Below are 67165 nucleotides of genomic sequence, written 5' to 3' on the forward strand. Positions count from 1 at the left end.
TGTCCCAACTTCCCCGTCCGTTGCTGCCATTAACCCTACTGTTATGTTGCTGGTCAGATTGACCCAGAACAGAAGAGATGTCACATGTCATCTGCATCACTACAGAAAACGTAAAAAAAAAACAAAATTAGAAAAGAAAATTGTAAAATAATCAATTCCAGTGTTTCTGACATTTTTGGATGAGTAAATTTGCCCCGGGTTCAAATTAACCCAAATTGGTGTCCATGGAAACCAACATAACAGGAGGGTTAAATTGAAAATGACACATTTTTTTCTTAAAGTAGTCTCAGTGCAAATATCCAGTGTGTTTTCTATGTTCTACTACTATGTTCTGGAATTTTGCCCAGACTGTCTTGTAATTTGAAAACATAAATCTTTTGTTAATCAAAAACAATTTTCTTTTCTTGCTAAATCCCTTCCCCCAATTTTCTAAAGAAAACGTTGAAAAGACATGATTTTTTTTTCTGTTTTTCTATTACTTACTTAAACTCTGAGTTTGAATGTAAGCTCTAAAACTTAATAAAGTATAGTTAAAAGTCCAAAATGTATGCCCTGCTTCACATTATCCAAAGCCATGCAGTGGGACCGGATTGGAGTCTTTGCCGGTGTGGTTGCGAGTGTGTTTCAGAGATAACACAGACAGATAGATAGCTTCACACCTCAGGGCAATTTAGACTCACCAGTGAATCCCTCATGTGTGTATTTGGATTGGATACTCCATCTGCATAAAACAAAAAACACGCGCACACACAAAACCCCACAAAAAAGCATCCATATAACTTTCTTCGGATAAATCACGTTCAAGGTAAGCCTCGTCTACTTGAACTTAAAGCTAAGAAAAATGCTTCAAATACTTGAGATGCAAACATGAGGAAAGGGTGAGGTGAGGCGCTAGAGAGAAAGGAAGAGCCAAAGCGTGTGCGTGCGTGTGTGCGTGTAGCAGCAAGCGAGGGAGGGAGAGAGAGAGAGGTGGTGCAGTTGAGCGAAGTGAGCCTGGAGTGAGTGGGTCGACAGAGCCGAGGTGACAGTGGAGAATGGAGAGGAGCCCGTCCGCCCGGCGAGCTTTGACCGCGGCGAGCAAAGGAGAACCCACTCGATCCTTTCCCTTTGGAGCAACTGCGCAAAAAGAAACCGGGAGGAATTAACTAGTGGGGGACGGGGGAGGGGTGGGGGGGCAAAGGAAAGGAATGGCTGATCCTCTGCGGAGGACTTTACTAGCGAAACTCCGGGGGAAGAAATCCAGGAAAGGAGCGACGGTCGGCGGTGGATACGGCTCTTCTGCTGCTGCCGCTGCGGTGAATGGGGGCCGAGAAGGTAAAGAAAAAGTTTTGCAGACGCAGCGAGACTCCGATGAGGCTCGCTCCGTAGTCTTGTTCGCAGATCTGGATTGCATGCCAGAGAGAATGAGTACGTACGAGAATTATATTGACGGCGCTGTGGTGCAGACAGACGGGGTTATAGCAGTAGCGCAGAGTCGCGCAGCGCAGTTGGCCGGCTCACGTCCCCGAGAGCGAAGCCGCGGGGGCAGGGTTCGGGTTAATGAGGAGCTCCTGGGGTTCCCACTTCAAAGAGACTTGCCGTTTGGGGGGGATGCTTTTGGGGAGGGTGATAGGAGAAAACCGGGGCACAGGTCCGCTGACAGAGTCACCGCGGGTGTTCCACTCCCTGGACCGCATGTCCAGAGAAAACACTGCATTTCGGTCGGAGATTCAATCGGGTTTGGGGACAGTTCAAATCCAGTTTTAAGCAGAACGCAGGTACAGGTGCATGGGAGACCATCAGAGGGCCGGTTTAAAGGAGCTGATGGCGAGGTTAGAGAGCCCAAAGACAGAGGGTGCTCCCGGCACATGGTAGGGACTGTGTTGGCCGTGCGTGAAAGCAATGCCAACTGGAGTTTTGACAGCAGACCGACTTTGGAGACAAACGCACGAAATTACGCACGCGTGTGCCCAAACCGCATGTTAAAGAACACCGAAGAAAACGCCGTAATCAGAAATATTGAGAGCTACGATCCTGACTATGCCGGGGACGTTAGAGGAGGTCTACTGAGTCCCACTTTTTTCCCCACTGAGTTAGAAATATGCGACGTGAACATGGCATCCCTGTGCGCCACAGAACCCTCACTCACATACCCTTTAGACAGCGAAGATGACGATTACTACGATAACGAAATTCTGCCCTTCTACGAAACAATCAGACCAATGACTGACGGTGAGAGAGCAGAGACTGTAGAGCTCACCCAGCCTGGTCAGGAGAAAGGACAGGCTGGTGATAGTAACAGTGCCCAGGAAACAGACAGGCTTAGGAACCAGCTGAAAGAGGCTTATTACCTTCTTATCAATGCTATGCATGATATCAACATGGATGTCCAGCAGATCGGTGGTTTAACCGAGCAGCAGGCTACCTCATCGTGTAGCAGCCCATCCAGGGACAGCCTGTGCTCCAGGTTGTCTTTGAAAAACAGGGACAGTGACTCCTGGTCGTCAGGAGAGGACCAAAGCCCTCAGCAGGTGTCAGACACCGACTCACTGCTGCTTTGTCTCACTGGGATTGTAGAGGTAGGACTTAAAGGCAGGCTGAAGAGTAAGAGCATGGCAAACTTGTCTTTCACCAAAAAACCTACTTTGTCACGCTCTATAAGCGATGGAGAGATTAGGTACCAGGACGCCTTCTCAGAGAGTGTTCAGGCTTGTGGAACGCAAAGTGCTGAAATCTGTGATGATCAAGAAGCTGAACGAGGTGAAGGAGGCACAGGAGCGAGTGAGCTGTCTGAATCTCGGGTTCTCTGCAGTGCCGTCAGCAACGAGGAGCTGCTGCAAGATGATGGCGTTGAAGAAGAACGGGGCGGGAAGCTGAATGAGAGCAGTGGCTCCATCAATAGCATCACAAGTTCCTCAGACAGCAACACCGAGACGGCAACACATCAGGGTCACGACAACAAGCAGGAGCTGACTGAACTCCAGACACAGGTGGCCAACTCGGCCAACAAAGGTCATGGTGTCACTGTCAACAAGATGCAAGAGTGGATGCACAAAGGCCGCATGCTGTCTTCTGAAATGAAGCAGCGCATTGAAGGCTCATCTTTGCCCCGCGGTGGAGACAAGAGCCAGGACCGGTCCTGTCCTCAGGTTAACCCAGGAGGCTGTAAACCGGGGACCCAGACATCCAGCCGAGCGGGTAAATCTGTCAAGGCCAAGTCACAACAGCAGCAGCAGCAGCCAGGTAGGACGGCTACACGGCATGGCCTCAACTCCCGTGGATCCTCTAAAACAGACAACTCTCACCTTCCTTCCTCCCTTCTGATAATTATCATCCTCCTCCACTCATAGTACACTCCTTCTGATGGCGGTCCAACCCGCACTCCTCCTCTTCTGGATGCAAAGCAAAGGGACGAGACACCTCAGACCTCTTGCTTTCCTTTTTATTTTTTAAGACTCTAATCGGTGGCGGGCTTCTATCCTTCACACTAATTTAGGTGCATTTTAACAACAGATTAATAGCACATCAGGCCGTAGGTCGGATTACTCACAGCGTAGTTCAGTAACAACTAACTCACTCCTGGTAGAGCACTGTTAGTGGTGTTGGTGGTGGGATTTGTGTGTGTGTGTGTGTCTATTGACTGGAATGACATTTAATTATCTGATTATGAACATATCCAATGATTTTCTGATTGTGCTTAGATGACAGAGAAAACATCTGTATCATAAAACGACCGTTACCGGGTGACATGTGTTGTGATCACCCCTCATGCAATCAAATGGCAGATTAATCAGAAAGTGTCTGTGTGGTAAGCTTTTATTGGCATTTAGCAGCACAGGATGTGCTCTATGGATCAAAAACATGCCCATGCCTTTTAATTTCTCCTATGTTTCCTATGTTGCGGCGCATGTGTTCCAGCATGCCTGCCTGTGAAATGTGCGTGTGTCTGTCTCTGACAGTGTTTACCATAGTAAGACGATGATGCGCCATGTGTGCAGGGTGGTGTTGACTGTCAGTGTGCCGGACTGCTAGAAATAGTGTGTGATCCGTGAGGCCGCTCCTCTGTCGGCTTAGCGTAGCTCCAACTTTACAGCTCTTTCCTCTCTGGTCTTTTAGTTAAAAAATAAAGTCAGGGCTCTTGTAGATGTTAGTTTCCATGCACCCGTTCACCCAAATCTCATATTTTCCCCATTTTGCTCAGCTTTCCCAACTGAACTTTTCCACAGCTGTGGCCAGAGGAATCCAAAAGCAGGAGAGAAGCCACTGCAGTTATTTTCTGTGGTAGTGGTGTGTGTGTGTGTGTGTGTGTGTGTGTGTGTGTGTTTGTTTTAGAGTAAGGGGGGCTGGGCTGTCATCTTGCCTTCCTCCCCAGTCATTTGCTTTGGACAGCTCCATGGTAACTTGCATTTTAAAGAGACCTTGGATTGAATATTTAGAATGCCATTCCTGTTGTTTAACATGTTTGCATTGTGTCACTTAATTCGCCACCATGAATTAACAAAATGAAGAGTGATTAAGTATTTATTAAGGTCAGCCGTGAGCTTATCTTGCCCTTGCGGGCCTCCACACCATACAAAGACCCATTTAAAAAAACAAAAGAAAGAAAGAAAGAAAGAGATGCCAAAGCCGCAAAGTTCCTGTTAAATGCTTTTTTTGGCCTAAAGCTCTTAATTGAATTCATTGGTAATTCTTGGTTCGTGGAATTATTTATGTATTTATGACTTTCTAAAAATAGACCAGTTCCTCCTCTGTGAGTATTATTTGGAAATTAAACCACAGCCTAAAATCGTAGCACAAAAATACTGTCTGAATTACACTATAGCTAATTAATTTTTGTCCTGACTTGTCCTTTAATTACTCTTGTAAAAGAAAAGTGTCCATTATTGTGTGTCACTCCTTATGTGTGGGTGTGCGATATTGTGCACACAAGCATGCATTTGCACATCTATGCTGTGAGTGTGCATGTTTGTATTTGCAGTGTGAGGATTTATAGTTTTGTTGTGTTTAGTTGCAGTGGAGCAGCAGGTGTGCCGGCAGGCATTCAGTATCCAGGTGTCATGTTTTGGCCAGAACTGAGCTCAGGAGTGGTGTGTCAGTCAAAGCTGATATTGAGACTGAGCCATAGATAACTCAAATAGAGAAGATTCACTCCTGGGAGGCAGACTGTTTATTTTTTTAACTTCTTTTTAAGCCCTCTGTTCATTTGAGTCAAGTGTTTCTAAGTCCCCGGTCACACATGTGTGCAAACCAGTCCCCAACTATCTGGCAACCACTTGTTGCAAGGGAAAAATGTGAATTTCCTGACTGGTTTTGAAGGTTGATGGCAGTTTACTTTGAAGGTGACTGTTCTGTTTCCAGTTTGTGTTGTATTTTTTCAACTTTTACTGTAGTTCATAAAGTAAACTGCAAGTGTTGTCTCCCACATAAACTATGGGTGACCATGGCAATATGCTAGCAACCAACGCAATCATGGTGCAGAAGCCTCTTATCCACCAATTTCTCCTGGATGCAGCCAGTAACCTCCAACATTCACCAACTTGTCATATTTTTCCCAAGCGGAAAAATATAACAAGTTCAAATATGAAGCTGCAATCAGCAGGTAGTTTGCTTAGCTTAGCTTAATGCATTTAGTGAAAACAGCTAGTCTGACTCTCATGTACAAAATCTGCCTACAAGCACCCGTAAATCCCAGTAATTACAATCTTATTTGATTTTACAATCAATGTTAAGTAAGGTCTATAAGAGTAGGCTATGAGATATGCTAAGCGATATCTTGTTTTTCATCAGGTTTTCTGCAGTTTTTAAATATAAAAGTGATAATTTAATAAATGCACAGTGTACAGAGTAAACAAATGAACAGATGTTATGTTTTAATCAGTGAGCTTAAGTGATGCTGGTAAGTGAACTGTGGATGGGCAGAGTCATGCTAGCTGTTTTCCCGTTGTTCCTTTCCTAAGCTATGCTAACTGCAATGTCATTACCTTTAGCATTAACATGAGACTGCTCACAATAACATTTGAGACCAACATTTTCTTAACTCCAGAACTGTTCTTTAAAATAATAACATGTCAAGCATCACATTTAATATGCTGTGAATTAGTGTACTGTTTAGCATTGCTTAACCCGAATTCCTAACTCCAAAGCTTAGATGGGAGTGCAGGTGTAATATAATATTACTCGACTGCTGTCAAGTCATGTCAGAACGATGTGGCGTTTGGTTTCTGCATTATGCCAGAAACCTTGTTACAGAGCTGCTGGGTTTTTTGGTTTTTCGCAGTGATTTGTCTTGTCTGGTGTCTGTACGTGGAGAGATTTATGGAAGATGGTAGCTCTAAAGACAGATCAGGTGATGAAGGAGAAACTTGAGGCATCTGGGTTCATTTCTGGATGATTTTATGAGTTGTGTGAGTCAGATGATGGTATCTGCTGCAGAGGTGGGGCAAACATTAAGATGAGGATGATCACAGCTAAACAATACTAACTACAGTGAAAATTAAAACTAATGACAGGTGAAATAAATGCCATTGATCATACTGTTTCAATGCAATGGAAATCCTTGGGCCCTGGCATTCATGGGGAGGATTTTGAAATGTTATGTTAACCTGTACATTGTTGGGCTACGTTCAAGTCTTTCTATCAGGCACGGTCAGTCCAACTGCAGGTTATCAGCGACACAACAATCTGTTGATTGCCCGTGAAACACAACAGCAGTCAAACTGAGGTTCATTCAAGGCCAGATAACAGATGATACCATAATATTGACAGAGAATGACTACAGATCTCCGGTAAATGTTGTGGGTTGTTAACTTCTAGCCAGGTTTTCTTTGGGCTAGTAGAAACCTGAAATTAAGACTGAAGATCTATTTTTCTAGAGTGAGCTTGCCAAGAGAAGGGCAGACATTTAATGTGACACGATGTCTGAAGTATTTAGGTTGAAGAATGTTAAAGGCTTTTATGTAGAGCACCAACTGATATAGAAGTTTTAACATGATTCATGATATTTGATGATATTTACTGTGGTATTTTAAAAATAGGATGTATCAATATGTCAGCTGAGATTTTTTTTCAGAAACACAAACAACAAACAGATTTCCCTAACATCTGTCATGTGTTGTTATTTTTTTTAATGGTTACCAATCTGCCTGCCTCTGCTTATATCGGAGAACAAACTATGCAACCTCAACAGTCATAACAACGGTGTTTCTAGTGTCATTTCATTACTTTTTAAATATCTATTTATTGGTTGTTATAAATGGTAATAACAAGAGATATCGGCTTGCCAATAAATCAGGCTCTACTTTTATGTAGGGGCCTTTGAAAATTTTCTTCTGTACAAGGGCTTCCTGCTCCTGAAGGTTTGAGAAACCCCAGTTTAGGTGACAGAATGGGGGACCTTCACAAAGAGGCAGGTGGTTTTAATGTTGTGGCTGATTGGTGTAGATTGTAATAATTAGGTGGCAGCTTAAGGGCTGAACAGCTTTCCTGAAAGGCCTTTCGCTTACTTTTAGGGACTTGTCTTAGGATTGCAAGTGTTTCAAGCTTAATTGGGTAATTATCTTACAGCGTCCTTCCTCGGGGGCATTTGATCAGTTTTTCTTTTAAACAGAAGCAATAAGACAGGAAAACAAGCACTACATAGAAAAGATTTTGGATTTCAAGCCAACATACCAAAGTGGAAGTGGCATTAGGAACAGGCTACGATGCCAGGACACCTCAGCAGGATACAAGTGTTGACATGTGATGCAACCCTGGATGATCTCAGCGCTGCCTGCCTGTAAAAAGAAAAATCTACACCAAGAATCATCATTAGCATATGAATGAAGGTCAGCAGTAATCTATGGCACACCGCAAAAGATTCCCTCTGAAGGAGGCTCCGAAACTGTATTCACAACAAAGTTTTGTCTGCACGGAGGCGAGAACTAGCCAGTGTGTTTCGCACATATCAAAAGAGGAGCCTCTATAAAGAAGGAATTTAGGGAATAAAAGAACAGCCTATGGGAAAGTGGATCAAGCGCTTTGTCTTAGAGAAAAAGATTCAGCCACTCAGAAGATTTAGACGTGAATATAATTGGGTCTACTGTCAGGCTCATATGGCACAGGTCCACAGCAGCACATCAAGTAAATAAGATTTTTCTTTTTTTCTTAGGAAGGTGCATTCCTTGTAGCACCTCAGACAAACACGACACTCCTTTCAGTGCATGCACCACCTCTCCTTTTCTCTTAATTTCCACCCACAGACATGCAGCCGTGTACCATCTGTCACTTTCAGGTCAGAGGTGTGATTTATTTATTTTTTTGCCTTACAATGAATACATTATCTACACACAATGATGGCAGAGGCAGACAGGCTGTGTTAGCTCTGGTATGGAAATATTTTGCAACTGGGTGCTACTAGAGGAAAAGAGCTGCTTTTCTGGAAGGCTGTCTTGCTTTATGTGGCAATGTAAGTGGGAATGAGTGAAAGGGGCTTATTGACTAATGCTAATTTTCACAAAACATACAAAAAAATCTTTCCCTACTTTACTTTGAATAAACAGACTTTAAGCTAAGAATTATTTTCCAGGTCTGTTAATTTGTAACAGAAGGCTGTAAAATGTTGGTGAAAGATGAAGCTGCTGTTTTGTTGTTTCATAATGAGTTATGTAGTAGTATGGTGGTTATTTCAGTTGCTTCTAGCATGACTCAAAAAGCAGTTGGTAAGCCTGGCCAAGACTCCTCTAGCGATTAATAACCCACGGCCAGTGTTCACCTTCAGGGTGGTTGTCATAAGGTTTGGTAACATTCTTGCTTCAGGAGGAGAATAACGGCTAACGATGATAGTTGTTTTTTTCATATTTCAGTACAGAGATAAAGGACATTAAACTCAAGACCCAGTCATCAGGAGGAATGGCTTATTTATGGATGCAGTTAACAGTAATAGCCCATTTATCGAGCATGAACATTAAAACAAAAGTAATGGCAAACAAACAGCTAAAAATATAAAGCTTATTTTCTATATAGCAGTAGGTACAAAGTATAGAAACAGCTTAATGCTGCTAACCTTCTCTGTAATTTTGCAGGCAAATTCTGCAGACAAATCTGAGGATATTGTGGTAGAAATGCTAATTCCTAAAATTAGATGCATCCTTGCATCTCTTGTTCCATCAGAAAAACAAAAGGCCTAACATTTTCTGTTGATTTTGATATGTTTTTGACTCATTTGGCACGCTAAGTGTAATCGTGGTATGAAGATTGTCATTAAAGGAAGTCACACACGTTCCTTTGTGTGTTTAATATCAAGTCTGAATGTTCTGCAGTTCAAATACTGAAATGCTGGTGTAAAAAAGTTGCGAGGAAAAGGCAGGCAAGAGTGACAAGAGTGAAAATGGCTAAAGTCTCACTTATTAAGTCAACGCAGCAGGCTGCTGTTTGCCAGGGTGAGGTGTTACTCATGTGAAGGAGTGTGACAGTGCGAGGAGACAGCAGCCAGGCTGTAAATCTGGAGCTGTGGTCTGGAATGCTGTTCATGTCAGAACTCGCTTCCTCTTCCAGTTATGAAAGACCCCTTAAAGAAGATGGCATGCTGACAAAATCTTTGTGCACAACTGTCTCATCTCTCTGTAGTCTTACGGTACCAGGTTGAGCACGCAGTGAGCTGTGCAGCTTTGGATTAGAATAGAATAGAATAGAATAGAATAGCCTTTATTGTCATTGTACAAAGTACAACGAAATTGGAGTGCCACTCCCTTGGTGCAAAAAGCAAAATAAATATAAATGTAAAATATAAAAAGTACAATAAAACAACTGTAGTGCTCAGACAATAAATAAGTACAATATATACAGGATAGCAGCATAATATAATGATAGTATGAATAGCAGCATAGTATAGTGACAATGGCAAGTATGGTTAAGCAGGTTTAATTGTTTTGTGCTTATTTACTACAGTGATAGCTCTGGGAAAGAAGCTATCCCTGAATCTGTTTGTCCTGGTTTTATGTGACCTGTACCGTCGGCCTGACGGTAATAGTTCAAACAGTTGATTACTGGGGTGAGAGTAGTCCTTAATGATATTGCCAGCTCTGCTGAGGTATTGGGAGTTCGCAATGGCCTCCAGGCTGGGCAGAGGGCAGCCAGTGATCTTCTGGGCTGTGTTGATGACCCTCTGCAGTCCATTCCTGTCTGCAACTGAGCACCCTGCATACCACGTTGTTATGCCGTACGTTAGGATGCTCTCTATGGTGGCTCTATAGAATGTCACCAGCAGCCTCTCCTCCAGGTTGTTCCTCCTGAGCACTCTCAAAAAAATGGAGACGCTGCTGGGCCTTTTTTACCAACGCCGTGGTATTTGCAGTCCAGGAGAGATCAACAGAGATCTGCACGCCCAGAAACCTCATGGAGTGTACCCTCTCCACACAGTTCCCGTGAACTTGATTGGTCGTTATAATCGTTCCTCCATTCTGCCAAAATGTTCCTCCCGTCTCATATCACGTCTTTTCCACACCAGTAATCCGTTTCTTGCTTTTCCTACAATCTATGTGTGTATTCCCATTTTTTTTAAATTCATCTGGTCAATTTAGACTTTTTCATGCAAACTAACAATTGTAGCCTTAAGAGGCGGAAGTTTTGAACATCTCATGGTGCTAAAAAATCCTTTTTGAAGACCACGCCTTTGTAAACTATAGCTTACAGTCGCCGCCTTCATTGTAGTGTACTTTCTAAAAGGTTTTCCCTCATAAATTTCCAAATATAAGTAAAAAGTCTTCTTGCAGGCTCAGTTGAAAGGGTAAAAAGGAACTGCCACAACATCTGAATATAAACCATAGCAGATTAGTAGAGGCTGGCTGCTTAGGTCTACGCATTAACTCGTGGGGCTCAGTGCATCACCACTAGCTTAGTACACTTTTGTCTTTCTCCTGGCAGTCAGCACAGGCTGAAACTACTAAACTTCAGGCCCTTAAAGAGGCCAAACCAGGCTAACGCAAACACGTTGCTGTTCCAGACACAGTAATAAGAAAACAACAAAAACTTAAAATTTACATCCTATAGCAGCAGCCCCCAACCCTTTTTGCACTACGGACCGTTTTTTGTCTGACAATATTTTCACGGACCTGCCTTTAAGGTGTCACGGATAAATACGGATAAATAAAACCAACCGGTACCAAAAAAACGAAGATTTTTTGATTTATACATAACACGGGAAAAAACCCAAGGAAATCGAGTTAATGATAAAAACGATTTAAAAAATAAAAAATGTTATTTTTATCGTTATTAAAATAACGTTTTTTTTTTTAATAAACCGGAGGCCCGAGAGAGGGCCTCCTCTCGTGGCCCGGTACCAAACATTTTACGGACCAGTACCCGGGGGTTGGGGACCACTTTTAATTGAAATGAAAGAGAAGAGAGAGCGATGTGATTGGTTTTCTCCAAGTTGTTATTTCTCCCACTTTTTTCTTGGTGAGAGGAACTACATAATTGATGTTTATGGGACAACAATTGCTTTATAATGCCGTAGATCACTGGAAAGGCGGGAGACACTGTTCAGAGATCCTGGTCGACTTCCAGGGAAAAGCAAATGCTGTGTCTTTGTCCTAATGCCAAGTTTGTTAACAATGATAATAATAATAATGAGCATGAAAAACTTTGTTTACTAAGTAGAAGTTATGGCATGTGATTTTAATGTCCTCTCTTGGATGATATTTATACTACAGTCAAGTGTGTATATACTAAAAACCCTGTGATAAAGTTGATTTTGTAAAGTGAAAATATTCTCAAGTCTATAATTTGCTGGATAGCCTGACATGCATGGAAATGTATTTCCTTGAGGAAAAGAGATGTTGTCATTATAGCATGCGGAGGGGCTCGTCTGGTAGCTGCTGAGGATCAAAACAGCCTTTTACACGAGTCTGCTGTACAAGTTCAAGCAAGACCCTGCCCTCAGCACCTCACTCTCCCTGTCACACACACACATGCACACACACATGCACACAAGTTGTTTTTCTCCGGCTGCATCTGCTAGCAACCTTTGTAAAAATAAAAGCGTCGCATTTGATTTACAGGCAAAGGTGTTTTTTGATTGCTTGGAGACTTTCTTGCAGTAGCTCCTTTGTTCCTTTCTTTGGGCCATCGAGGCACTGCGTCATCTCTATTATTTGGCCTTTTTACACTGGGCACATATCGCCATCAGCCTCTCCACACGTCCTGTCCTCTTTATTTTCACAGCTGTAACACCAGCAATTTCTCACATCTTTCCATCTCCTTTTTGAATTCAGAACCCACATGTTCTTGAAGCTCACATGAACTAGGATCCTAAAGATGAGGTTAAAAAAGCTGAGGTGCTGCAGGGGATTGTGGTGGTGTGATTGAAAGTTTGACTTTGGGTATAAAAGCTATTTAACGATGGTCCGTCCAAAAGTCATAAAGCAGAGAAATCAAATGAGACAAATCAAAGATGTGGCTTCAAGACACAGACGAGAGAGAGAGAGACGAGATGAAATCTAAAAGCTTATAGTAAAATATCACATTTCCTCACCTGTGGTTTTTTGATACAGATGTTTTCTTCATCTTGTCATGACACGAATAGCCTGAGATCAGTTCCTGTAATTCAATGCAGTTAAGAAATTACTTAAATGATAGTAATCAGGAGGAAAATTAGTTGTCTGCTGGCATGGGGCTGTAACTCTCTTCACTCTTGCTTCCCTCAGCTTTCATTGAGAATGTCCAGACCTCCTGTGCTAATAGCCGAGAGGCGGGCAGGACCAACGAGAGTTCATCATGGAGGCCACAGCTCACCACCATCACTGTCTCCAAGAAGCGCAACTGGTTGCAGCAGAGCTCACTTGGGAAGAATCAGTGCACTAAGGATGAGCTTCAGGGAATGCTGGGAGCCGACGAGGAGGGCAGCCAGGGTTTCCATCAGCCACTTCCTTCTCCTAGTCCCTCCCCAGACCATCTGAGGCCCTCAAGGGGAGCACCCCCTCGGCCGGTTCGCCTGCAGCTGCCGCAGGTTAGCCTCGAGGTCTCTCTTTTTAAAAGGATGAGCTATAGATCAAGCAAAAGTTGGTTAGCTTAGCTAAAAACAAAGAAACTGGGGAATACAGCTAGCCTGGCTCTATCCGAATTCATTTAAGGCTACAAACAAAGAAATAGTCCCAAAGATAATGTGTCATAAACCCACAAATGATATAATAAGGTAATCTGAGAATCTGAAACTGTGTAGCTAGATGCTTCCAAAGTTTATTCTAAGTTGAGCTAACTAGATAAATAAGCCTAATTTCCCATTAAGTCTTATACTAATGCAGAAATGCAACCAGCAGTTTTCTGGCAAAGTTTAACAAGAAAATGTGTCATTTTAGGTCAGCGTTAGTCCGGCAAAAGTGTCTCCTCACCCTCATAGCATGGACCCAGCTGAGGAAAACGATGCAGATGACGAAGGGGAAATTTGGTACAATCCCATACCTGAGGAAGATGAGCAAAACAATTCTGATCAACGCTCCCGAGGGCTGACCGCCCCTCCACGAGCTGAACCCCAGAGGGGGTCCAGCAAAGGGACTGATTTGGTTCATGGTGGCAAGTCCCTAGATGGATCCGGCTGTGGTGGGCCAGAGGCCCTCGTGGAAAGCCTCAGTGGCGGTTCAGGAGATGCAAGTCAGGGGAATGCTGTGCATTCCACAGAGGTACTACATGCGCACAGGCAGCTGCTCGCGTGCAAACCTCAGGAGGAGGGGGGACCTTCCAGCAGCAGACCCACAGGTAAGGCAGAAAAAAAAGACACCCACACCTTCCCACATTCTAACTTCACTTCCTGCTTTTCATCAGCTTCTTTACTCGCTTGTTCCCTACCAATTTTCTGTGGTTGATGCTTGAAGGCCAATTACACTCTTTGTCGCTTTGCCAGTCTCTCTCTGCAGATTTTTGCAGTTGTGCACACCTTGAGCACTAATCAAAGTTGACAATGTTACCAGTCAACAGATAAACAGACTTTTTTAAGCTCAACATTTTTCTCAGCTCACTAAAACCTCTGCTTACAAATAGAAATTCTTATATCACCTATAAGTGCTGGAGTGTGTAATTTAAAAATAAAAGTGCACTAAGGCAATCTGAAATCTGAAAGTTAATTTTATACCAACTGGTCAATATCACAAATAGGTTAAAGTGATTAAATTGAATTTAGCGCTACAACCTTTCATCCAAATTGGCAACTCAAGGTTTTAAAAATCTCCAGTTTTCAATTAACATAAATCAAAAGTTTGTAATAAGGAGCCAGACAAGGAGAGTTTCTTCTTCTTTCTCTTTTGATCGGCACAGACAGGAGCCACGGCTGTCAAATCTCATCGCTGCACATCAGTGTCCCTCATAAGTTAAACTTAGACAGACAGAGGAATTTATTCCTCCTGGCTAATTCATTCCTTAGAGGAAATAATATCAATTTACTTGTTATTCCAGCTAATAAACACACACACACACACACACACTGTGAACTTTGTATATTATGGCTCATTGAAACACCTCTCCTAAAGAAAACAAATTCAAGACCTAAAGATTTATTTGCAGAAATAAATGAATCGTAGCCTTCTGTCTTTTTCACTTGCTGCGCTTTTTATTTACTCGTGTGTTTAAAAGTCATTGACAACTCTGCTCCACAGCGACGACATGATGATGACAGCCAGCACACGGCTCCCTGTCTCTTAATAAGCCCCGGTCTGCTTTTTCTAACTTCCGACTTTTTGTTCTCTGTGATGTGGCAACATGGTAGTTTGAACCAATTGGCACATCTTGAGCTGAGCCTATAATTACAACTTTTAACAACGCTTTTCTGTGGCACGCAACAGCCATTTTTTTCTAGCTGTGTGAGCACAAAGACAGGCTAAATGCTTTGGGTTTGGAAATCTAATGCTTCAGCTTTAGCGTTCTCAGCAACAGTTCCACAGCAGGGGCGAAGGTGTCTTAACAAGCTCTGTAGAAACTTTTCCCTCCACGGCTACGCCAGCTTTTTAAGAGTTAAAACCATGATCACTGAGACGTTGAGTTCTCGGTGAGGGCTAACAAATGTGCTCTTGACAAGGACACAGGCTTTGATTGGCGTATGATAAACTCCTTCATCCTGGCTCTTGCTGACATCACATGTGGCTCAGCAAAACTCTCTGCCCTGAGAGACTTTCCTTGTAGGATTAGGATTAAATCAGAATGAGGCTCAGTGTACCAGCCCAGGAAAAGCACTAATCATGCTGCACTAATTAAATGTAAGCTTCTTTTTTTGGTGCACCTTTCGTTGTCAGACCCATTGTGCCATTTTGCAGCACAGAGGAAACTGGATAAGCAGACGAGTGGACATAAGTGGAGGCCGGACTGCATTGTTCAGTAGATTTTTTTCCAATGTTCGGCAACATGCTACTATTCAAAGACCTGTTCCTCATTTACATCCCGTAATGCAGTTTGGGAGCAATCAGTAGAAGGTGTGCGATACTGTTGGTTTACTCGTTGCCTGAAAACGAGACAAGAGAACAGCAGTGTTGCCCCCCCCCCCCCCCCCTCCCCGCTCCGGAACTGCCTCCCTCTCTGCTGCCTGTTGACTTTGCAATTGATTCCTGTGGGTTTGTCGACGCCATCCCACACTCCGCCGCAAAAAAAAAGCAACGTGCTCGAGTACGTGTCATCAGAGAGGAAACACTCACTGGCTACTGGTTGATTATTCATTGTGGATGCAGTGGGACTTTTAGTTTAGCTTTCTTTCCTTCACTGTCTTTCTTCATCTTTAGTTAGAAACCTCCTCTCCCTTCAGAAATTGCTATGTGCATTAGGGCTGCAGAATGACACCGCACTCCTCCTCCACTTTAAACTGGTAGGCAGTGTTGGGGGATGGTGGGCAGCAAAAAGGGCAACAGCTCGCCTTCAATTCACCCACTGTTCCATTCCTCAAAATAAGCCTAGATAATGACCAAACATTGTTTCCTGGGTGAGTGACCTGCTTCATCACTGACCTCAAAACGCTGAGTGGATTAGTCTGTGTTATAGCACACAATTATCAGTAAGTATCTGCTGAATCTGGAAGAATATTGATTAATATATTACTTACTTTGGCATTTTATAGCTTTGAGGGAAACACATCGGCACTTTTTTCATGTGGTTGCCGTCGATTGCTTGCAGCCGTTCCCCGATTTTGCAGAGTCGGAAGATTGATTGATTACTCTCAAACCCTTCAGGTCAACTTAGCTGAAAGATTGTGAACAGGCAGAAATGTCTAGCTTTAGAAGTGTTGGTAAGCACATTTCTTTTCTGCTGAACGGAGCCAGTTGAAGTTGCTTTTTCTTACCTGTTTTCAGTGTTTATTATAGATTGTGTGTAAATGTTTGGCATCGCCACCATCATGTTGAATATTGGTTTGTGGTCCAGAATTCTGAATCCCAATACTGATCATTTTGTCTTGCTTATTTCTGGAGTTTACAGAGACTATATTTGGATAAGAGGGTTTACTGTAGCATCAGCTGTTGGTTTTTGAAGAGTGGTTTTGAAGCCTCAGCCTTACCATTGTGACCATTCCCATCACTCCCAGCGTTATTAAAAATGTGGACACACATTGCACATTTTAAAGGGCTTAAACGTAATGGGCTTAAACCTCCTCCAATATAGTTATAGCAATTTGTATGTTACTGTGGCTCTTTATAGGTAATAATATGTTTAACTAAACCTCAGCAAAGACACATGTTTGTTGGTAGTAACATCACTATAACCGCCACCATGAGCCATATCTTTTATCACATCTACTGTATTTGTGTTTAAGTTACCACGTAATGGGTTGTTTGGCCACATTTTCTAAATGTGCCCATGCCACTTACGATATATTCTTTGATCTAGGATTTACAAAGGTTTTAACTACAACAAAAAAATTAAAAATCAAAGAGTGCTGCCCCAGACTTCTTCAGTCCAGCCTCTCTGTCACTCTCAACTATTTTCATCTTTTCTGTTTTCTGTTTCCAATTCATTGTGAAAATGAGACCGTACAGACACCACTTTATCTGCCGGTTTAGAAATTTGACAGTCCCTTCATTGATTGAGTGTGAATAGGGGCATCTGTTGAATTAATGAAGCCGTGCAGATGTAGATGACTCTTTGCGACCATGGTTTTCTTCTGTTCGGCTGGCTGGTTCTTTTCCCTCTCACCGGATACACTCCAGACTCCTCATGTGCTGCCTATTGAGTGACTTTTTGTCCATTTCAATGCTCTATTTGTATGGAGAATAATGATTGATGGACTTTGGGGGTGGTGAGCTTGCTGTGTTCCCAATCTGCTGTTCCCTTTAGCGCCTGTTTGGGGAATCTGACTTGGCCAGCACTCAGAATGGGATCAGAGCTATTTCTGGGGGATGTTTTGGTCACACTGGCAGTTGAGTTTGAGAGTTGGCCCTGGTTGCAAGTTACAGAGAGCTCACACCTCTGAGCTGAAACTGGGAACCTAATCTATGCTGACGATTGCATGGTTGGGTCTGGAGGAAGTCAACAACTTTGTGAGGGCCGCACTTCAAAACCAGAACAGATTCCTTTGCCGGATGTTAGATGTGAAGTTCAGGTCACATAGTTTTCTCATAGCTCTCTCTTTCTGCTCTGTTCTTCATTTTAGCACCAGAGCAGCTGTGGAAAACTTTTCTGGTCTCTTTAGGGGCGAAAACATTAGTGAGAGCAGATTTTTTATATACTGTAACTAAATATACATAAATTGGAGGTCACACAAAGGTAGTTCATAGAGCTTTACGACTCTTTTCTAACTTGATTAGTTTTCTTCCAACTACAAAAATTCAAAACTTCAAAAATGTCCATCACAATTTTCCAGATGTAATGTCTTAATTGGATAGTTTTTTTCCAAGCACAAGTCTAAACCAAAGCTCATATATTATATTAAAAGTAAAAAAATCCTCACAAGGAATAAATTCATTGTATTGCTTCATAATTAATTATCTGACTCTATGAACACAGTGCTGTCCAATAAAATAATTAGGCTCCTTAAACAGGATAGCTAGTTTGAGTGTAGCGTTTGACCTTCTCTCACACTTCAGCTCCTGTTTGTGACCGAATGGGTTGTTTGTGTCAGCAGACGGTGGACGGTAGCTGGTAGCTGTCTTAGGCTTCACCTATGTAAATTTGAGTCACTGTGCTATACCTCTTGACCATCATTTTAATTTTTAAAAACTGGAATTATCAGAAAAATAATGTGTTCTGCAGTGAAGTTTGTATGTTTTGGCAATAAATTTATAATATTTTCTTACATAGCTTAGCTAAGTTTCTGTTATGTTCTTAATTAGCAGTTATGTGTGTGTGATATTCAGCTGGGTGAAAACCAAGATGTATTATTGGTATAAATTAAGATTAAATCCAGGTACGATTAAAGTCAGCTTTTGAACCACTTACATTATAAAGTAAATTCTTTTAAAGCATGTAGGACCTGAACTGCATCAAGTAGCAACTCGCATAACCAATACCTTTAGCAAAGTTTAACGCTTCTTTGTTATTTCAACATTTGTACTGGTGGATATTTGAGTGATATGAAATACAATACTTACTTTTTAAAAGAGAATTCCTAGACCACTTTGCTTGAACCATTGCTATTTTTTTAAAACATTAAAAAACACCAACAGTTACCAATTTTGGAATCGAGTGGACCATGAAGGATCCACCCAGTGCATCCACCTGGGAAAATAAGGGCCTATTTGTGGGCCACATTCAAAGGAACCTTTAAATTTGGACAGGCTTCATTGCCTTGCTATGCTGTAAGCAGTTTCCAGATGTGAAGGATGTAGCAGCTGAATCGGGATGCACAGTGTATGACTCAACTATACAGGCTATGCTAACCAAGCTTGCTAGAAGAGGTGGGAGATATAGCATATCGTAATATTTCAAGGACATTTGTGATAATTATATTTATGACAATGCTGAAGAAAAAAAAACACTGAATAATGTTTTATCAGTCCTCCTATCATAAAGCAGCAGTAGCATTGGGGCAAACAAAGTGAGAGCTGTTTTCCATTCTTTTTTATCCAATGAGCTACTATCACTGAAGACTCTGTGTTCTTCTGCTTCTGTCCCAAATGGTAATAATTTGTTTGTTCTCTCACGCTTTGTTGGAGGTTATCATGGTGGCTCCCTTCGTAGGTACTAAATCATCATTGTATGCTGGCACGCTGCTTCCAGTCAGTGTGAACTCATTGTGTTCCCATATCATTGATAACCACGGCATTATTGTGGACAGTATGGTACAGCTCTAATTGCTAGCTTTAGTTGATAACTTAGCATTCTGCCCTCTTTTCCAATAATGGTCACTTCTAGGCTTCCAAAATATGGTGGCTGCCAAAATGCTAACATTGAACTTTCAAAAAAAAAACCCTCCCACAAGTGAAATGGTGATTTCATGGTGGCTAAGTCCATGAATGAAATTTAATTCTGATGCTAGTAGCGGCACTCTCTCTCATTCTTGCTTTAGCTGTGTTATTCTTTGCTATCAAATCACTTGGTCTCTGAGTAACGTTCTTCACTTACCCAATGTGATGAGCAATTCATCTCTATTCATATTCTGATATTTATTTACTGCATTTACTATATCTGTGCAGTACATGTTTTTTTTGTCTATTTATAGATAAAAAAGGAGTTGCATGTCAACAGTTACCACATATCTTCTAGTATGTTTTTCACTCGAGGCAGTGTAGTGAGACCGATGTGGCTGCAGGCTGACTAGAATTAGCAGCCTCTCTGTCATTTGAGTTACAGCTGAGGAAGAAAAGGCCAGCAGCAGTAGGCGAGTGAGGCTACATGAGGAGTGCTTTGGCAGGGGGCCATGTTGTGCTAGCGAGGAGGACTGCATGCTTGGATATATTAGCAGAGGTTTTGTAACCATTGTAATGAAACGGCCCTGCTCCTGCAGCCGCTGAAAGGCCTTCCAACACCGAATGATTTGGAGCCAAGGGGGAGAGGAAGCGGCTTAAAGCTGAGCTTCGGTCACCGGGTAAAGAAACTACAGGACAAGTATGCCATTCACCAGTTTATTTACACTCCCCTTGTTTGTCAGCACACCCTGGTCCTTTTTGTTTCAACAGTTAACACATGCACATTTGGCAGACGTGCTTGTATGGGCACATGCACTCAAGTGAATACCAGCAATTTTACAATCTTGAACTCCAGATTATTGTCTCCCTCCAAGGCTTATCAGATTATATGCAGAGCAAATAGTCTTTCTCATGTTCACTGTCAGACACACACGACTAATACACAGTCTCACATTCTTGCTGACCAGGTGCCTGATAATTGTTTAATTGGAAGACACTTCATATTGTCTCGCTATTATTTCCATCTTGGTTGTCTTGTGTCTGCTGTCAGGTGTATTTGGCAATGAACTGTTTTTCCCTCGCATGCACCCACACCCTACACTCCCTATTCTTACACCTGTCTGGTGCCAGTACTGTGATAAAGCATCGCCATAAATTCCTGAGCTTTGTTAAGAGGTGTCAGCGGCCGAGGGCAGCAGGATCAGGAAAGGCATGTGCTTATGTGTGTTTTTATGAAAGCACTTTTGCTTTGTGCTACAGTAATACGGTGGGTGCATGTCCATGATAAAATGTTGGAGGTTGACACAGTTAGCCAACTCAGGTGTCCTCCAGAAGAATGCAGACCTTTTGCCCTTTGACCTAAGAACATGGCCCTGGAGGGCTGGGTGTCAAGTCATCGCCCCTGAACCTAAGCTTGTGAGGAGTCACGTTACCCCGCTGGCTGCTGCCACAAGGCCAGAGGCTACAGAGGACACAGCTTTCATGTGTGTGTATGTGTCACAGTCACGCAGTGCAAGTGTTATTACCTTTAGGATTAGTGTGTGTTGCCTCGGTCCATGTTGATTATCCAAAGAATGCGACAGCAGCAGAGAGCTGATGATTCTCGCTCTAGAAGGTGAATGTATTTGTTAGTGAGGTAAATGAGCTAATGTAGGTCATAAAACGTGGCTGCTGTGTTTCTACTGTCCTGTGTTTTAATTCAGCAATGATGCAACAGCTGTCCTTACTGCACTGGCACAAGTTCAATAATTACTGGGATGACAGTTTGATTAGAAACAAACTTTTTCATCCAAATTCAAAACTCAAGACGTGTGCACGGATGCCGCGTAAAGGTCTGTAACTAATATCATCTATCTGTGTTAATAACACAATGCCAATATTTCACTTTTAAAAATCACTGATATTATAAACACTAATCATGATGCTCCTACACAACTATTAAAAATATCCTTGTTTATATAATCTTGCTCAGATATTTCTCATATAAATCTTTTGACGCTGGTGCATTTTGCCTTCAAGCTTAACTTGAACATGTTGAGGCTGCCCAAACTAAGAGATTAGCAGAATCTACAATATTATAATTAATGTTATACCATGTTTGGTTCCAGTAGTACAAGCATTGTCTGGACAGCAACGGTACGGTTACTTTCCTTAATCAGATATATGCTTAGTCTTATATAAAGTGTTGTAAAACAAATAGCCATAGGCCCATTTTAGCAAGGATATTGCCTGACATGTGTTGTTTTCCCGTGGCTGTATTGTTACCACTTTAAACAAGAGACAGGATTGTTTTTACTGTAAATTAAGTGACAATTCTCAATGTTTATGTACAGCCTGTATTAAATGCATGTTTACCAAATACACTGTTGTGCACAAAAACCCGTGGGTTCAATCCAATACGGGTTCTAGTTGTACTCTATCTGATCCGTACTGTAAATCAAAATGAGTTATCTGTTTTTTCATGAGGAATTTCACTTGTAAACTCCTCCCAAAAGCTCTCTGTATACTATCCCTGATGTTTGGTGTATTTGCACTACCAGTGGTCTCCACCCATTTTTTCCCATCTTACAGCACCTCTATGTCTATTATAGGCAGGAAGCTGTGACAAGGAAGGCTACTGAGCTGGGCTAAAAGGAGTGTAAACATGGTTTGATGAGGAATGTGAGAGAACAGCCGTGTTCATTTTGTACATTCACCAGTGGGCTTGCCAGCCTTCCAGTCGTCCATCTAGACCTCGGAGTGCCTGGACAAGGGGTGCCTTTGTCCCTCATCTGTCGGCTACACCCTGCCCTGCTCCTGCCCCCCATCTTACCCTTCTCTCCATCCTGTTGCACCTCCTCTGCCTCCCTCTTTTCACCCGTGGGCCCTCACCCCAGAATAGCACAGCGGGTTCCCTCAGAAAAATAGAACTGGTGAAGTTGGCAGGATCAGGCGCTCTCTGCTTCTTCCTCTGTTCACTTTGTCGCTCTCTCCATATTTGTTCTGTCTCTTACATCACTATTTGTTTCCAGAGTTTATTCAGAGAAAGTAATTAGCCATTCAAAACAAAAACTACATTAGTGGCTTAAACAAGGAATCTCAACTCAATACAGTTCATAGTGTGAATGGGTTGAATAGCTTCTCAGTGCCAACACTGAGGAGCTATTCACTCGTGTTGCTTAATATCTAGGCCAGATCTAAAAACACTCATCAAAAGACCTTCAAAAAGTAAATTCCTTCTCTGAATCATGTGTTTCAGCTTTAATCTTCCATGACCCATGCAGTGAGGTATCAGCTCTTTAGTTAAAAAAAGGCAGGTAAGCCATGGAGGGAATCTTGTTAAAGGAGTGCTGAAAGCAGAAAATAGTTATTTAAGTCAGGTTCAAGCTTCCTGTAGGGCAGACTAGGCAGGATGCTCATAATTTGACATATTCCACTTTAATCACTCAAATCGTAGCTGACTCTGTGTCAGCTCTTTCCGTTTTTATGCCAGGTAGATTTTTGGGGCTTGGAAGATGACAGTGTGTTTGGCTGTGGGGACTTGAATTCAAACCAATAGAAAGAATATACAAATGGGCTGTTGTCAGTACAAGAAATGAACTATGAATCAGATTCCTGGATCTGAAATGGGTGGCTTGTGTTGTGAGTTCCTGATAGCAGAGCCTGCAGCTAATTCTTTGGGGGTTTTGTCAGTCATTGGCATTGCTTTCAGATACAGTCAGCTATTTTAACCATGAATGCTCAGACAGACCCAGAGGACAGAGAGGAGACAGAGCGACTGATGTTAGTACCAATGACTGGTAGGGAATAACTGTTTAAGTTTATAGCAAGTAAAGAGACCAAAAATGGTAACTGGTAACACATTAGCCTTAACAGCTGTGTCCGTATTGAACTTAAATTCTACTGCAAATTCTCCAAAATAGACTAAAATATTTGAATTATTTACCATACAAGAAAAGTATGATGAAAGCTTAAGTCCTGTAGACTAAACAGTGGTTGTCAGACACTCTATAGACACAGAAATTTTCATGTTCATTTAGACATCAAGGTAGGCGAGAGCTGCCTACAAGGTCAACCCCAAATGGATATCTTCCAGCTTGAATAATGACTGAGTAATTCTACCTCAGCCCTGAAGCAGCTGGTGTCTCCGGAAAGACATTTCCCTGCTTTTCTTTCTTTTGGAAGAGTAATGAGATTCCACTAAAATTTCCATTGTGCTTAGTTGAATTAATACAATATATTGCAAAGAGGCCTCAGAAAGATATTCAAATTTTTCATATTACATCTGTTTCAGCAACCCTTTTCATCATAACCGTTAATTATCTTGAACATAGCTTGGGTCTACATATATAGACTGTAGCTGTATTATAAAGTGCTGAAGTGTTTATATGAAGCGTTGCCTCCCATATGTGTCTGTCACTGGATTACTGGGTTTTATGTAAACCTAATCACTTGATGATGTGCTGTGAGGGTGTAGCACTTTCCTGTAAATTATGGTTCACGCCTTTGATTTTAAATTTCTTTTTTCCAGTCTATATCTAAGTTAAATTATCCTGGGGAACCGGTAGCCTAAAGAATTTGTGACTGATGGTTACCTGTCTATTTCTTTCAATACTACACAAACCCTGCACTCCCTATTCCTGCACCTGTATGGTAGCAATACAACCTTAATGACTAAATAAACATGAAAATACAAAGAAAGAATAATCACATTTTCTCTTGTCCTGTCATTTCCTTTGCAGATTGTCTTGACCTGCCCAACACCGCCAGCTTTTCACCTCCCTCCAGCCCAAACCCGGCCAAGAAGAGCAGCTCCATCAACTGGTCCTTCCCAGACAAGATCAAGTCCCCACGTACCGTCAGGAAGATCTCCATGAAGATGAAGAAACTCCCAGAGCTAAGCCGTAAGCTCAGCGTCAAGGGGACCCAAAACAACAGCAGCAGCAATGGAAGCAGTCAGCTAGAACCGAGGGCCCATTCTCCGAAAGCAAATGGCAGCGGGTCAGAGGTTGTCTTGCAGACTTCAGGGCCTCCTCGGTTAGCTTCATCTGGGGTTGGGCAGGCTAGCCGTAATGTGATCTCACGCTACCACCTGGATAGCAGTGTGTCCACACAGCACAGCTTTTATAAGAAGAAAAGCAGTGGTAGCTCAAAGTCTGCCAGTAAAGGTGGCTACCTCAGCGATGGTGACTCACCAGAGCTGGTGGCCAAATCTGGCAAACATGGGTCTGGAGAGGGGAAGGGAGGAAAAGGCAAGGATACAGAAGGAGGAGGTGGAAACTCCAGAATCAACGGCACAGAGCTGGACATTGATGCTTTCCGTCATTACAGCTTCTCAGAGCAGCCCAAGTGCAGCCAGTACATCTCAGGACTGATGAGTCTGCATTTTTATGGTGCAGAGGACCTCAAACCCCCACGTATTGACTCTAGAGATGTCTACTGTGCCATCCAGGTGGACTCAGTTAACAAAGCACGAACCGCTCTCCTCACCTGTCGAACGACCTTTTTAGATATGGACCACACCTTCAACATTGAGCTGGAGAATGCCCAACACCTGAAGCTGGTAGTGTTCAGCTGGGAGCCCACACCCAGACGCAACCGTGTTTGCTGCCATGGCACAGTGGTACTGCCTGCTCTCTTCAGAGTGACACGTTCCCACCAGCTGGCGGTAAAGCTGGAGCCACGTGGGGTTATCTATGTCAAGCTGAGTCTGATGGAGCAGTGGCAGAACTCATTGAACGGTGGTCCAGATGGAGACAGGGAGCCACAGGTGTTTGGTGTGGAGGTGTGGCGAGTGGTGGAGAGGGAAAACACAGGACTGATGGTACCACTTCTTATAAGCAAATGCATCAATGAAATCGAGAAGAGAGGCTGTCAGGTGAGTGTAATTCTGTTCTCGTTTTCCCCAAAGAATTTTTGTCAAAAAATAAGAATAAAAGTACAATATCTCTGTTTTGAAACATGCATATATATATATATATAGTCTAATCCTCTTCTCTAATGAGTCAGATTCATTTTTAAATAAGGCTGGTAATGTCCAATTTTAGAAATCATTTTTAAAATAGGAGGGAAAGAATGGCTGGAGGAATAATTCCACATCCACAGCATCTTTTTAGCTCCATGAAATGAGCACACACCCTGCAGCCATCAGGAAGGCTCAATAACCGGCATGAACTGAATGGACAGAGGAGACGTAGCACACTTAATGATGTCACAGAGTTTCTGGCTTCCTGAGGCAACTGGCTCTTTTATTCAGGGAAAGAGGCTCAGAGTTCAGAGGTTGCTGTAGTCATAGCAGGAGTGACAGAGGAAATGAGAGTTCATGAGGCCTTTGACACCCAGCATAGAGAGAGCACAGAGAGGAAGAAGCGTTTCTCCTAATTAGAACTGAGACAGCAGCAATAATAACGTCTGACCACTGTTTTTGACTCATCACTCTAGAGGGGCATGCAAGGGCCAATGGCAGTGCCTTGCTTGCCCCTCTTGAGTGTTCTTCACTGATCTCTCTAGAGGGGCATGCAAGGTTCAATAGGCAAAGTTTTGGTGCCTGTGCATTATATTAGACTCTGTCTTCTACCACCTACGGCAGTACAGCAGTAGTGGTAGCAGCAAACCTTCCAATTTATAATAAATTGGAGAAATTTATTTTTTTGAGCTCCAGTAAACTGTTTTTTACTCTCCAACTCCAGTAAGCCTGTGGCTTAAAACTTAAGGTTGCATATTAGCAACACGTCTGAAAGTCTGACTGGTGGTTGAATTGCACTGACATTTAAACAGGAAGAGAAATACAGCTCTCAATCACCTACAGCTTCGTTTTAGTCTTCTTTTTTAACTTTTCACTTTCTGTGAGTCAGACAGTGTTAAAGTGCAGTGTTAAATTGGTTTAGGGATATTTGTGCGGTATACACAAATATAAGATGTGAGTCTGATGGTAACCACTGCCTTATTCACTCTGTAATTCTGTGCTGTGATATCTGTCTCTGCTTCTCCTTCACTCAGTCTGACAGTGTTTGTCGTCTGCCCCTCGCAGCTGTTTTGCTGCCTTTGTTTCTTTACAAAGATGCAGAGCAGCCTTTGTACATGCTATCAGTCTGAGATCAAGTGTAAGGGCTCCTCCAGGCTGCAGGCAGATAGAGTTCACGATGAGGATGACACCAGATCGCAGAGGAATTTGCAGGTTGTGTCACCAAAGCACGTATGGCTAGACGTGTAGCATTGCGCCTTTTCAAATGGCTTTATGGAGACTTTTTCTCTAAGTCTCTTAGAATTGTGTGTCCTCTGGGCTTCTGCGAGATGCTGGTTGTTTGTGAGTGTTTTGAAAAGACTGCAACTCATGCTATGTATGGGAGCACTCAGAGTGCTTTGAAGACAGGGGGATGTGTTTTTAAAAAGAGCTTTTATACATGCCATATATGATGCACACAGATATTGAGACATGTTAGGAGCAGCTATTCAGATGCATGCCTTTATACAGAACAGAAGGGTTTTTTTAAACAGACTTTTCATTTAATCATTGTGACTTCATCTGTCCTTTAAAGGCAGTGCCTTGGAGCTTTCATACATAGATCTTGATTACGTAATTGTTCCATGAAGATTCTTTTCAAAAATTACAGTTTATGTCATCTAGCAGTGATGATATAAGCAACAATCTTACTTATGCTATCTTAACTGGTTATTCAGTTCTTAACTGCTTATTGATTCAATTCAATTCAATTTTATTTATGTAGCGCCAAATCACAACAAAAGTCACCTCAAGGCGCTTCATAGATACAGAGAAAAACCCAACAATCATATGACCCCCTATGAGCAAGCACGTTGGCGACAGTGGGAAGGAAAAACTCCCTTTTAACAGGAAGAAACCTCCGGCAGAACCAGGCTCAGGGAGGGGCGGCCATCTGCTGCGACCGGTTGGGGTGAGAGAAGGAAGACAGGATAAAGACATGCTGTGGAAGAGAGACAGAGGTTAATAACAGATATGATTCAACACAGAGAGGTCTGTTAATACATAGTGAGTGAGAAAGGTGACTGGAAAGGAAAAACTCAATGCATCATGGGAATCCCTCAGCAGCCTACATCTATTGCAGCATAACTAAGGGAGGATTCAGGGTCACCTGGTCTAGCCCTAACTATATGCTTTAGCAAAAAGGAAAGTTTTAAGCCTAATCTTAAAAGTAGAGATAGTGTCTGTCTCCCGAATCCAAACTGGAAGCTGTTTCCACAGAAGAGGGGCCTGAAAACTGAAGGCTCTCCCTCCCATTCTACTTTAAATACTCTGCGAACAACAAGTAGGCCTGCAGAGCGAGAGCAAAGTGCTCTAATAGGGTGATATGGTACTACAAGGTCATTAAGATAAGATGGGGCCTGATTATTTAAGACCTTGTATGTGAGGAGCAGGATTTTGAATTCAATTCTGGATTTAACAGGAAGCCAATGAAGAGAAGGCAAAACAGGAGAAATATGCTCTCTCTTTCTAGTCCCTGTCAGGACTCTTGCTGCAGCATTTTGGATCAGCTGAAGGCTTTTCAGCGAGTTTTTAGGACATCCTGATAATAATGAATTGCAGTAGTCCAGCCTGGAAGTAATAAATGCATGAACTAGTTTTTTCAGGGTTCTGGAGGCCGATCCCATGAGTGAGAGGCAGGGTGAGACAGATGCTGTTTTCTGACTTCCATTCTCAATGAATGTATGAATCGACAAGCTCTTTTTTATACTTGACATGACAAGAAAAACCCTTCTACAACTTGAAATGTACCTTTTAACAGCATTCTGTTTTGCTTTAAGTAATTTTATTTTCTCAGTGGATGATGGTAAATTTACACAACAGTCTTTAACTGTGTACTTCCTTAATACTTCCTTCAATCCACACTCGAGGCCCAGAAGCTGGAAATATTAAGACACTTTGTTTTGACACAAGTGTTGTAATTATTGTGGCTAAGAGACTCAATTATGAGAGCAGCATAAAGTTTACTACTTCATGTTCTCCCTATGCATGGATATTTCTTCTACGGGCATGCCGGCTTCCTCCCACAGCTCAAAGACATGCATGCTTGGAAAATTAATGTTTCTAAAATTTTTAGGTGTAAATGTGGGCGAGTGGTGGTTGTGTGTCTCTCTGTGTTAGCCATGTAACAGACTCGTAATCTGTCTAGGGTGTACACAACAATCTGTGATAGGTGAGACAGGCTCTATCCCTACCATGACCCCAAATTGTCACACACATGAAATGGGCGATCGTGGGTTGGGTGAGTTGGGTGTTTGTCTTGTAATTGGAAGGTTGCCGGTTTGAGCCCCGGCTCAGACAGTCTCGGTCGTTGTGTCCTTGGGCAAGACACTTCACCTACCGCCTACTGGCGATGCCCAGAGGGGCCGATGGCGCGATATGGCAGCCTCGCCTCTGTCAGTCTGCCCCAGGGCAGCTGTGGCTACAACTGTAGCTTGCCTTCACCAGTGTATGAATGTGAGAGTGAATGAATAGTGAAATTGTAAAGCGCTTTGAGGGGTCCCGAAAGGCGCTATATAAATGCAATCCATTATTATTATAATGTCAGTGGGTATTTTTCACATTTACTTTTATATTTTATAAACAAAAAAATATTACCGATTGCTGACTGCCTGATAAAACAATTAGCATATTAAGTTTTGCCCATGTCATCTCCCATCATGTGTGTGTCTTTGTATGCAGAGAATACGCCCACATAAATACCCTAAAGTCAATTAAATGCACTTTTCTTTCTGCCCTTTTCCTCTTTGTTGTTTAAAATATTAAACATATTCCTAAACCAAGAAAAAAAAGCTTCTGACCCTTCCACATCACCTAGACATCATCTTTCCTCTGGATCTCATTTCTACATATAGGGTTGGCTAGTGGTGCCTGTTGTGCTGCCCAGAGGCCACGGTTCTTAAGTCCTTTTTTTGCTAACAGCTGTTCCCCGCCTGCACTCAGCTCTGCCCCAAAGAGAGAGCCTTCGCTTTTTTGTTTTTTTGTTTTTTTTTTTCTGAATGGACTTGTTGTTCATTGTGCCCAGTGACTTCTGTTTACTCGCATACAAAGCCAAATCCCTGCCTAATCTGTCCTCCTCACTCCCTCTCGTGTGAGGTTTAGAAAAACGCTGGTGGACTCGACGAGGAGAGTTCACAAATAGCTGCTCTGGTGGGATGGGGGAGACATTATAGCGCTCCTACGCTGGAGCCCGGAAAGGCCGGCGGTGTGTGTGCGAGTGTGTTTTGTGAGGAACCGGACCCAACCCGCCATTCACAGCCCACTGATTTAACACGTTTCCAGGGCAACCACACCAGTTGGTCTGCTATGCCACATACCAGACAGACACATGTAGGAGAAATTATGGTATGTCTGTAGCCGGGCCTAATCCCAGCATAACAAGGAGAGCGCTGGTGCCGAGTTACAAACATCAGATGTCTCAAGTTTCTTTAGGTCACAGTCTGGAGCCTTAGGTAAAGAAACATAAATGCTTTATAGCTTAGTCCTTTCATTTTTAATGCTGAGCTGTCACTTGGGTTTTAGAAGATCTCAGTGTTTATCCATTCATTCATGAGGATGTCAACTCTAAGATCATTTCACTTTGCCAGCTAATTTAGTGTCATGTATTACTGTTAGGTTTCATAAAGAGAGGTCCATTTGCAGGAAAATGGTCCTTAACATGTTGTCTCCAGAGTGGGAGGTTAATGTTGCTTTTACGATACTGTGTTTAAGTCTTTACCGTGCTTTTGCAATTGTCAGTTTTGTGGAAATGATTTATTACAGCAGCAGAATATCATGAGAGACTCATCAGGCTCATGACTGTTGTAAATATGTTAGGATAATGTTATGTGGAGTGATGAGTATGCATAGCTCTGGGGTGCACATATATAGTAGAAGTATAACTTGTGGTGGAATAAAACCTTTTTAAATCTTATTTTTGGTACAAAGTGACCTTTATCAGGTTTGACTGATAACAATGATTCTGTACATGCAGTGTTTACGTCCTGGTGACCACTAAGTAAAAGTTTATGAATAGCTTTTCTCAGATAGGGTTTTAGAAGTAACTGCCTGGAGGTGTTGCCAAAATTGCTCCAAAGATTTGAGACTTGCATCTTAAAGTGTTTTTGACACAGTCCAGCTCAGGCAGACTGCCTGAACATGCTTTTCTCCTTTTTCATTCCAGTCTATAAATGATCTAATTGTCTTATTACAGATGAAAAGTTAATAAGGGAGGAAATGCACATTTAGTCCCTTTATTCCACTAAGGGGTTTTGCAGTCACATCCCTCTTCCTCTGGTTTGACTGTCAATGCATAGTGCTGGATTGAGCAGGGCTAAGACGCAGTAAGCAGAGGGCCACACACTGGACAGTTGAATTGAAGCATGAGACATAATAGTGACTTATATTGAATCCTATAAATTTGGCTAAATGTGGTAAAATAGGATATTGTCCTAAGTCTTCATTTTAAAAAAAAAAACAAAAAAACCAAGAAGACTTACTCTTTCATTGTTAGTATAAGGCACTTTTGTTTCATTATTTACTCCAAACGTTATGTGTGCATCTATGAATGGGCTGAATGGAAGGATTTCTAACAGCGATACAAATATTTGGTGATTTAAAAACTAAATATTCTGATATAACAAACAGAATCAAATCAGATCCCTAACTTTTGATATGTGTAGTTATTTATTTACTCAGATCAGTTTCCTGTGTGTTGCCAAAAATGAAGGTACTCAGAGCTCGCTCTCTCTCGTGAACAAACTATGCAACAATAACACTCATAAAATTATTGAAGGGTGTTTCTCTTCTTTGCTTTTTAAATTCTTATTTGCTGATGTCGATAGTTCTGCAAATAGCTATGACCTGTCAATGATGCTGTCCTGATGATGAACTGGTCTAGAATTAGCTCCACTCTCTTTTTATTGTGCAGCTAGCTCAAACTCTTAAGACCATGCAGACCTGCATCATTGACTTACTACCTATTTATATAATGCATATACAATGCATTATATATATATACTGTATATATATATATATATATATATATACAGTATATATATATATATATATATACTGTATATATATATATATATATATATATATATATATATATATACAGTATATATATATATATATATAATGCATTGTCTTATACATGAATACATTAGTTCGTGTTCTCCTCTGAATTGATATTTTAGACTTGTAGTTTCTGTAAGTTTGTTTGCATACTCTCTCTATTACAGTTAGATGGTAAAGACCCACTGCTAAAGATTCATTAGCATAATGCTTTCTTTCATTGAAATTTAGGGGTTGTCGTGTTTTCCTTTTAGGATGCTGCAAGCTGGTTTGAGCCCTGGGGCTGTATTTTACCCATTTGTGGTATAGTGGCTAACCATAGCAAACTTTAAATAGATTCTGCTGTTGACAACAGCAACTCAGTCTTCTGACTATAAAAGCCGAAACTACAAGCAATAAATGTGCTTTTGCGGTGTTCTGTAAATTCAAGCATTTGACGACCGGGCCTTATTAGCTCATGTTGGCTTTTGTTATCAAATTCTAGATTGATAAAGATAGACACAGAGACAGTTGGCTGACTTTTAAGGTGCTGTCTCCAACCATGTTTCAGAGAGTGCCAGTACTTTAGTGGTCATTCATTTCAGATTTATTTGTCTCGCCTACATTTCTCTCATGGCTTTACTGCATAGCAGCCTCTACACACAAACATGCAATGTATGTTCAGAATAACTGGAAAAGGAGTGAAAGAATTAAACTATGGATACAGTGGATCCAAAATCACAATATAATAAAAAGTGCATAAAGATGCTAGTGTAAAGTAACTGAAAGTAGAGGGGGAAAAGACAATATAGGGAAAGTGTTAAGTTTAAGGTTTTCTGTTAGTCCAGCATTTCTTTGTTACATCAAGTCATCTTCCTGTGTCTTTAAAAAAGTGAGCGCTTATAGTGTTATTAGAAACACATACATTTGTGGTTTTTGGTCAGTTGTTAAATTGAGGCGCCCTTTTCTGGAGATAAAACAGACTGGTGTTCGTGACGTGTGAGTTTTCTGAGAAAGTACTTATGGCTGCCTTCCAGGACATTATCTGAGTGCAGACGTAGAACTTGATCGATGAGGCTGTAAAAATGTCTACGTCGCTGTCAACTGTTTGACTCTCGAGCCATGTGTGTTTATTTGACCTACTTGTGTGTGTGTTTATGTTACCAGGTGGTGGGTCTCTACCGTCTGTGTGGTTCGGCAGCAGTAAAGAAGGAGCTGCGTGAGGCGTTTGAGAGAGACAGCCACGCTGTGGAGCTGTGCGAAAACACGTATCCAGACATAAACGTCATTACAGGTAAAATGATCACCAGGAAACAGAGAAGATGCCAACAAGGCACAAGATTACTAAACACACTTAGTTTAATTACAAGGGTGTTATTCAAACCTGACAAAGTTTCCAGAGAGCACTGGTGTGTTTTGGCCTGTTTCTCTGTAAATTACCTTCTTACTTGTACTTAGCAGGATAGTTACAAAATGAGCAATGTATGCAGTTTCTAATTTAAAAAGAGATTTTCAATTTTCACTCACAAAAGCCAAGTAAAAATCCACAAGTTACCATATTTGGACAGGAATTTGAAATGCTAAGCTATGAGCTAATGCTCGCTTGCTTAGTTAGCAAGCATTTGTAGCGTGAATATGTACATTACAAAGACAGTGCTACCTGCTAATAACAGATAAATAAATGTTAGTCAAAAATGCAATTTTACTCAACTTACATGAGTACATTTAGTCCCACAGCAATTATTTGATAGAAAATTACATTAAAAATGCTCCAGAAGGCAACAGATTACTTATAGTAGCTAAGGCAGCTATTAACTACACCTGCTGGTTCAATTCAAAACAGCCACGCCCTTAATAACAATGGCAAAAATACCTTAATACAATTTAAACAGGCAAATTATAGACAAATTCACAACCCTGCATATGTATGGCAAAGCCAAAAATTCACGATAGAGACCAAAACATTTTTTTAACAGGACAATGAAAATGTTTATTTCTGCTGTAAAGTTGGGCAATTTAACATTTAATAATTTTCTGTCTGCCTCATGTGGCCAACAAAGGAATCTCAGTTTTGGCACTACCACAAAAGCTTACTTTTCCAATCCCTTGGGTTGAAGCTTAATAACTAATAACAAGTTGCAGTTAATATTGAGTAAAATAAGGGTGGAGAAATGACTAAGGACTAGGAAAAACTAACAATGAAGTTAACAGACAGCTGTTAACTGCTTCTATAGCTGTCATTAAGTAAATACTAACCACAAACCTAAAACTGGCATCTATAATAGGCATCCCATTTAATCATTTGACATGTACACATGACTCCCAGTAAAACAAGAAAAATAGTCCAGCTTCAGTATTGATCCACTGCAATAAATTTGCCTGAATGTAGCCATGGCGAATAGGTCAGCACCTGTATATATCTCATAAGAATCTATGTGTCTGTGTGTCATATCCCTGCAACATAAAGATCAGTGTGAGAGGAAGGGCCACACACACACACACACAAAGTCAAACAAATCAGATCATTGCACGCATTCGGACTGTTCTTTCTCAGTTTCAGTTTTTGTGCTTTGGGCCTTGTAAATCACATCAAATGTGGGGATTTTTATCTTGTCAAATGCAAAAAAGTCCCCCTGAAGCTGTTTGATTGTCCAACAAGCAGAACTGCAAACCTTACATTTCTAATTTAAACGCCATTCAGATTCCTGTCAGCTGAATTTCTTTTCTGCTCTGTTGCTCCCTTGAAATGAAAAATGGAAACAGTGAGCACATCTCACAAAAAGAAACCCCAAAATCAGCTGTGGCATTGAATCGAGTATTACTTCTAAAAGTGTAGCAGATTTGGGGAGATGGGGAGGGGGCGGCAAAGTTGTAGAAAATGACTTGGTCATGATTTTTTTTTCTTCCACAAAAGGAGGAAAGGACCATGGAAACCCCTGGGCATTTTAGGAGCTGCTGTTGGTTTTGGGGAGAGGCCCTGTATAGGCGTCGTCCTATCATGCCTGCTTTGATCCACATGCATTTGCATGGCAGGGCAAAGCACACAGTTAACAGTTGAGCGGGTTAGAAAAAAGGATTGTTGGTTTTTGCTCGCTGCCTAAATTTGCTCTGCCAGGCGAATTGCCATTGCAGATGGGTCTGAGTGAGTGGACGAGGACATAGAGAGAAAAAGAGCTGAAGATGAAGAGGTTTATGGTGTGTGCTTTAAAAAAAAGCAGGGATTTCTGGGATATAGTGATCATAAGGTAAGAAAAAATAAAAGAAAGGATAAAAAGCACAGCAGAATAAAAAAAACACACAATAACAGGAGTTTTAAAAGCTGATTGTAGCATTGTTATATTCCACACCCTGTTTGATTTCAGCAGCCAACATACACGGAATAAAAAAAACATATTTTGTTCTAATTTTAATTCATAGTGGAAGCCTTAAACTAAGCTTGGAGTCTTTTGTTATGGAGTCAGACGAGAGGCTAATTAGCGAACAGCTAATGGAGCTAAGAGGGCTGACGCGTCGCACAGCTAATTTAAAAATGGAGGTAGTGAAAGGGATTATCCAGGGGTCAGAGTTCAATCCTAAGCTTGCAAAACATGCTCCGCGCATGGCGCTCCATTGTTTCAAATCACAGTTCTTTGCTTCACAGTATGTTTCACAAAATGCTTTTATTAGATACACCTTGCTGCTACTGTTAGTAATTGCAGTCATAGATTCAACAAGGTGCCGAAAACATTCCTGATCCATATCGACACGATAAAGTCACACAGTTGCTGCACATCTGTGTTCTCATTCCACCACATCCCAAAGGTGCCCAAAGTGAGAGAAAGAAACTATCCCCTACCCCATCACACCACCACGACACCGAACCACTGATACAATGCAGGACTGACAGACTGGTCCATGCTTTTGTGTTGTTTGTGCCAAATCGGGGCCCTATGAAGCAAATGTTGTGGCAGAAATTGAGATTCATTGGAGCAGGCAACATTTTCCACTGTTCTGATATCTACTTTTACTGAGTCCATCTAAAGTGTCCTGTTCTTAGCTGACATGGGTAGCATCCTGTGTGGTCCTCTGCTGCTGTAGCCCATCTCTTTCAAGGTTCAACGTGCCGTGCGTTCAGAGGTGACCTTGGTTGTAACCAGTGGTTATTTAAATTACTCCTGCCTCCCTATCAGTCTGGAAGAAGTCTGGCTATCATCCTCTGGCCTCTGACATCAGCATCTATTTTCAGAACTGCTCCTCACTGGATATTTCCTGGACCGTTCTCTTTAAACTCTACAAAGGCCTCTGAGCACATCCTGATGACATTCTTCTTCTTTCTTCTTGGTATCCCTTTTGTTGAAGAATGAAGGCTTCAATCAGTGGTTTGACATGATAATGGGGGGATCGGTGCCCTCTATGGTAGGCCCATATGGTAGCTTTGTCTGAAGCCCCTGTGAGTGTGCAGTTGTGAACACCTGAACATTTTTTGCCACACATGTGTAAAATTATGATTAAATCCATCTAATAGAAGATTTTAGTCTCGAAAGTCTTGAAAGTCACTTCTCCTCTACTAATGGAACTGGTGTGTCCTCTGCCCTTTTTCATTCGGAGCACTGGCATTGATTTTTAGTCTGTGGTCTTCAATTTCCCTTGCCTGAGTCGACTTTTCCATAGCCTGCTACTCTAAATTGCCCCCAACCCCCCCAGCACCCCCAACCCTTGCCAGTACTCCAGTGAAGACATGGAAAGTCATTAACAAGTGCCCCCTTTGTTGCCGAACAAACACAGATGGTATTTGGCTCACGCACGGGGGATTAGCTGAACCCTGGGTCGGCCGGGGAGGCAGGCAACCACTTGGTGAAGAGTTTTAGAACGGTGTGGCTGTCAGAATATTTCTTAAACTGCAGGGTGGGATTGAAAACTGGAAGCAGGCGTATTTGTGATGAATCCACATGTACCGTGTGAGCGCGTGGTTCTAGAGTTAGAGCTGGAGTCTCAGCTTTGGAAAAGTGAAAAAGTTGAAGCAGCAACTGTACATTTTGTGTTACTACATAAGGCAGTACACAAACACAAATCTCCTCTGGCCCCCCTAGTGGCGTGGGGGCGTGCGGGATAGCAGAGAAGGGGGCAGGACGGAGAACAAACCCCCTGTTTGTTCTCCAGGCGAGGCACTGACTGCAGCACTGACAAGAGGAGTGACCTTCCGCTTTGTTTGAACAAGAGGTCAAAGGTAGAGCCATGCCCCAGTGCATTGTGTCCCTTGTAGTGTTTGGTGGCATATTTGGGACACTGAAATAGTCTGAAGTGAGCAAGGAAAAAAAAAAAACTTGTATCAGATTACTTTGAGGTGCTTTCAGTTTTTGTTAATGTTTTTCTTTAAGTGTTTGTTTCTGCGGTCTTTATCAGCCAAACATGTAGGTGGAGGTGGGGAAAGTATATGCAGCGCAGTGCAGATAGTGCTGGTGCAGAGCCATACCAGTACCCCCCCCCCCCCCCCCCCACCACCACCACCCGACAGTTTAAATCTGAGTGAAAAAGACACGCAGCGTGCGCCTGTTGTCAGCTTGCTTGTTGTCAGCTTGCTTGTTGTCAGCTTGCTTGCGACCACAGTTCTCATGCATACGTGCATATGTGCATATATGTGAGAGCTGTGTGTGTCTGTTTGCGTGAAAAAGGGCATCAACAGGGGCTAACGCACCGAAGTAAACAAAGCACCAAGTCAAAGCAGGCTAATGATTTACTTGAATGGCCCCATTCTCCTCACGTCAGACAAGCCCATGTGCACATGCACGTACACAGTTTTGGCCAGTTGGCTTTTGAACTGGAAAGAGCCTAAATGTGTGTGGTGCTTTCATGTGTTGCATATCAAGACAAACACGAGTTGTTTCGCTTCATTGGGCAGCGCTAACGTGTAACAGTTGTCGGGTCTTCCTTGCAGTGCAGGGAAGGTCAGAGGGCTCTGCATGATTTTCTGTAATAATGGCAGCAAAAAGCAAGCCAGGTGGCGCCTCCCAGCACGTATTATTCGCAGATGCAGAAAAACACAAAAACAAAGAAATAAAAGCTTTATTTTAGTGAGATAAGGATAAAAATATATTGCTAATTTTTGCTTCCAGACGGTCTGTTTTCGTGTGATCAAACAAGCTGATTGTGGTTATCTTTGTAAAATTTTCCCATAACGATTGACGGGGGGGGGGGGGGGGGGGGGGATTCACACAGCATCTGCTGCTGAAATCGGCATGCCTAGGGAAGGTTAAAGAGAGTGAATGTGTCTTTTGTTTATATACCCTGATCAAATTCAGCTCATACCAGATTTTATACTGAACCTATGCTAGCTCACAGGCACAGGGAAGGCGTTTAATTGCAGGGCAGTTTTATGAGGGTTTAAGAGCATGCTTCCCCAGAGCGCTGTTAAAGTCTAACCCTGCTGAGTAGTATCTGTCAATGTTTTGATCTACCTGAGATTGGAGGGCTGAGATGGTAAGCTATTCTCCTTGTTTGGGTATGAGCTGTTTGCCTACTAAGCATCTGGCTGTCTCAGGAATACAGAGTGTTTCCGTATTTCTAATGCCAGGAAGTGTTGAACATTACATGTTCAGAGAAGATAGTTATGGCAAGGAACAAACGTTATGTGTTAAGCTGTCAGAATCATATTTACTGTTTTATTTTTATATTCTATATTTATTATTTTTCTATGAAGAGACACGCTGTACAGAATCATAATTAAGTAATAATAATTCCTTAATGTATCATATTCAATATTTTCGGTCAAAGCTAAGTTGCTTCTAGACTTGGCTCTATGAGGCGTGTTTGCCACAAATAATTGCTAACATGCTAAAACATACTTCCTATGCTAACATGCTAAAATTGTGCCACATTGCACGACACTGTATATAAAAGATAGACATAGCCACAATCACCTGTTGTCGTGGTAGGTTTTTTTATCCCTCATCTGAAACTTTTGTGGAACCAAGGACACTGCACACCAACCTGGTAGCAACTCGGCTCTTACAAAGTAACCGTACACTGAAGAATACTCTGTTATCAGCAATTTTACTCTAATAAGACTTAAAACTATGGGCTGAGGCCACGACCTCATTAGGAAAGTGTTTACTGAGGTCGTAACCGAAATAAGCCCACTTTGCTTTGTTTTCCCAGCTTGAACATTGGAGTTTAGCATTCGGCTAAGTAAGGGATGGACCTGATTAAGAAGCTGAAGACAGGATTTATTTTACTTTAAATATGCTCAGGCTTTATTTAATATTAAAAACCTTCATTGTGAAAATACTCGAGTTAGAAATCAAGTTAGAAATAATTTTCTCATAGACCTTTATAAGTTCTGACTTACTTGTTTCAGCCAGAGGAGTAACCCCCTGGTGGCCATTAAAATGAAAGCAAGTTTATTAATACATTTCTTTTAAATACATTGCATGGTGACATGTGGATAAAAAAAAGTCAACAGTGACCATTAATGTCTTTATCAAAGTTTTGTTCAGTTGGGGGGTCTGGATCCAGTCCCAGCTGTTATAGGACAAGAGACAGGGTACACCCTGGACAGGTCTCCAGTAATGGAGACAGACAGGCAACCATTCTCTCTCACGTTCACAACCCTATGTATGTTTTTGGACTGTGGGAGGAAGCCAGAGCATCTGGAGAAAACCCACACAGACAGAAAACATGTAAACACAGAAAGGCCCCAGACTGGATTCAAACCCTGGACCTTCTTGCTGTAAGGCACCACTGCTAACCACCACACCAAAATCCAGAGATTCTTCTAAAATTTTTAAGAAGTGTAATGGATTATTCCTTTAAAACAGTCACAAGTTTCATTATGGTAGCTCAGTCAGTCAGGTTTTTTATTTCTGTGGTAACATACAGAGATAAAAGGAAGCAGTTATTGTCAGCTGTTGGACAGATTTTTTTTTTTTTTTGCCTTTTTGATCACTGATTGGTTTTATTTGTGATGTAAAACAGACAATTTAAAATAGATTAGTGTTGTGTTTATGTTGGTGCTGAGCGCCACTGTGCAGATACTAATCACAATGCTAATCATAGACTTTGTACTGTAACACACTAAACTGAGTTTAGATCCTCCCTCCACTCTCTGATCCAATTTATTTTTATATAACTGCAGCAAAGGAAAATAGAAAATGCACGTGTGACAGCACCTGAAACTCTGGTGCTGTTAGCTAACACTGAAACATTAGTTTGTCCACATTATTCTGATGTTCTGACGATGCTGTTTAGAAATAGACTCAAATATATAAATAGACTGAAAAGTGGTAATCCTAATGCTCCCTTAAAGAGCAGATTTAGGACTTAGTGGGATTATAAAGTGAGCATGTTAAGTTGGACCCTCTGTTCTTCTTACTGGCCCTAAGGAAGCTCATTGGATTTACTATGAATCGTACTGTAGTATGCTGTAAATAGACGACAAGAGGCAAGAAAAGCAGTGAAGTACGTGTTCCTTTTTATAGCACTTTAATCAGTTGTGTCACTGCTTTGGAAACAGGATCGTGGTTGACATAGATACAGTGTCGTCTTATCTGTTGTTCTACCAAGAGCTGCTCCTCTTGCACGCTTTAGAGTCACGGCATGTTCACAAATTGTGTCACTCGTGATTTTTCCTGGATTGTGGCACATACAGCCACATGTTCAATAATGCGAACAACAACCCCAAGCAGTCAAACTGAACTGTTGCCACAGGGAAATTTTCCTGATGGATAAAACGTCCAAGACATGAATGCAACAGAAAAATCACAATTATTAAAGTTACTTCAGAATTTAAATGTTCCACAAATACCAATGGGTAACACTAAAGACTTCCACATTGTTATACACTGAGACTACCAAACTTGGAGAGGTCTTGTGAGATCCTGTGACTGGATGTTCTGGTGCTCAGTGTTCTGAAGTGCTGACCAGAGGGCAGCAGATCAAAGAGGTTGTGGCCTAGGTGTGAAAGGCTGAAATGATTTTTGCAGCTTTTCCAGCCCTTTTTTTCCTGCTCTAGAAGAGTACAGGTCCTCGAGGGTCGATCAGGGAGCACCAGTAATCCTCTCAGCAGCCCGGGCTATTCTTTGTAGTCGTCTCATTTCTGATTAAGTGGCTAAGCCATATAAAACAGTTAACTGAAGGATGCAACACAGACCCAAATACAGCTCAGCAGAACTAGGACAACAGCTCTGTTGGCAGGTTGAACTTCCTTAGGAATTTAAATACTGTGCTTCATGTCATACGTCTATGGAACCTGAAGAACCTAACCGTGTCTCAAATTTGAAGTTTGACTTGCATTTCTGATACATCAAACGGAAGCTTGCACAACCTCCTATCTTTATGCAGGCTTGCTTCAATCTTGGATACGGTTGAGCCCAGCAGTGTCATCCACAAACAACAGGAGCTTAACACAGGAGCGTTTATTTGTCTAAATGTAGAAGAGGGGAACAAGACCTGTTGTGAAGGTGCTGGATGTGAATTTCTCTAGCTTAGCTAGCTACATCCTGTCTGTTAGAAGGTAAGAGATTCACTGACAGAGGGAGTTTGGAGGCGAGCCAGGAGAAGATGAAGCTATCCAGAAGCAGGAGCCTTGGAAAAGTCCCAAGTGGTCTCTCTTTTGGTCTTTTTGTCATGTCTCCCTCCACTGTCCCCCGACCAGTTGCAGCAACTGGCTGCCCCGCCCCGAGCTTCGTTCTGGTTTATTCCTGTTAAAAGGGATATTTTCCTCACCACTGTCGCCAAGTGCTTCTCACATGATTATTGTGGTTATCTCTCTATCATTGTAGGGTCTTTACCTTACAATATAAAGTGCCCGTTGTTTGTGATGTGGCACTACGTAAATAATATCAAATTTGAAAATTGAAAATTGGTTGAGTTGTTTCAGTCTGCACACACTTCCATCTTGACTGTATTTCCCACTTACATGTTTGCTGCTTGGCAAGTTAAAAAGAGGCCAGTAAGGGTTCAGCAATATGCTTCAGGAGGGTCAAAACAGACTACCAATATTAAAGGTCTGTAGCCACTTGACCCTGTGATCTTTGGTGTCTTATCAAATATCATATCGTGCTGACAGGCAGGAGATTATCATTGTGGATGGAGTAGCACAGCTGCTTAGAAGTAACTGCAGTGAAGGAAAGTGAGGTTAAACTGATTTCTTTGAACCCGATATGTGATGCTCAGCTGAATAGGAGGTACGTGAAGAAATTAGGTAATATATAAGGAAAATATGACCATGCGAAACAGACATGTTTCCACTGCTAATGCTAATTGTAGTAAGCCAACATAAAATAAAGAAAACAAGCAGCACCAAGCCCTTTCTGAGTTTGTCCCAAACAACAACCAAAGAAAAAAACAGTCACTCTAAGACACTACAAGAACCACGCCCGTGATATCAATGCAAATGCACCTCATACAGTAAACAGAAGACAGCAGCATATGAGCAGACACTGACACACAGCCCGCAAGCTGATAGGTTTTTGGCCTCAGCTGCATATAAGATTTTTGATAAACCTGAACAGAGCGAAGACATTTCCCGATAAGCATGTTAGCACAAGAAGAGCATGGATCACTGGCAATCGAAGTTGCCAACAACATGGGGAATGAGATCTCTTACTCTGGCTTCAAAAACATGTTGGAACCCAACAGCTGATAAGTCACTGAAAAACAAGGTCGCAGAGCACCAGCAGATGTAGCTGTATGAATATAAGGGTGCACAGCGTGACGGGAACAGCAGGGAATGTTTGCAACAGTTTGTCAATGAGCAGTGTGGACTTTAGTGTGTTGCACATCAGAGTCATTGTATTTGTAGCCTCTATTGCAGACATTTAATCCTGGTTTATAGACAAATGAATGCTTTTGTTACATTAAAATAAAGGATCAGGAATTTATCAGACTAAATTATTATTATTAGCAGCAAAGATCTTTAAGAAAATAAAAGTATTTGTCCTGGGCGCCAATATAGCTCACCTGTATTTATCTGGTTATCCTTCATCCTTTATTCCGTTTGCACTACTTGGGAAGATAACAAATATTGCTAATTGCACAATATACCCCCCCCCCCCCCCCCCCCAGTCTTCCTTGAAAGCTGATCCAGCTTCATGCACACAACAGAGCAGACACTCAGCACAAAGATCTGTCACACGGCCAGGATCCCTTTTTTTTTTTTTGGTTTTAATTCCCGTCTTTGCCCCTCCTCCCTTCTCTTTATTTCTGCCTTTGATGAAAAGACATGCCAGTGATATTTCAGGGGCTTAGTGGAGACAGACAGCGTGGGTTTCATGTTTTCCCCCAGCTTTTGTCTGAACTTTGAGAGGCTGAAGTCACAGGTGCGAATGCGCCGTCACAGATGCCAGAGCAGACCCCACAACCCCCCGACGCTGCCGAGTCACACCCGACTCAATCTGGCCTCTCGGCAGACGCCACGGGATCACCCCGGAAAACAATGGGACCTGAATCTGCAGCCAAGAGAATGTGGCAGGTTAAGTGCTTTTAAACGAGGAGGAGAAGAAAAGCTTTTTATTTCTCGGTGACAGCGCCTCATTAAGAGATATCGTTAGCAATTTGTCGGGTATTAAAAGTCGCCTGCGTATTTAACGGCTAGTGTAAGAACATGAAACGGGCTTGTTTGCATGGATGTAACTCACTATCCTGATGCAGTTGAGTTTCTCATGCCCTGCTTTCGCTCTCTCGTCAGGAGTGCTGAAGGACTATCTACGTGAGCTGCCCTACCCTCTGATCAACAAGCAGTTATATGAGGCAGTGTTGGAGTCTATGGCTGCGAGGCCTCTGCGGATGGGAGCGTCTGGGTGTGAGAATGACCAGGCCGACTCTGAACACACCGTCAGCCTGCTGGAAAACCTGCCAGAGGTGGAGAGGGTAAGGACAATTTAAAAAAAAGTGCACATTCTTCTGCACAGGAGTTAAAGGACTGTCACAGAGGTGGCTTTGAAAGGGCATATTGTGGGTAGATAATCATGGTAATAATCATAATGCTACAGATTACCACTGTTCGGCTGATAATTGTGATGTCGTGCAGCCTTGCACCTCAAGCACTGTCATCGTATCCACAGTAGAATGACATAAAAGTGAAAACGAATAGTTGCTGAAACTCTGTATCCGTACGCTATAGTCACTCGGTTTGGTCCAAGTGAACAGAGTCACCAGATTCATTGAAAGAAGCATGTCAGTGCTTTGTGAGAACACAACTACTCTCTTAGTTTTAAAAGTGTAGCATTTGCAGTATTCTGCACTCGGCTTCTTTGCCAACACGCCTTATATTACTGATAATAATATTCCTTCTGTTTTTTTTATAAAACCTTCAGTTTTTTTAAGATAAACTTACTGCTGCAGATGTGTCTTAAAGCAGTTTTTGGTTTTGCATCTTTACTGCTGCTGCTAGTGGTACAACTGCAACTACTAATCATAATAATAACATGTTTTATTTGTCTGGCTTTTGTGTATCTGTGTGTGTGTGTGTGTGTGTGTGTGTGTGTGTGTGTGTGTGTGTGTGTGTGTGTGTGTGTGTGTCTGGATCAGATGATGCTGCGGAAGCTTCTTGACCACCTGAAGCTGGTGGCATCCTACCAAGAGATGAATAAGATGACGTGCCAGAACCTAGCGGTGTGTTTCGGCCCGGTGCTGCTGAGCCAGCGTCAGGAGGCGTCCTGCCACACCAACCGAGTCTTCATCGACTCTGAGGAGCTGGCCAGCGCGCTACACTTCAAAAAGCACATCGAAGTACTGCACTACCTGCTCCAGCTCTGGCCAGGTGATTGTGACCTTTGTTTGTTTGTTTTGTTTTTCGTCCCGCTTTCACTAAAGACGTTTTGAGCACATGGCGTGACTTGAAAAAGCAGCACATCTACAGTCAGGTCGTGCGCACACTGGTCTCTCTTGCCTGAGGGTCTTGTACAAATCAGTGCCAACCCTGCGGTTCAGCTCTACAAAGGGCTGTTAAAGGGACTGGGCTGCTTTGATCCTTGAGGTTTTTCCACCACTGGCACAAGTGCAGCTGATAGCCACAGGCCACCATCTGTCGGCTCCTCAGAGATGAAACCCTCCACAAGTGCTTCATCGTGATGGGTTGAGCCAATTGGAGCCAAGCCAGTAAAGCCTCAGTGTAAACCAAACATTTGGGGCGTGGTCCCCCCCCCCTCCTCCGTTTTTAGATAAATTACCAATCAAGGACAGTCAGCAGCAGCTTCTCTCAGCACAGGTCATCTGTCTGCCTGCACAGCTGCTCTCTGCCAGCTGCAGCTGTCTGCTTGCGGTGAGATATGGTAAAGTCCATAGATGATCCAGGAGAGGATGGAGAATGATGAGACAAGTGTGTGTGGCGTGACATTTGCATTGGTTACGGGAACTAATCTGATTTTTTTTTAGCTCATGGGATTGATTTTATGAGTTCACCACATTTCTAATAATCAAGTGAGCCATGCAGTGGCTGCTGATGCATTTAAATTCTCGAAGACTCCAAAAAAAAAAAAAAAATGAGCCCCTGGGCCGAGCAGACAGCTTAGTTGTTTTGTTTTGTTTTGTGGGTTTTACATATGCATGACTACCAATCTGAAACTAATCCAACTCACTATATTTTAACATTTTTCTGAGTGCAGTGTTATTCTGTGGATTTCCATTGAAAAAGCACATGTTCACCGTCTTTAAAAACCTTTTTCCCAATGGCTCCGACATCCTGTGAGACAGACTTTCCCTCCCGAATGATTACAATCCTTGGAGCTCCTCCTAAGCAGCCTGCAGCTTTAACCAGATCTGCTGATGTGCGTCTGAAGACGAAGTGACTCTGCGTCTGGTTGAGCCTCTTAACTTTAACTGCATCCTCCAACTCCCACATTGAACCCATTCTGTGTAAACCACTGAAGCTTAGCACCCTGCTTTACATCACCCAGAGAAGCAGCACAGAGAAAGAAATGTAAGCCAGCGGCTTAATTAGTCAGCATCTGTGAATCCTATGATTGCAGGTAGCAGAGGGGATTACATTTGGAATCTTAAAAATTAAAGCGTAAAAACTGTGGTTTTTGTTGGGGTTTTTTGTTTCCCCGCAGTTGCCTTTAATGACTTATAAAGACACTGACAGAGCATTTTAGTCCAGGTTCAAGCCTTCATTTACACCCTCAGCAGTGTTTCCATTCCATCCGCTTCCCCAGTACAGAGTACAGGGCGCCTGGACTGTATAATTAAAGACATTCCTGGCTTAACCTTACCCCTCAGCCCCTGAAGCTTCACCCGTACATTTCGCAATCATTGTGGGATATTTTGAGCCGCCTCTTCACGCCTTTCATACACACATACCAAAGCTTCCAAGGCATTGTCGCTCAGGCCTCCACAGCCTGACTGACACTACTTACAGGACGTGAGTGTGTGTGTGTGTGTGTGTATTGAAGAGGCTGAGGAGGTGATGAGTGTGCATGAAGATGTTTTTCCAACTGTATGTGTGAGAAGATGTGAGTAGATGGTTAGACAGACAAAGTGACGCCAAGAGGATTCTTTTAGTGTTATCTTTAAAATCCAAAATTAGCTGCACGTTTATTTTCAGTTAATTTGCCCTGCTTCTTTTTTTAATTTATCATTAAAATCAGCTGTGGGTTTATTGTTTTATTTTGTCCATTTCGCTTTTTTATTGTGTTTAGATGTAAAAATACACTCATCCTAGCACAGCTAAGTCTAATCTTAACATATTACAACAAGTAAACATTGTGAAGCTGTCCAAGAAAGGTAAAAAAAAAAAAGATCATATTCTTGCCTGCTTTCCGTCTTCATTTTCTCAGCTGACAGCTAATAACTTTAATCATGTCATCAGTGAATCATGTCTGGAATTAAATAACACAGCGCCTCTGAAAGGAAGATAATTTCTGTTTGTTTTAAGGTGATAATTGCTCAAGTCTTTAGCCTCGGGGGAGCTGTGAAGTGTGCAGCTACTTCACGTAAACACTATAGCAGCAACAGCCACTCTGATGAATGAACTGCAGTGAACTTAGTTAAGACAGTGCAAAAAAATTCTGTTTATCGTCAGCTGGATGAAATACGCGAACGCGCACAAAGGAAAAAGTCATTTCAAGGTCATGTCTCAAAAATAAAATTTAGCGTGTATCTATCGAACATGGACTTACAGCCCTAACTGTGTTTTTGTTCTTTTCCAATATAGTAAGCTAGCGGAGCCAGAAAATGTAGGTACTGAGATAAATGCAGAAAGGTAACCAGACTGTGGTTGTGTTTGGCTGCTCACTTTTCCTTCACCTAGTCCACTTAGAGGAGTCTTTCTTAAGGTCCAAGCTTTAGTTAATTTTTAAGTTTGGTTACTCGATAACAGCACAGGAAGCAACAAAAACACTGTGTGCAGTGGTGTGACTTCAGCATGTGTAACTTGGCATGTTCGTTCACCTAAAGATGAACCGATTGTTCTCTATGTTGTCCTCACAGAGGGTCATTCCGCTAAAGCGAGAGTCTTTTAAACAGAAATCAGCTGCACCAAAACAAGGCTTGTGGTTTTTTTTGTTAAGTATGTGTGTTGTTTGTTTTTTTTTTTAGTTCATTTTAATCACAGAAAATCATATTTTCTCATCCAGCCCTGTCTAGCCACGCTGATAGCATCACATTCCCTTACTGCGAAATCTGTCAGATGGATTTTAGTTTATGAAATGCGCACCATTGTATTTTTCCATAAACATGCTGATACTGATATGATGATACTTTAAAAAAAATGCTGCATATACAGACTGTACATAAAAGATTAGCTTGTGCATCTTGGTGTGGTTTTTGGGGTGGTGGGGGGTTGTTGTTGTTTTTTTAAGCCAGCAAAGTTAATCTGATTGAGAAGTTCAGACTGTTATGATAGCACTAACAAGTTGGCTGTACCCTGAAGCACGCCCTTTATGATCATTGCTCATGATCATCATGCTGAACTGAAGACTTGAAATAAGCAAAGAGATCATAGTCGTTGTAAAAAAAATGCATTTATTTATTTGGAGAAATAAAATGAAAAGTAGAGTCATTTTCAGGAGCTGAAGTACGAATTGGTAGGTGGGTAGGTGTAGCAGTGCAGTGGGGAAATCATTTGTACTGTAAGCTCCAGTAGATTTGTTTCCAGGCAGTCATCAGCTGACCTGCGCTGTATCTCGCTCTGAGGTTTACTGCTTTTTTGGCGGGGGGATTCACTCAACTGCATTCTACAATATATAAGTGGATAATACGTGAGCCATAAGGTGTGCTTTGCAGCTCTTATAAAGCTAATATACCACTAGAAGTATATAGTCTAAATCAGCGGTCCCCAACCTTTTTTGCACCACGGACCAGTTTAATGTCAGACAATGTTTTCACGGACCGGCCTTTAAGGTGTCGTGGATAAATAAAACAAAATAAAATGATACAACCAAGACAAAAATATATTGTAAATATAACAATAAACGCAAATTCACTGTGTAAGTGTGTAACTTTATTAGCAGCGTCCTCCTGAAATGTGCCAATAACATTGAGAGTAACATCCTCCTCGCTGCCCCTTAATGCCGTTTTGGTCGCTATGGTAACGTGTAAATATTTCTTTCAAAATAAGACCCAGGGAAACCGAGTTAACGATAAAAACCCTGAAAACCATAAGTTGCACACCCGAGCCTCAACTCTCGCGGCCCGGTACCAAACGAATCACAGACTGGCTCGGGGGTTGGGGGCCGCTGGTCTAAATAACGTAATTATTAAAGAAGAACAACAACCACTTTTCCCTCTGAGGAAAGCAAAAGAATGAGAAAATATGACTTTTTTCTTATTTTTGTGTTTTTGTAATTTTCATGATTGTTTAATAACCAGCTGTCTTATATTCAACTTTTTCTTTGTTTTTGTTTTTTTTTCTTTCTTCCTCTAGTTGTGGACCCACATGGCCAGTCCTCTTCTCAGCCCCCAGCACCCTCTCTGGTTCCAACTTCCTCTGACCTGCGGACAGCCCCCCCTCTGCGACGGAGAAAAGAGCGCCCTCAGGTGCTGAACCTCACTGGAGCAGAGATGGCGGGCGTTCTGCGACCCAAACCAGGGCGTCTGGACAGCCCCAGCAACCGCTATGCTGGTGACTGGAGTGGCTGCGGTGAGACGTACTTCCCTTCTGAAATGTTGTTACCTTCCAGCAAAGAAGAGGCAGACTATGACGACGTTCCCTCAGAAGACATCGAGGCAACTGAGGAGGTCCAGGAGAAGCAAGAGGAAGCAAAAGACGGCATACAGCTCAAGGTTGATTGTCCTGTGTCTGATACCGCAGATGAAGAGCAACCTCAGAGAAGGGAGGTGGTAAAGGAGGAGGAAACACGGGAGGCGGTGGAGGAGCAGGAGAAGCTAATAGAAAGTGACAGCTCAAACAGTGGACACCCATTAGAGGAGGAGGAGCAAGAACACAAGGTGTGTAACCACATCCTGCCACCTCGGCTACCTAAAGAGCACACTTACCAGGCCTACATGAAGATCCAGGATATCAGTCCTGTATTGAGCAACAGGGTGAACCTGAGGGACCTGCAAGAGAGCATCGACACTCTGATAGGAAACCTGGAGAGAGAGCTCAACAAAAACAAGCTCAATGTGGGATACTAACTCCTAGACACAGATACGCAGACATATCCACCCGCACCCCCATGAAGCTCGATAAGGTTTGGGACAGAATCTCTTTATCTCTGAAGGTGCTTTGGGATACAGCCATGGAGGTCTTGTGACGTCACTATGGCAGCATGGTGCACGGTACTGCTGCTGCAAAATCCTAGAAGATGAGATAATGTAACAGGGCACTTGTGGCGTTTGTACCATATCCACAAACATTCCGCAATATTCTCCTTTTATTTTGTTGGCTGATTAAACTTTACGTTGTGTGGTTTTGTTTTAGTCCAGTTCTGTGTTCCATGTTGTTATTGTTGCTTCTCTTCTTATTAGAAGAACCCAATTACCCCTCAGGGGTTTAAAAGGTGCCTTAATTGTGTGAAGGTGGTACGTCAAGAGGAAAGTCTACCCTGAAATATAACACATCACCTCCGAGGATCTGGGCCTGTGTAGATAACGCTTGAGAATGGGTTTTCAAGAGCCTTTCTTACAAAAAAAAATATATATATAGTGCATTTTAAATTCAGCAGGTACACATCTATTTTCTGAACTCTGGGGCTTTCTAGCAAAATTTGGCCCAGTCTGAATAGAGAACTTGCAAATTTAGTCACTTTCAGACCTACTTTAAACCTTGTATGGTGGTTAATTTAGTAAAACGAACCAAGATCGTTGGAGGAACGTGTACACTTTGTCTTAGGGTGGATTTCCTTTTAAAGGCAGTAAAGAGCTTTTTCTATTGAGGTATAAAACACTAAATGTTATACAACAACAATGCACTTAATAGGCAGGCAGTAGTGTAGATTATAATCATGCAGTAAAAAGTCTGTTCTGAACTAAGGGGAGAAACTGCCGCCATTTAAACCTCCTCTATGTTCAAAGTCACACCTACGCTTACGGCTAAACATACATTTTGAACAGATTTTGATTTTAAGCAGAATTGTTTCATGTAGTGTTGCAGGTTTGGTAAATTCACCTTCTTGCCCAGGATTAGATGAAAAGATTGATACTACCCTCATGTCTGTAAATGAATATAAGCTAGAGTCAGAAAGCGGTTAGCTATGCTAGCTTAGTGCAGCTAAGGTTAGTGTAGCTAAGATAGCTACGTTCTTGAGAAAATAGAGTAGCTTGGTTGAAAAAAAAAAACATGAATAAATAAGAAAAACATCCTAAAATGTTACAGGTCATAACTAACAAAAATATAGATTAGCAAAGACGCGAACGTGGTATCAACTTTCTTATCTACCTTGATGCAAGAACATAAAGAAGCTTGTTATTTCTAAGCTGGTTATTTCTAAGTTGTTGGGGGTTTTTGTTAAAGAAAAAAAATTAATAAAATAGTTAATTTAAAAAAACACATGGTCAGTGAAATAAACAATGTGAAGCACATCATGTAGTTCAGCAGCGGAAATAAAAATGGCGGGCTCATCCAGTTAGCTCAAAATAGCTAGCTGCTTAAAAAGACAAAGGACGTTTTCAGCAATCCAGGGATTCAGAATGATCAGTATTTAACCTATATGTATATGTATATAATTATATAAATGTATTCGGAATATATTATTTTTACAGCTTATATTTCAATGGCGTATTTAAATACTTCTTATGACCTCCTAGTGTTGCCGTGTAGCAATAGTTGCTTCTTTCCCTTAAAGCTACCTGTACACATCTTAATGTGCTGGACTAATGGTACAACTTTAGCTGTAAAATATATGGTACAATCGTGCTCTTGCAGAAAAAAGTGATATTGTTATTTTTGTGATATTGTGTATATATTTGACATTGTTTTATGTCTCTGGTGGACTAAGGCGTGCTAATGATTTTTTGGCGTTTTTTTTTTTTTAAGGTACTGAACGTTGCATGGTCAAAAGCTTTACTGACATAAGCAAGGCTCTGTCTCATCTGCCTTTGTATATCATATTTATGTGTAAAATAAGATTATTTTGTAACGTATGCGCATTTGTTTGACCCCCGTTCCTTTGTAAGACACATGACAGCATTGTCCAAGCTTTTTTCCAAAGGACTTAGAGGCAGGCAGTTTATGAAACACAGAAACTGGTAACAATTTTTTTTTTCTTTTAAACTCCAGCAACAACTGTAAAATGTTTTTACTGATTGAAAGTCAATGGTTTAATTGCACTGTTATTGTTATTAGTATATTTGCTAAATCACCTTTGGTTTAATTTTATTTTAGGAGGATTTCTAGCCTAAAATATACAGAATAAGAATAAGTAAAATAGTCTTCAAAATGGTTTCACTTATACATTGAGTTTGTTGTTTGCCCTCCTGCATGGTGTTTTTGCACAGTCCTGCTGCTTCATGGTGAAGCTGGGCTGCTGCTGAGCGGATCTGTTGAAACTGGGTTTCAGCAGGGTTCCTTTCAAACCATCTGTCTGTGCAGGCAACACACAAAGAACCAGGGCCTCATTTATAGAAGCCATTGTGAAGAATCAGCTAAGGATTTTTTTTTTAATGTAAAGATTGTCCTTTAAATCTCACGTGCATTCTTGCTTACAATGACCCAGTTTCCCTAATAGGATCTCAAAATATTACTCAAAGAGTACACAGAGAGCAGACATGCTTTTATGGTTTCAACTCAACAATCAAATAGAATGAAAGTAAACTGGGACGCTAATGGCAGAAGTCTGTTTCAGAGCTAACATGGAGATGCAAGTGCAGCGACTGAGTCATTATCCGACCTCCTCATTTCCCACCTCCTTCTCCTTCCACACAACAAACAAACAAAAATCATTTCTGTCTGATCCTCTTTGTCCTTTGGAGGAAAAAGTGCCACATTCAAAGCATCACTAAACAAAAACAGAGAAGTGCTTTGTATTGATCCTGAGAAACGTATGGTCATAATAAAGTATGTTATTTTACGTTCACATGTGGCTGCTGTTGTCTTTTCCCTCCAGTTCTTCTTGGTGGCTCAAGACTTTTGCACAGTACTGTAGTTTTTAGTTTTTCAGAATAAAAAGGATTTAAAAAACAAAAAAAATACCATCACAAAAATAAACAATTACCTGTGGTTGGCATTGTCAGTGGCACAGCGAGCATCTTGCCTTTCTCACACACAAACGTGGAATTCATTCATAAAAACCTCACAAAACTTTTTGCTTTTTAGTGTAAATACATCTGGTAGTCGAGCATGTGACCTAGCAATCACATCACAGTTGTTGAAATAACTTGACACTGTGGCCATAATTCCCAAACTGTTTTAAACACTGCTATTGTTTTATAGAAACCCAACAGGAAAAGCTTGCTTAAACTTTAGGAGACATTTTTATGTTTTGCAGATTCACCTCTTTGCTGTGGGAGCAGGGTAACCCAGCCTCAGTAGAATACGGATAAATAAGCCAGGGAATTGCCCTTGTTGGCTTGTGGGAATCTCCCAGATACTCTGAGCTACAGGGACATTCCCGGGATGCAGCTGCATTTAGCCGTCCAGTAATATTCACTGCTAGTAGACTGCACTTTTACTGCGGCTCCGACACCCGGCATTTCCAGTGACATTCACGAGACGCCTACAAATAGCCTCAAGTTAGAGCGAGCAGTTTACTAAAATAGTTAAATGTCATTTTATTTTGAAATATTTTTCCAAAACAGCTATAAATTCAAACAGAAAGGCGGAACGTTGCTGACGGGCGGCTCCAGCGTGAGAAGTCTCAGCAGCCGGAGGCCTTTTAGCATCAAATGGTTTTTCAGCCTTCTTTGATGTCACCACTGTAAATATGGTGGGTTTTTTATGGCTGCACTGAACAGGTATGAGAAAGCTTTAGGGTACAGAATGTACACATACCTGTTTGCACGCCCACATCTTCAGTATCTGTTCTCACTGGGAGTTTTTGTGCAGATGGAGCCAAATATTTCACTGACAGCCTGAAAATGCAAATAATTTTTTACACACTGAGAATAACAATCCCATCAGCTTCAAGGTTTTTTTTGGCTGGGGGTGTTGTTTAGTTCACTCACAAAGCGTAAATGGGAAAGGATCTGCTTTTGTTGAATTCCACATTTTTACTTTACACATCTGGAAAAAAGGTTTTATATTTAGATTCAGGTGCTCGACTCTGATGGCACAAGCGTCTGTTGTAAAAGTACTTTGTCCACATTCAACTTGCTAAGCTGTTCCCTCAGTCCCAATAAAAGCAGGAGTGAAATCCCATATGAAGTCAGAGGTAGACATAATAACAGCGAGCCTGTTTGGATAGTCAGGGTCGCCACTTGATATCAGGCAGTCAGAGTGAACTGAACTGAACTTTTGTTCATTTCTAATTCTGGAGAGAAGAGATACGAGTCTTGCTAGGTAAACATCCTTGACAGCCACCTGCATGTGAAACCAGACCTTTTCTCCTCTCCTCCTCATCTGCTCCCTTAATCTCTGCTGACCTTTGAGTCAACATTGTGGCCACAAGTCAACTAGCCGACCACATAACACACAGTCTTTGTTTCAAATTAGACTTTTTTCAGCGTTAGCTGTGGTTTTTGGCAAGATTGGACCTTTGAAATCATCCACGCAACCTTTTAAAGTTGTTTGTGATCAACTGTGGGGGCAAGAGGGGGTGGACAATGACCCTTAATGAAAAAGAAAATAACTCCCAGGCCGCTCCGGCAATAAACTAACATCAGGCCCGTCTCAAGGGGGGTTCTTATTTACATACAATATATAAAAAGACATTCATAAAACCCTTTTTAGATTCACAACATATTCGAGTTTAACCAGGTTTTCTTTTCATGCACTTGTGCTGAAACGTATAAGTGCATTGTCTGAATAATCATTCAGATAACCTTGAAGACACTTTGATAAGATCTAATTTGTTGATGAGTTCTTTAAAAAGCAAACCAATAAAAATTTCTGCGTCTGACCTTCTTCTACCTTTGTGGATTGTTTAACTGTTGAAAGGCGGTGCAGTGGATTTAGGGGGCACTGCCCTTTTGATCATGTTTTCTTCTGCAAAACACCTCCTGCCTTTGGATATTTCTTTCCCAAAGTACATTTGTAAATCACCTTTGAAACCACAAGATCATTAGCTGGACCATTTCCAGCAATTTGTAAAGAAAATAATTGTATTGATGACTACTAATATACAGACTGGCTGGTTCCATAAAAGATGCCTCTGTCTTAGTTAGAATTTTTAGTTGGACTTTGTGCAACTTTTAGACAACTAAAATTATTGAGTGATTATGAATTTCCTACTAGTTTGGCCATCCACCACCTGAAATAAAGTCAACTCCATTGAAGTCAACTTTCTTCTGATTGGCTGCCACTTGCAAACAGAAGGGTTCAACAGCAGGTCGGTGAGCATGCTGTGCCTGAGATGACCATATTAAGCACATCGCCTTGCAGATTTGCTAATGCTCATTATTTGAAATGCTGGCCGTGGCTAATTTATGCATCCTTGTACTTTATGTATAAGATAATAGGTCTACTTTAAGTATCAATTAAGCTATTATTTTGGTTTCCTGTCATTAAAAAAGTGCCCTGGCCACATTTTCACCCTTTTAGCTGAAAACATATGGCCTCTTGTATGAGTTTGGTTCCTCTGTTTTTGTCACTTTAAGATTATATTTGTTTCTCTCCTCTAAACCTGTCAAAGCGCTGAAAATGAACACAAATATGGTGTATGGCCTGGTCTTCTGATTCAACCACTGAGCTGCTCTCCACACAAGGATTACCACTGTGTACATGTCATTAGGCACCCTTTACAAAGTCACATGTATGTCCATGCCTTTTACATCTGACTCCTTATAAACATGAGTGAGCTAAAGCTTGGGTAATTGCTGGGAACCTCTATGCAGTGACCCTGGGCACACATTCCATACATGGTGCCCTTCAATAGGAGGGCTATTAAACACATTTTACCTCTATGTGTGTGTGTGTGTGTTTTTTTTGGAGGTCTTTTGTTCTCCTACAGTCCAGCCCCTGTACTTGGCAGTTCATCTGAGAGACTGAGGGCAGATCTCTTGACGCAGCGCTGACAGATCCGCCTGTTCTGGACCGCGGTTGACGATGAGAGAGAAGACGAGAGGAAAGGGGAGAGAAGATGAAGAGAGAAAGCGAGAGGTGAAAGTGAAGACTGGAGGGAAGGAGAACACAGAGGAAGCGGTGCTTCAGATCCTCCGGGGGCTGGGCCTCACACAACGCAGACCCTCTGCGCTCTCCTCCTTGCCTCTTTGCCTCCTGCACCTCCATAGCTCTGTCACTCAGGACTAGACGATTTCATTTTAATAAGGCTAATCCCTCCTAGAGGTAAGCTGCTCATCACCTCTCTCCCTCCCCGCTCCTCCAGGAGAGAGCGGTCTCCTTTCAGAGCGAGGACAGGATGAGAGTTTGCTCTGCTTGACAGATAGAGAGAAAAAAATGTGAAAGGTGAGACTGAAAAGAGGCCCTGACAGCAGCTGTGCTCGGACTCAGTAAGAAGATTTGGGCCTCACTGGTTTGATAAACTTGCAGGTGGCACACCTTTAATAGTGGTGCATGCTCCGAGCAGCCTTTAACATCACTCTGATATGAAGCACGGCGATAACTTTGATCCATGCAGAGGAAGTGGAGTGATACAGTTGGTATTTTAGTGTATGCTATCACCTTCCTTCTGTCAGCAGAGCACTCTTCAGCTGTCAGCAGTAAAACTTAGTTCCCCTGCTGCTTGAGGTGATTGTCTATAGGGAGGTTATAAGGTCTTTGATGTCTCCTTAATGCTGACCACCTGCCACTATGGCCCCTTGTTGTTGAAATAGTTAGGCATTTTGGGTAAATGCACTTTTTTTGCCACAGACATTTTTAAATAAGAAGCTACAGTCAGAAGTCCCTACAAATGTCTAACCTGGTTTGGTCCAGAGATAATAAATGTGAATCCATCATCTATAAGAAAAGTAATCATTATATATTTATGGCATGGGTTAAAAAAAAGTAGTAGTTCAGCTATAAGGGGCTAACTCTGAGCTTGGCTACCCTGTTTATCATTTTGTCCTAAGCTAAGCTAACTAGTTGCATGTTGAGGTTTTGCAGACACGTGACCTCAAATCATGTGACATTAACGTGTCCACCATTTTGGACGTGAGACAATCATGGCAACAGTCTAGGTCAATGTACAAATACAAGTTCAATTAATTTCTCATCTCACACTTGGCATGAATAGCATTGACATTATTTTACAAATAGCCTAGCTAAAAATCTCCCCAAAACACATTAGCTTTAGCTCAAGATAGCAAAGTTTCTGCTAGGCTAAGTGCACGTTTGGTTTGCTTTGAGGTCATTAGTAATGACAACATGTCAAAAGAAGACTCAAAGTTTTCAGCCCTTCGGGGTGTTTATTATACATTGACAGACTGACAGTTCAGATGATGGGGGCTCATGGAATTGCATCTTAGACAGGGTTATTGCCAAGACAATGTTAAATGATGGTCTGAAATGACATTTCAGCATGAACAGAAATATTATCAATATTGCCTAACTAAAGCGGCTTTCTTTTAAGTGGTTGAGATGAATGTTTTTGCTGGCAGTCGCAGCAGGTTCAAGAAAAGAGTCAGAATACCCTTTCAGAGGCTTCCACGGCAGAGCATGAGGAGTTCTTCACAAGAGGACACTAGTAAGGACACATTTAAAGGTCGAAACATTCACCACGACAAAATACAAGCCAAAATTAAACTGCATTTAACAAAATATATTTTAGAAAATGAAGGAATGTGAAAGTAGCTGTTAAAGGATGAGAGGCATTGTAGGTGCTGAGAGGGCACTAGTCTATCGCAGAACAGTGAGGAGTGGATAACTCAATGACTAATTTTAAAGCATTTGTAAGTGATGTAGTAATCATCCCTGGATCAATTACAAACAGTGTTTCCAACTTAGCTACTTTGTTGCTATATTTAGCGAGCTTTCAGAGCTCCTTAGCAACTTTTTTCTAAAAAGCGACTAGCGACAAATCTGGCGACTTTTTCTGGTGTTATTGGAGACTTTTTTATGATGACTTTTTGACGTAAAAGAGGATATCACTTTTACTCTCAACAAGCAGCGGGTGCTGCCGTGGGCACCTCGCCCGTTCCAAAGCGCTCACGGGCGGAGGATAGTCCTCCCCCAGCTGCTATCAGGGCAGAAGATGTTCACACCTGTGCGTCCAAACTGCAAATGAATCGCGTATGAGCGAAGCCGCTGCTCCCGCACTGACTGTAATGCAGTCAATTCTTCTTTTACTCTTATGCTGTTTTGTGGATCACAAGGTTTAAAACTACATATAAACACACACACACACACAAAGTAACTCCACCAGAGTGCCTATTTCGGGTCACCGGGTCAAGGAGCAGGGTTGGAATTGTGTCATTAAAAAAACAATAATTGCTAAAAGAAATTTAATTTGTAGTTCTTAATAAACTCTAAATGCATTTAGGATGTTTTTTACTCACTTTATGTCTCTTCCACGATGTTAATGTTATTTCTCTCTTCAACAACGTAGGTTACAATTACATTACCATGACCAATTATGCAAATTAGGCGATGATGTCATTTAGCAACTTCTAGCGACCTTTAGGACAACCAATAGCGATTTTCCTTACTGAGGAGTTGGCAACACTGCTTACAAAGGGCCCAGATGGTGCTGCAAGGCTTCTCGTCAAGTCCTGTAAAAGGTTCTATGTGACACAGATTATGTTCCGTTTACTCTGGGTTCAGTTCAATACTGACGCTTCAGTTTAAGATTCTGTTGATCACTTTCAGACCTCTTGACGATCAAATGCCTCCCTACATCCAGTAGCTCCAGTACTGAAGTCAGCCAATCAATGATTGTTGGTGATACCTAGGACATGGTTTTGGACAAAAGCAGTGCTTTTTAGTTAATTTTTTTTTATTATCCATTTTTAATATTTTAAGCACTATATGTATAAACTCTACTTATATACAACCCATGGCTGAAACGCTGATAGTATTATTTTCATTATTTTTGCTTAGGCTTTGGTATATCAGTGGATCTTCTTTAGCACTGTAAGAAAGCTAATGTTAGCTGCGTTAGTAGCCATAGTCATGCATATCAGCTAGTTAGCTCAAACACCTTACTTGAGGCTTTCTGAATCATCCAGATTCCACTGTAATACTACAGACAGTGAAAAGGCTTTAGAGCTTGATTTATAGAAATACAGCTGCAACTGTCAGATACACTGCAAAACTTTCTACAATGGTAATGTTTCATGTTAACATGCTAAAATAGTACATCCACTGCTATATTGGGTTAATGTGACCTTTCAATTAAATGTTCAATTCAATTCAATTCAATTCAATTCAATTCAATTTTATTTATATAGCGCCAAATCACAACAAATGTCGCCTCAAGGCGCTTCATAGATACAGAGAAAAGCCCAACAATCATATGACCCCCTATGAGCAAGCACTTTGGCGACAGTGGGAAGGAAAAACTCCCTTTTAACAGGAAGAAACCTCCGGCAGAACCAGGCTCAGGGAGGGGCGGCCATCTGCTGCGACCGGTTGGGGTGAGAGAAGGAAGACAGGATAAAGATATGCTGTGGAAGAGAGACAGAGATTAATAACAGATACGATTCAATACAGAGAGGTCTGTTAATACATAGTGAGTGAGAAAGGTGACTGGAAAGGAAAAACTCAATGCATCATGGGAATCCCCCGGCAGCCTACATCTATTGCAGCATAACTAAGGGAGGATTCAGGGTCACCTGGTCCAGCCCTAACTATATGCTTTAGCAAAAAGGAAGGTTTTAAGCCTAATCTTAAAAGTAGAGATAGTGTCTGTCTCCTGAATCCAAACTGGAAGCTGGTTCCACAGAAGAGGGGCCTGAAAACTGAAGGCTCTCCCTCCCATTCTACTTTTAAATACTCTAGGAACAACAAGTAGGCCTGCAGAGCGAGAGCGAAGTGCTCTAATAGGGTAATATGGTACTACAAGGTCATTAAGATAAGATGGGGCCTGATTATTTAAGACCTTGTATGTGAGGAGCAGGATTTTGAATTCAATTCTGGATTTAACAGGAAGCCAATGAAGGGAAGCCAAAACAGGAGAAATATGCTCTCTCTTTCTAGTCCCTGTCAGTACTCTTGCTGCAGCATTTTGGATTAACTGAAGGCTTTTCAGTGAGTTTTTTGGACATCCTGATAATAATGAATTGCAGTAGTCTAGCCTGGAAGTAATAAATGCATGAACTAGTTTTTCAGCGTCACTCTGAGACAGGATATTTCTAATTTTAGAGATGTTGCGCAAATGGAAGAACGCAGTCTTACATATTTGTTTAATATGTGCGTTGAAGGACATATCCTGGTCAAAAATGACTCCAAGGTTCCTCACAGTGTTACTGGAGGCCAAGGTAATGCCATCCAGAGTAAGAATCTGGTTAGATACCATATTTCTAAGCTTTTCAGCGCCGAGTACAATGACCTCAGTTTTATCTGAGTTAAGAAGCAGAAAGTTAGTGGCCATCCAAGTCTTTATGTCTTTAAGACATTCCTGCAGTTTAACTAATTGGTGTGTGTTATCTGGCTTCATGGACAGATAGAGCTGGGTGTCATCTGCATAGCAGTGAAAATGTATGCTATGTCTTCTAATGATGCTGCCTAGGGGAAGCATGTATAATGTAAACAGAATTGGTCCTAGCACCGAACCCTGTGGAACTCCATAATTAACCTCAGTGTGTGAAGAGGACTCTCCATTTACATGCACAAATTGGAGTCTATTAGATAGATATGATACAAACCACTGCAGTGCAATACCTGTAATACCTACAGCATGTTCTAATCGCTCTAATAGAATATTATGGTCAACAGTATCGAAAGCTGCACTAAGGTCAAGAAGGACAAGCACAGAGATGAGTCCACTGTCAGAGGCCATAAGAAGATCATTTGTAACCTTCAATAAAGCTGTTTCTGTGCTGTGATGAACTCTGAAACCTGACTGAAACTCTTCAAATAAACCATTCCTCTGCAGATGATCTGTTAGCTGTTTGACAACTACTCTTTCAAGGATTTTTGATATGAAAGGAAGGTTGGAGATTGGCCTATAATTAGCTAAGACTGCTGGGTCTAGAGATGGCTTTTTGAGTAAAGGTTTAACTGCAGCCACCTTGAAGGCCTGTGGTACATAGCCGATTATTAGAGATAGGTTGATCATATATAAGATCGAAGAATTAATCAATGGCAGGACTTCTTTGAGCAGTTTTGTAGGAATGGGGTCTAAAAGACACGTTGATGGTTTGGAGGAAGTAATTATTGAAGTTAACTCAGAAAGATCGATTGGAAAAAAAGAGTCTAACTTAACATCAATGGAACTAAGAGTAGCTGTAGATAATATTAGATCTGTGGGATGATTATTGGTAATTTTTTCTCTAATGATAAAAATTTTATTTGTGAAGAAGTTCATGAAGTCATCACTAGTTAACGTTAAAGGGATGGTTGGCTCAACAGAGCTCTGACTTTTTGTCAGCCTGGCTACAGTGCTGAAGAGAAACCTGGGGTTGTTCTTATTTTCTTCAATCAGTGATGAGTAGTAAGCTGTTCTGGCTTTGCGGAGGGCTTTCTTATAAAGCAACAAACTATTTCTCCAGGCTAAATGATGATCCTCTAAATTTGTGACACGCCATTTCCTCTCCAGATTACGAGTCATCTGCTTTAGGGTACGTGTTTGAGAATTATACCACGGGGTCAGGTACTTCTGATTAGAGACCTTAGTTTTCACTGGAGCTACAGTATCCAGAGTCGTATGTAGTGAGGAGGTGAAATTATTAACAAGATAATCGACCTCTGTTGGGGTAGCGTTCAGATAGCTGCTCTGCTCTGTGTTGGTACAGGGCATTGACGATGATAACAGTGGCTGGATTATATTCTTAAACTTAGTTACAGCGCTTTCAGAAAGACATCTACTTTGATAAAGTCCACTCTCCACTGCTGCGTAATCAATTATTGTAAATGTAAATGTTATCAAGAAATGATCAGACAGGAGAGGGTTTTCAGGAAACACTGTTAAATGTTCAGTTTCTATGCCATATGTTAAAACAAGATCTAGAGTGTGATTAAAGTGGTGGGTGGGTTCTTTTACATTTTGAGAGAAACCAATTGAGTCTAACAACAGATTAAATGCCATGTTGAGGCTGTCATTTTTAGCATCTACATGGATGTTAAAATCACCCACAATAATTATTTTATCTGAGCTCAGAACTAAATTAGATATAAAGTCTGAGAAATCAGACAGAAACTCTGTGTAAGGCCCAGGTGGACGATAGATGATAACAAGTAAGACTGGTTTCTGAGTTTCACAGCTGGGGTGGACAATGTTAAGCATCAGGCTTTCAAATGAATTAAAAGTCTGTCTTGGTCTTTCATTAATTAATAGACTGGTGTGAAAAATTGCTGCCACACCGCCCCCTCGACCTGTGCTTCGAGATTTCTGGTAGTTAGAATGACTCGGGGGTGTTGATTCATTTAGACTAACATAATCATCCTGCTGCAACCAGGTTTCTGTAAGGCAGAGTAAATCAATTTGTTGATCAATTATTAAGTCATGTACTAACAGAGACTTGGAGGAGAGAGACCTAATATTTAATAATCCACATTTCACTGTTTTACTCTTTGGTTCAGATGTGGATACTGTATTGTTCTTTCTTTGTGATTGTTTAAGTTGTTTGTTGCTGGTTTTTAGTTTGTTTTTTGTCTTTTTGGAAGCAGACACAGTCTCTATGGAGATGGGTTTTTGGGGGGGTAGCAGGAGGAGAGAAGCTGCAGAGAGGCGTGTAAGACTGCAACTCTGCTTCCTGGTCCCAACTCTGGATAGTCATATTTTGAGGGGTTTAATAAATTTGTCGATATTTCTAGAAATGAGAGCTGCTCCATCCAAAGTGGGATGGATGCCATCTCTCCTAACAAGACCAGGTTTCCTCCAGAAGGTTTGCCAATTATCTATGAAGCCCACATCGTTTCTGGGACACCACTCAGACAGCCAGCAATTTAAGGAGAACATGCGGCTAAACATGTCACTCCTGGTCTGATTGGGGAGGGGACCAGAGAAAACTACAGAGTCCGACATTGTTTTGGCAAAGTTACACACCGATTCAATATTGATTTTAGTGACCTCCGATTGGCGTAACCGGGTGTCATTACTGCCGACGTGAATTATGATTTTATTGAATTTACGTTTACCCTTAGCCAGCAGTTTTAAATTTCCTTCAATGTCGCCTGCTCTGGCCCCTGGAAGACAATTGACTATGGTTGCCGGTGTCTCTAGCTTCACATGTCTGAGAACAGAATCACCAATTACCAGAGTTTGACCCCCGGCGGGTGTGTCACCGAGTGGGGAAAAACGGTTAGACACATGAACGGGTTGGTGGTGTACCTGGGGCTTCTCCTCACCGTTACCCAGCCTTTCCCCAGCTGCTTGGGGTCTGCCGGGGAACAGCTAGCGGGGCCTACGCTATCTTCGGCTGCACCAGCTACAGGGGCCTGGCTAGCTAAGGGTGAGAGCAGGGTGCAAAGCCGAGTCTCCAATTCAGTAATCCTGGCCTCCAGAGCTGCAAATATGCTACATTTGTTACAGATATCATTACTGCTAAAGGAGGCCGAGGAGTAACTAAACATCTGACACAATGAGCAAGAAAGTGCAGAAGGGACAGGTGAAGTAGCCATGGTGCTAACGGGTCGGCTACGAGCTAAGCTAGCGAAACAGTACAGAGACAGTGAGTGAATACTATAAATTAGGTAGTGAGTACACAGAAAGTGTGCTTCGGATGAAGCACGTGAAGATTATACTGTGAAAAAAGAATGTATTTAAAAGTTGTTAATTAAACTGCTAAGCAAATAAGCTACTCAGAAACACCACTGTGTTTGAGCAGGAACAGGAAGCGATACTATACCACAGAGCGAGCGAGCGAACACCAAGTGATCAAGTTTTTAGTTTTGTAGCTTATTAAAAAAAGATGTTCTGGCTTATTTAACCTGCTAAGATTAGCCAATCCCAACACAGTGCAGATTTTGGTTATTTCTCAGTATTTTAGTAGCAGACAAAAAGGGGATATCTTCACAAAACATAGTTTCAATGGACAGACATGCTTATTTTCCCCTCTAGAGTGGTGGACTTAAATGCACTGTACCTTCACTGGCTGAACATTAGCAGGTTAACATTGTCCTTGTGAATCTTCTGCCACTAGCTTCTCTGTTTAGCTTAAAGTAGAAACAGAACTTAAGACTTATAAGTTTACTGAAAGGTTTATTGGATGACCTACCATCTAATGATCCCATTGATGAAATTGTATTTAAAATATAGCTCACACTGGTGTCCCGGATGCTATAATTGAGGCCAAAGATATTTCTCTAATTAGATAAAGCTGCAAACAACAATTCTTTAAACAGCTGCAATCGAAAACTGGATTGAATAAATACAATTCTTTTTCTTGAGTGCATACAGGACATTATAAAACCACACACACACACACAGACACTCTACATGTTGCTGTAGATAACAGAAGGCGCTGGTAAAATGACAAGGATCCAAAGTGTTGAGAGCTTTGAAATTAGAAAATGAAAAGGAGTCAAGAGGGAGCATTCCACAGCACTGCCCTGGTCACCTGATCTCTTATGAGGTCAAGGGTCAACTAATGAAACCTACCACCAGCTTGGCAGAGGCTTTAAAGAGAAACAGCGGCATGGTTTACAGAAAGAAAGCCCAACAGTTTACCTGGGGATACTTTTAGCAATTGCACAGCTGCTTTGAGATTAAACAGAATTCTGATTTGCTTGTGTCTCAAGTAGGAGAAATTCTGTTTCAGTCAATTAAATGTTTTCTTTATCTCACAGGCAAATGTGGCTTTCTCTCTCAACCGTCCTTTTCTCCAGCTCTGCCTCTTTTAATATCTTTTAACCCTTCTCGTTGTCCTGCATGATCCTCCTCTGCAGCTGGGGTCCGACTCGGATGACCGTGGGTGAAATCTGCAGGATGCCTCCCATGTTGGGAGATTTGTGGATGCAGGCCCTCACATGTCCCTCCCAACACCCCAATCTACCCAACACCCTCCGGAGCAAAAACAGATAGGAGGCCAAACAGAACAATGCCAAAGCAATGGCTTAATTCGCCTGGTCAGATTTACAGCCCCTCCTGCACAGCACCTGCGCTCATTGTATCCCAGGACTTGGCTTAAGAACTTTGATGAACTGGTAATAAAAACTAGACTACGGGCAATCCACTCTGTATAGACGCCCCCCCCCCCCCCCCCCAATACTCCCCCCTTTAGTTAAAGATCGCTTTTTATGTTTGGGAAATCTCTTGGGACTTAGATGAAGAAGTCAAGTGAGGAAAAGCTGACATCATGAATGCCCTTCATGCCACTTGGTTTATGGCCATGCTGCTGACTATTGTAGCGAATGCTCTAAAGAGGACAAACGCTGAGCAGTAGAGCTTACCCTGCAAACATCTCTATGTACGTCTGCAGAACCTCAAATGCCGCAAATGTTTACGTAGCACATAAGCCTACTCAATTGCACAACATTCTTTGCATCAGCCATTACAATAATAACTAGCCAGCAAGTGTAAAGGCAATCCCCGAGCGAGTGCTGGTTTGCAGAAGGCACATTCCTCTGCTGCTTGCTGGGCTGGCAGAAAAGTGAGAGGCTCTGCAGAGGAAAGGGGGGACTGCGAAAGAGAATTCCCAGAGAGGTTTGAGGAGGATGCGACTTGAGAGCAGAGCCCCCTTTTGTCATGGGACCTTGTTGGTGCCTCAGGGGCCATATGGACGCCTGTCGCTGTGCACCCTCACATCAGCCCATTCTTCACCCTCCTCCACCCCCTTCGCTCCGTGACAGGACCGTCCATGTGAATGAGTCATGGCCAGGGTGAAGTCGACCCCTGGTTCACTTCTGCTAAGGAGAATCGTGTCTGTTTTTCATCTTTCTCTCCTCTTTAACAGTCTCCTTCCCCCTGTCCCCCCTGAATTCAACCATTCGTGCTTGTGTTGTTCATTGATTCTCTCAACCCTCGCACTCTCTCTTTCCTTTTGAGGCATCTCGAACACAGTGTGAAAACTTGGCAATAGACAGCTGCCCCTATAGCCCCCTCCTTCTCCGTCCCTCCGGCCTCTTTTCTGGCAGAACACCGGCTGTCAATTTGTGACTATAGGTTCGCGGCGCTGCCCTGACCTGTGGTGGACCCAGCGCTCTGAGGCGTCCTTATTTTATCCCCATGAAGGAGTGAAACTAATGGAGTCCAGAAAGCTGCAGAGGTACTCCTTGTAAGATACTGCAAAGGAAACGACATTCTCATAAATGTTGTGAACAATGGGGGAGGATTCGACGTTTAATTGAGCTTTTCTTGTGATTTCCATAGCCCTTGACCATTTTGGAATCAAACACAACTGCAAAAGTTTCATAACCTAATACAAATTAATTGTAAAATTATTTTAACTGCTTATTTCCAATGCTTTTAACTAGGATTTGCCTTCCATCATGTGTCTTTTTTTAACATTAAATTTCTTATACGAGATTCTTCAAGCTTTATCACTTTTAGTAAAAGACTATGTAAAAAATTGAGTTAGCATCTGGGTAAAAGTAAAGTAAAGTGAATGCCATCTTCTTCATCACTGCGTTCTGTCTTAATGACGAGCAGGGGGCGACTCCTCTTGTTGCAGTAAATTGCACAGATATTTATGGGGAAAATCCCTTTACTGAGTCTATGAACTCAGTAAACGCTTTGTTGATCAGTTTTTGGCCTTAGTTGCTATCTTCAAATGACTGAGTTGTGTTATGTTAAATATAACTTTATTCTTTAAGTCATGGTCCACGTGTATTTATTGCACACTGAGAAAAATCTGAATATCAGGCTTTTTTCCAGCATTTCAGAAACACCATGTATCCATATACATGGCACAGAGCACAGAGTTTGTTTGTCGTTAGTCAAGTCGAATGGGCGGCCCTGTTTGTATGACAGATATTCAAGTATTCCACAGTCCCATTTGACTTTTGGTATACAGTATACAGTTTGGTATACAGAGGAGTTCATGGTTGACTTAAAGACTGCAAACAAGTGTAAATCATAACACATCCATCACCATGCTTGGTTGGTATGATGTGTTTGCGCTGATATGCTGTGTTTGGTTTTCTCCAGACATGGTGCTGTGCATTATGGCCAGAACTCTCCATTTTGGTCTCATCTGTCCAAAGGACATTGTTCCAGAAGTTTTGTGATTTGCTCATATACAACTTTGCAATAAAGGTGGTCACACTTGCTGATAATCAGTTAATTAAGTGCCGTGTTATTAGCAGCACAGTGCTGACTTACCCTCTTAGATCCTATGGACTTAATTTCTCACAAGTGTGCAGAATCCCAAGAAAACTTTATTTTTTACGTGACAGTATATCCAACTTTCCCTCACTCACTTTGATCTAGAAACTCACGTCTGTTACATGGTGAAGCACTTTTTAACGATTGCTGCAACAAAGACTAAAGTCGGTTGGGTTACAGATTGCACTCGTCAGTAATGACTACAATCCGAGTTCTGACACAATTCTAAGATGAAGTGAATTTAAAAAACAAACAAACTTTAAGATATTATAATGCATCACTGTGGCTCATTTCAGTATTATTTTTTGGAGTCATGGCTGAATGAAGCTGTGAGGACTACAGTCCAAAGGACAAAATCTCACTTCAATAGACTGTTATGTGATTCATATTTATACAGTTTTTAATCGTAAAACAATCATTATTTGGCACTGGAAGATCATTTGGAAGTCAAATTTTCTAAACTTAATATCAAAGTCTTAATGTAGCCCCTTGGATTTATTAAAGATATATTTAATTTGATTTAATCTATTTGATCTATTCCCCATATGGAAATATTCCAAAGTTACTTATGAAAGGGGAACCAGCTGTTTCCATTTTACAAACTTATACTGTAATGTTTGGTTTCCATGTGTGCTACATTTCAGTAGCCTACTTTCTAAAATAATACACAGTTAGTAAAATCTTCTAATTCTGGTAAAAGTGTGTTACTTAAAATATTGAGCACATTCCAATTTGTAGCTGTAGAGGTGCTGTACAGTAACACACCACACTCGTGGTTCTGGTGACAACGTTTCAAGGCCACAGGTGCAGTTTCCTGCGCTCTCAAAACAGCCTTGGAAGTTCTTGGACAGCAGTTAACTAGCACATAACTACATGGCCTTTTGTGCACAAAAACACAAACTGACAAGAATCTTTTCACTGGAAACAATGGATTCATTCAGCGGGACCATTAGGGAGACTGCTTTAAACATAATGCTAACATCTGGCCACTGTTTAGATCAAGACGTTATTGCTGCATTAGCTGATTACTTGTGCAATGAGGGCAAGCTATACACACATGATTAGCATAACATGAT

The 67165-nt window shown here is 41.7% G+C and overlaps 1 protein-coding gene across 1 annotated transcript; it reads left to right on the forward strand.

The window, feature by feature from the left end:
• Positions 1 to 964: 964 nt before the first annotated feature.
• On the forward strand, positions 965 to 50190 carry syde2 (synapse defective 1, Rho GTPase, homolog 2 (C. elegans)). Its single transcript, XM_085138861.1, has 8 exons — positions 965 to 3222; positions 12660 to 12961; positions 13311 to 13707; positions 23987 to 25122; positions 32446 to 32572; positions 42941 to 43122; positions 43783 to 44014; positions 48116 to 50190. The coding sequence occupies exons 1-8, from the start codon at positions 1188 to 1190 to the stop codon at positions 48826 to 48828; spliced, it is 5124 nt and encodes a 1707-aa protein (XP_084994987.1). The 5' UTR covers positions 965 to 1187; the 3' UTR covers positions 48829 to 50190.
• Positions 50191 to 67165: the final 16975 nt, after the last annotated feature.

This window comes from Neolamprologus multifasciatus, chromosome 17 (genome assembly GCF_963576455.1).
Source record: "Neolamprologus multifasciatus chromosome 17, fNeoMul1.2, whole genome shotgun sequence".
Taxonomy (NCBI): domain Eukaryota; kingdom Metazoa; phylum Chordata; class Actinopteri; order Cichliformes; family Cichlidae; genus Neolamprologus; species Neolamprologus multifasciatus.

Excerpts from the sequence above, each read along its gene's own strand:
- syde2 (XM_085138861.1), top strand. The coding sequence starts at position 1,188 with ATGGCTGATCCTCTGCGGAGGACTTTACTAGCGAAACTCCGGGGGAAG. Across the intron at positions 25,123-32,445 it reads TCGAGAAGAGAGGCTGTCAG|GTGGTGGGTCTCTACCGTCT; the intron begins GTGAGTGTAATT and ends TTATGTTACCAG. Across the intron at positions 32,573-42,940 it reads AGACATAAACGTCATTACAG|GAGTGCTGAAGGACTATCTA; the intron begins GTAAAATGATCA and ends CTCTCTCGTCAG.